This window comes from Oncorhynchus tshawytscha, linkage group LG33 (genome assembly GCF_018296145.1).
Source record: "Oncorhynchus tshawytscha isolate Ot180627B linkage group LG33, Otsh_v2.0, whole genome shotgun sequence".
Lineage (NCBI taxonomy): Eukaryota > Metazoa > Chordata > Actinopteri > Salmoniformes > Salmonidae > Oncorhynchus > Oncorhynchus tshawytscha.
Window position 1 is genome coordinate 30,702,260 of NC_056461.1, and position 72,089 is coordinate 30,774,348.

General features: G+C 45.0%; 2 protein-coding genes across 6 annotated transcripts in view; one reads left to right on the forward strand and one right to left on the reverse strand.

The window, feature by feature from the left end:
- LOC112231139 (putative bifunctional UDP-N-acetylglucosamine transferase and deubiquitinase ALG13) overlaps positions 1–7,311 on the forward strand; it is a 16,610-nt gene extending 9,299 nt beyond the window's left edge. Inside the window, exons 11-24 of one of the 5 annotated variants that reach the window (XM_024397711.2) lie at positions 1–100; positions 659–774; positions 890–1,112; positions 1,258–1,371; positions 1,529–1,685; positions 1,791–1,935; positions 2,030–2,065; positions 2,323–2,378; positions 2,538–2,615; positions 5,622–5,787; positions 5,872–5,991; positions 6,088–6,128; positions 6,239–6,422; positions 6,576–7,311. The exon at positions 1–100 is cut by the window's left edge and continues 1 nt beyond it. In XM_024397711.2, the coding sequence (XP_024253479.1) occupies positions 1–100; positions 659–774; positions 890–1,112; positions 1,258–1,371; positions 1,529–1,685; positions 1,791–1,935; positions 2,030–2,065; positions 2,323–2,378; positions 2,538–2,615; positions 5,622–5,787; positions 5,872–5,991; positions 6,088–6,128; positions 6,239–6,422; positions 6,576–6,841 (1,802 nt within the window). In that variant the 3' untranslated portion in view covers positions 6,842–7,311. The remainder of the gene's footprint in view (positions 101–658; positions 775–889; positions 1,113–1,257; positions 1,372–1,528; positions 1,686–1,790; positions 1,936–2,029; positions 2,066–2,322; positions 2,379–2,537; positions 2,616–5,621; positions 5,788–5,871; positions 5,992–6,087; positions 6,129–6,238; positions 6,423–6,575) is intronic. The other 4 variants (XM_024397712.2, XM_024397714.2, XM_024397713.2 and 1 more) reach the window with 4 other exon arrangements.
- Positions 7,312–9,958: 2,647 nt separating this feature from the next.
- On the reverse strand, positions 9,959–56,767 carry LOC112231140 (short transient receptor potential channel 5-like). The gene is made up of 12 exons (XM_042311623.1): positions 56,225–56,767; positions 36,508–36,942; positions 35,679–35,996; positions 35,270–35,473; positions 30,330–30,666; positions 29,936–30,075; positions 27,854–28,176; positions 26,898–27,093; positions 25,373–25,582; positions 19,334–19,375; positions 13,824–13,913; positions 9,959–13,625 (listed from the first exon to the last, which is right to left on the reverse strand). The coding sequence occupies exons 2-12, from the start codon at positions 36,895–36,897 to the stop codon at positions 12,708–12,710; spliced, it is 3,168 nt and encodes a 1,055-aa protein (XP_042167557.1). The 5' UTR covers positions 36,898–36,942; positions 56,225–56,767; the 3' UTR covers positions 9,959–12,707.
- Positions 56,768–72,089: the final 15,322 nt, after the last annotated feature.

Here is a 72,089-nt window from a genome sequence, read left to right on the forward strand (position 1 = left end):
TTCGTCTAGACCCCAAAGGGAAGTATTACAATGCCTTCATTCAGGAGGTGGGCACTCACCCCAGCGCTGTGACAGTGTTCATCGAAGAGCTTGGAGAAAAGTGAGATACCTGTCCCTTTAAAAAAACACCCCCAATTGAACTGACTTACACATAGGCACTTCTACACAGCACCCATCAATGTGTGCTTATTTTAGTTTTCTGGCACATTCTTGTATTCGAGCAGTAAGAGGAACTGCCCCTCCCTACCGTCAGGCTTTGCTCCAAATCTACACCCCAACCCGAGTACTCCGTTCTGCCACCTCTGATCTCTTGGTCCTCCCACTCAACCCAGTACAAGGGCTTCTCTGTCCTGGCACCCCAATTATGGAACCAGCTTCCCCTTGAAACAGAGTCCTTGCTCAACTTCTGACTGCAGATAGCTACTTTATTGAGGAAAATGTGCTTACTGTATGTGGTTGTCCCACCTAGTTATCTTAAGGTGAATGCACTGGAAGTCACTCTGGATAAGAGTCTGCTAGATGACTAAAATGTAAATGTACCATCCCAAATGGTTCAGTCATACAGTATGATAGATGCAGTGGTTCACCATCAAGAAGGTGCTCTTTTCAATATTAGGTTTATGAGACCTCCTCTCTATACCCCACCCACCCATTTCAGACATCTTGTGTCTCTGACTAACTTCAAGCCTGTGAACCCTGTCCCTGCCTGGAACATCACCCCGAGCCGCAAGGGACCATCATACAGCCGGCCTGAGCAGTATCCTGGAGAGATGGGTCAGTATGCCCTTTAACCGTTAGATGGTCTTAGTACGTTTTTAATAACAATGAACATCGTATTGGCCTTGGACCATTGAAGACCTGTACAACGGTTAGCCCTTCTGTATGTTAGATTCAGAGTTGCGGGGCCGGCGGCGTTTCTTTAAGAAACCCAGAGGGAAGGAGATGCTGATGGTGGCTGGCCTGCCTCCCCGCTTTCAATCAGGCCCTGGCGGCATACCCCCTGGGCGTGCCCCTGGCATGCATGCCCCCACACCACCACCAGAGACAATGCCCTACGAACACTATCGGCCTCATCTTCCACCCAGGCCCCAGCGTGGATATGGCCCACCCAGGTTGGTGTGCTTTTAAATTTGACAGATATCACTCTAAAACACCTTTCCACCACTGCTGTACTTCACCATAACTGAAGGTCATGTTCCTTACCGTTGATTATATTCTGCTGGTATCTATGCTGTTGCCAATCTGGGTTCTGTTCAGAAGTTCAGCCCGTTTCCTGAACAATCATCCCCTCGTTGGGCCGGAGATGACATACTACCCTCACTCAGGAAAACGCTGCTACCACAGCTTCGACAACTACTCATTCAGGTCACGGTAATACGCCTTTTATCATCTTAGCGATGTCAAGCAGAATGAGCAATTTGAGCTACAGTAACTTTGGATATTACCGGTGGCCCTGCCCATAGAGAATGTAGTCATGGTTCGACATGACGTGGTGTTGTGGTTATAAAAGTATGTGTATTCATTTGAGCTCTTGCAGCCGAAGCAGGCGCCAGATCCCTGCTATCAGCAAGGAGTGCCAGTTCAGCTACGTCTCCGAGGCTGGACAGGAGGCACAGGACATGGATGGAACGATCACCTTCTATGAGATTGAGGGGGGAGATGAAACTGCCTTCCCTCCCTTGTCGGTAACTATGTAGCCAGCCCAGAAGCCCTCAGGCTACAGACTTTGATAGTTGGGAGCATTAGTATTCAAGTCAACCTGCTATCTACTTTTGTAACTGTCTCTTTAGGGACAGACTGTAGAAAATCCCATGGTTCCAGCACTCCCTACATTCTGGGTGCAGCAGGGGCCGAGCTCCATCCCCACATCTGGTAAACAGGCCTTGACCTCATCAGAGGAGGACGCTGACGAGAGGAGCAATGGTGACGACCAGGGTAGGCCAGCCTGTCCAGTGACGCAGTCTTGATCACACATTTTTTTATTTGTTTTGAGTCGGAATGTAAATGGTAAATCCTTGGTGTGTCTCAGGTGAATATTCAGAGGAGTACATCTATACTGGTGAAGGTGAGTGTGTTGACATCACCTGCTTGTGAGGTTTCTGAAGTCGGTGAAGAGCTGGTAGGACAGTCCTTGGCCACCATTTTATTATATGCTGTTCTGTAGATGCATTTTCAACAGATTTCCATTAGGTAAAGACAAATTGGGCTATTCCATTTCCCAACTGATTCTGTCATTTGGTAACAGTCAAGGCTCACAATTTGAAGACCCCTTGTACAATATGGATACAAGTTCACAATTGTCTTTTTTAAATCATCTTGCAGACACAGGGTTCCAGAGCCCATCAGTGTATGCTGCGGCAGAGTCCACTGCCAACCTGGTACTCTTCACTTGCTTTTTTGTTAACTTTTAATAACTACAGTTAAACTATAGTTTCACAATAATTAGATGTATTGTATAATTTCCCATTCATGCCAATTTACTTGCTTTTTATTGGTTTGATTGCATTCCTGTCCATTTGTTTTGCCTGCCTTTACAGACCATTGAAGAGGGAGGATCTCGTGCTGGCTCTCCACAAGAGGGCATGGCTAGCTATAGCTACACTCAGTCACAGCAGGTACTAGAAGCTTTACAATCCGCTTTACCCAACTCCTCAATTGTCACATTTTGTCAGAAAAAAACATCAGGTTTTAAGTTTACTCAAACTGTAGAACGTTCATTTTCTTTGGACAAAAGTTAACTTGTATGGCTTGACTTTTTATGTGAGTATTCAGACCCTTTGCTAAGGGACTCAATTCTGCGGTGCATCCTGTTTCCATTGATCATCCTTAGAATTTTGCTATAACTTGATTGGAGTCCACCTGTTGTAAATTAAATTGTTTGGACATGATTTGGAAAGGCACACCTGTCTAAATAAGGTCCCACAGTTGACAGTGCATGTCAGAGCAAAAACCAAGCCATGGGGTCCAGGTTTGTGTTGAGGCACAGATGTGAAGGATACCAAAATAATGTCTGCAGCATTGAAGGTCCCCAAGAACAGTGACCTCCATTCTTCAATGGAAGAAGTTTGGAACCACCAAGACTCTTCCAAGAGCTGGCTGCCTGGCCAAACTGAGCAATTGGGGGAGAAGGGCCTTGGTCAGAGAGGTAACCAAGAACTTGATGGTCACTGACAGATGGTGGTTCTTCTGAAAGGTTCTCCCATCTCTGCAGCACCCCACCAATCAGGCCTTTATGGTAGAGTGGCCAGACGGAAGCCACTCCTCAGTAAAAGGAGAAACAAGATTTTCTGGTCTGATGAAACCAAAATGGAACTCTTTTGGCCTGAATGCCAAGTTTCACATCTGGAGGAAACCTGGCAACATCCCTATGGTGAAGCGTGGTGGCAGCATGCTGTGGGGATGTTTTTCAATGGCAGTGACTGGGAGACTAGTCAGGATCAAGGGAAAGATGAACGGAGCAAAGTACAGAGATCCTTGATGAAAATTTGCTCCAGAGCACCCAGGACCTCAGACTGGGGTAACGGTTCACCTTCCAACAGGACAATGACCCTAAGCACACAGCCAAGACAATGCAGGAGTGGCTTGGGACAAGTCTCTGATTTGTCTTTGAGTGACCCAGCCAGAGCCTGGGCTTGAACCTGATCTGAGAGACCTGAAAATCAAATCTAATTTTATTTGTCACATGCGCCAAATACAACGGGTGTAGACCTTACAGTCAAATGCTTACTTAAAGCCCTTAACCAGAAATGCAGTTAAGAAAATACAAAAAATATCTATAATTTTAAATAAATTAGAATAACAAAGAGCAGCAGTAGATAACAATAGCAGGTTTGTATACAGGGGGTACCGGTATAGTCAACATGCGGGGCACCGGTGTCGAGGTAATATCTAGATGGTTATTAAAGTGACTATGCGTAGATCGGGTAGCAGCAGCATAAAAGTGGCTATACAGCGACGCTCCCTATCCAACCTGACAGAGCTTGAGAGGATCTGCAGAGAAGAATGGGAGAAAATCTCCAAATACAGGTATGCCAAGCTTCTAGCGTCATACCCAAGAAGACTCAATGGTAATCGCTGCTAAAGGTGCTTCAACAAAGTACTGAGTAAAGGGTCTGAATACATATGTGATATATTTTTATACATTTGCAAAAATGTCTAAACAGCTTTTGCTTTGTCCATTATGGGGTATTATGTGTAGATTGAGGGGGGAAAAAAACATTTGAATCCATTTTAGAATAAGGCTGTAATGTAACAAAATGTGGAAAAAGTCAAGGTGTCTGCTTGAGCATAATACTAGTCAAAAGTTTTGACACTTACTCATGCCAGGGTTTCTTTTTTTTAAACAATTTTCTACATTGTAGAATAGTCAAGACATCAAAACTATGAAATAACACATGGAATCATGTAACCAAAAAAGTTTTAAACAAATCTAAATATACTTTTTATAGTTGAGTTTCTTAAAAGTAGCCACCATTTGCCTTGACATCTTTGCCTACTCTCAACCAACTTCATGAGGTAGTCACCTGGAATGCTTTTCAATTAACAGGTGTGCCTTAAGTTAATTTGTGGAATTTCTTTCCTTTGTTTGAGGTAATCAGTTGTGACAAGGTAGTGGTGGTATACAGAAGAGAGCCCTATTTGGTAAAAGACCAAGTCATATTATGGCATGAACAGCTCAAATAAACAGAAATGAAGTTCAGTCGATCCAGGAAATGTCAAGAACTTTCAGATTTTCAAGTGCAGTCGCCAAACCATCAAGCTCTATGATGACACTGGCTCTCATGAGGACCACCACAGGAAAGGAATAACCAGAGTTACCTCTGCTGCAGAGGATAACTTAATTCTAGTTAACTGCACCTCAGATTGCAGCCCAAATAAATGCTTCAGAGTTCCAGTAACACACATCTCAACATCAACTGTTCAGAGGAGACTGCGTGAATCAGTTTTGTGAGATGCAGAGTAGGTGAACGGATGATATCTGCATGTGTGGTTCCCACCGTGAAGCATGGAGGAAGAGGTGTGGGGATGCTTTGCTGTTGACTTAAAAAAATAAAAATGTTAATTTAGAATTCAAGGCAGTTAACCAGCATGGCTACCACAGCATTCTGCAGTGGTATGCCATCCCATCTGGTTTGTGCTCCTTACACACATCCAGGCTGTGTAACGGCTATTTGACCAAGAAGGGGAGTGCTGCATCAGATTACCTGGCCTCCACAATCACCCGACCTCAACCCAATTGGACCGCAGAGTGAAGTTAAAGCAGCCAACATCTGCTCAGCATATGTGGGAACTACTTCAAGACTGTTGAAAGCATTCCAGGTGAATGCCAAGTGTGCAAAGCTGTCAAGGCAAAGGGTGGCTACTTTGAAGAATCTCCCAAAAATATCTATATATATTGCGATGTGCAAGATTTCACTCTGCCAAACAGTTCGCTTCACACTCTTACCGCGTAGTAGCCGCGGGATCAAAACAGCCAACGTTAACCTCATGCTCTTAGTTGCGGAACATGACCACCTAGCCTGTTTTACTTTGCATCTACGTCATGTGGCTGACTTTAAAAAAAAAAAAAATTTAAGCACCTTGTTTGTCAATTGTAGTCAGATTTAGTTTTGTTTCCTCAGGTGGTGGTGAAGTCAGCAGTCATGCCTGCGCAGGCTTTAACCACAGCCCCAGCAACTATCTTCACCTCTTCCTCTAGCAGCTCTCAGACCCTTCCAGCACCAATTGCTTCACCCTCAAACTATCCTCAAGGGGCTCCCATGCCCCCACACGCAATGGGCAGACAAGGTACCCACTCTAAGGGTGATGGTCAGACCAAAGGAGTTATTAAGCCTTAATACCTAACTGATGCCTATTTTCTCTTGTTTGTAGTTTCATCCATTCAGGTTCCTCCTTCCTCTCCCTGGTTTGTGAATGAGCTGGGGGAAGCGGTCAGCACCATACCCCCTCCACCTTACTCCTATGACTCCAACGGCAACGACCTTCCACGAGGTTAGACATGCTTCCCCATGGCACGTGTTTAAATTCAACTTCTTATGGTTGACTTTGAAGATGTGACGGTAACTAAATGTTTTTCTCTTTCTGTAGATGGCAAGGTCCTCCAATATTACTTTAATTTAGGAGTCCAAGTAAGTGATTTATAGTATGTATGGGTGAACAGTTACTTGGCATGAGACACTAGACATGTCTTTGAATGAAAACAACCTATACCTTTTGATTTCTATCCATGTTGAAACAGTGGTACCAGCAGAGCTATTGGCATTCCATGGTACAGATGCAGCAGGCGTATCAGCAGCCTAATGCCGAGCAACAGTTCCAGTCCTACTCCGGAGCCCCCCCTCCCTCTGATCACACAGTCCCCCAGTCCTACCCAGAGACTGGGAGAGCAGGGCCTGATGGCCAGGGAGATGTTCTTGCCAATGGTCAGCGTCACCCCTCTGCCTCCAGACCTCATTATGAAATGGCACATCTGCATTGAGCAAGATCTTCAGTGTCACAATCTTATGACCTCAAGTATTACATGTGACTTATTTTCTTACCTTGGTCCTCACCCACCACCTTTTCCTTCCTACCAGGCACCCCCCTGCCCATGGACCCTCCCTCAGCAGGAGCCCCAGGCACAGTGTTCTACCCCTTGCTTCAGGACCAGTGCAGCCAACCCCCCCTCCACACCTACGAGCCTTATGTTCCGATGCTCTCTGCCACCTACCATTACCTCACACCCTGGAACTCAGGCCCTGCCCAACCACATGTGCATGCATCCTACTGCCCCTCCAATCACCCAGTCAACTATGTCACTGCACCCACACACCCAGGGCACTTTATTCCTCCCAGCATGTAACCAAGCACTGGGGGAGGGAGGTGGGCCCCTCTAACTACCCACATTCACCATATGTCACCCTATGTCATGTGTAACGTTTGTTCCACTTTTCTTCTTTTGAAGTTTGCATGTTTTTGAAGTTCGCTAGTCAGTGGCTGTCTGAAATGCCACCCTATTCAAAAGTAGTGCACTATGTTGGGCAGTGGTTCCCATCCTTTTTCAGTTACTGTACTACCAACTGAATTTTGCCCTGAACTACCCCCTACTGCATTTTACCAGTAGGACAATGGTCTCATGAGTCTTCTCAAGTACCCCCAGAGGTACTATTACCCCAGTTTGTGTACCACTGATGTAGGGAATAAGGCGCCCTTGAAAAAGTGGTGCACTATATAGGGAATAGGGGTCCATTTCAGACACCCTCTGATCCAGTGTTTACAGAATGTTTAATACATTATTTTCATGTTTAATTAATAAAACGGTTTTGTTTCCCAGAAGTCAAAAGTTTAATATTTGAGCTGTCCTTTTTAGAACAGGGCTCTCAACCCTGTTCCTGGAGCACTTCCCTCTAGGTTTTTGCACCAACGGTAAACTCTGAGATTCCTGGAAGACTGGACAATCAAAATAAGTCTTAATGTTAACATTAATGCTTCCCACAGTTGTCAAGTCGTCTGGATTGCAAATATCTTAAGCTTTAATATGATACACTAAATTATCAAACTCAGCAATAAAAAATGACCTCACTGTCAACTTAAGTTTGCTGAAAATAAATGTGTAAATAGTTGTATGAATATAAGATTCAACAACTGAGACAAACTGAACAAGTTCCACAGACGTGACTAACGGGGGGAGGGTCAAAAGTAACAGTCAGTATCTGGTGTGGCCACCAGCTGCATTAAGTACTTCAGTGCATCTCATGAACTACACCAGATTTGCCATTTCTTGCTGTGAGATGTTACCCCACTCTTCCACCAAGGCACCTGAAAGTTCATGGACATTTCTGGGGGTAATGCCCCTAGCCCTCACCCTCTGATCTAACAGGTCACAGATGTGCTCAATGGGATTGACATCCGGGCTCTTCTCTGGCCATAGCAGAACAATGACATTCCTTTCTTGCAGGATATCACGAACAGAACAAGCAGTATGGCTGGTGGCATTGTCATGCTGGAGGGTCATGTCAGGATGAGCCTGTGGGAAGGGTACCACATGAGGATGTCTTCCCTGTAATGCACAGCGTTGATTGCCTGCAATTTTTTTATTTTATTTCACCTTTATTTAACCAGGTAGGCTAGTTGAGAACAAGTTCTCATTTGCAACTGCGACCTGGCCAAGATAAAGCATAGCAGTGTGAACAGACAACACAGTTACACATGGAGTAAACAATTAAGTCACTAACACAGTAGAAAAAAGAGTCTATATACATTGTGTGCAAAAGGCATGAGGTAGGCGAATGATTACAATTTTGCAGATTAACACGAGTGATAAATGATCAGATGGTCATGTACAGGTAGAGATATTGGTGTGCAAAAGCGCAGAAAAGTAAATAAAAACAGTATGGGGATGAGGTAGGTAAAAATGGGTGGGCTATTTACCGATAGACTATGTACAGCTGCAGCGATCGGTTAGCTTCTCAGATAGATGTTTGAAGTTGGTGAGGGAAATAAAAGTCTCCAACTTCAGCGATTTTTTTTTTTTTTTGCAATTCGTTCCAGTCACAGGCAGCAGAGAACTGGAACGAAAGGCGGCCAAATGAGGTGTTGGCTTTAGGGATGTTCAGTGAGATACACCTGCTGGAGCGCGTGTAGGTCTGGCGACGAATATGTAGCGAGGGCCAGCCGACTAGAGCATACAAGTCGCAGTGGTGGGTGGTATAAGGTGCTTTAGTGACAAAACGGATGGCACTGTGATAAACTGCATCCAGTTTGCTGAGTAGAGTGTTGACAACAAGCTCAGTCTGATGATGCTGTGACACACCGCCCCAGACCATGATGGACCCTCCACCTCAATCCCACTCCAGAGTGCAGGCCTCGGTGTAACACTCATTCTTTCGACGATAAACTCGAATCCAACCTTCGAGACTGGTGAGACAAAACCACGACTTGTCAGTGAAGAGCACTTTTTGCCAGTCCTGTATGGTTCGGCAACGGTGGGGTTGTGCCCATAGGCAACGTTGTTGCAGGGTGATGTCTGGTGAGGACCTGCCTTACTACGGGCCTACAAGCCCTCAGTACAGACTCTCTCAGCCTGTCCGTCCTGTCTCCCTGTTGTGCTGTCTTAGGCGTCTCACAGTATGGACATTGCAATTTATTGCTCTGGCCACATCTGCAGTCCTCATGCTTCCTTCACACCTAAGGCATGTTCACGCAGATGAGCAGGGACCCTGGGTATCTTTCTTTTGGTGTTTTTCAGTCAATAGAAGGGCCTCTTTAGTTGTTCTAAGCTTTCATAACGGTGACCTTAATTGCCTACTGTCTGTAAGCTGTTAGTGTCTTAACGACCGTTCCACAGGTGCATGTTCATTAATTGTTTATGGTTCATTGAACAAGCATGGGAAACGGTGTTTAAACCATGTATGATATGAAGTCATTTGGATTTTTACAAATTCTTTGAAAGACAGGGTCCTGATAAAGGGACGTTTCTTTTTTTTGCCGGGGCGGCAGGGTAGCCTAGTTAGTGTTGGACTAGTAACCGAAAGGTTGCAAGTTCAAAACCCTGAGCTGACAAGGTACAAATCTGTCGTTCTGCCCCTGAACAGGCAGTTAACCCACTGTTCCTAGGCCGTCATTGAAAATAAGAATTTGTTCTTAACTGACTTGCCTAGTTAAATAAAGGTAAAATTTAAATAAATTAAAAAAGATTATGAAGTAATATGTATTAGTCATTAAGATATTTGGGCTTGTTTAGCTGCAAGTTCTATGATGTAAACTCAGATACTAGAGGAATTTCATGTTTACGTATTGTCCAACAAGTGTTAAGGCTATGATTGTTCCATTTAAACCTTTAAATTATTCAAATATCTAATAAATCTGAACTTTTTGTTTGCTTTTATAGCACTCACTGTGTCAGGGCTAATTTTGCATTTCAGCATGTTTTTCTAGATTCAGAACCTAAAACAATATTTATCAAGAAAATGGTATTAGGTGTAGCACAACAAATATTTTAATAGTTTAAGCATGTGTTGCAGAACAGTGATTCAAGTATTGACAAATGTATCTTAAGGGGGTTAGCCATTAGTGACTGGTGACAAGCTACTGACTGAGTTGACAACAGCTACTCAAAACAGACATATTTTTGCCTCCAAGATCAATAAAATAAAACATTTGTAAAATATGGAAAAGTATTCATTTAAATCCCCAATTAAAAACAAACATTCTATTAGATCTTTCAGCACTCTGACGGAGTTTGTTTTACAGATTTGACAAATTGCATATTTTCTACTTTTATTCAAGCGGTATACACAGTAGCAATATAGTTTCTCCTAAGTTGCTTTATGATTCTAAAACCTAATTAAAATGAACATATTTGAACCATAGACTGAGTTATCTAAAGCCACATTTTTTGGGGGGCATATCAGATTTGAATCTGTTTTTCCTGAAGTCTGAACAGCCAAAAGCCACATGGAATCAGACATTTCAAGCCACATTTCAGCATAGGTGGTTTGAAGTCATAAATCTGATTCCTGGGCATGCGACGGTCAAATCTGATTTATTTGCCCTGAAGTGGTTTTTAGACTTTTGACATATCTTGTTACTTGCTAGCTATTCTGACTGGTTGACAAGAACATGACGTGGTAGCTAACTAGCTTGTTAATTGTTTACAAACAAATTAGTGAATGTACTACAACGCTAAACAGATGCCTAGCTTGCTAGTTTACTGCTGTGGCTAGCCAAAAAGGACTTGTTTTGAAAGTTGGCTTGTCTCATCCTTTGAGGCTTCTACTAAGCTAACATATGTAATTGTTTTAAGATGGTCATACCATGGATCATAAACCTATTTTATAAAATATTGAATTTAGCCTTTACTACTATAGCTCATAGAATTGAATAACACTTTCATAAATGGCAACTACCTCCATACTTCCATTTAATTTGTATGGGTTACCTTGTCTTGTTGCAATACCTGTAATCAGGAGATGGTATAGCTAACCCTGCTCATTTCTGATTCATTTTGAGTTTTTTAGGAGTCACAGTTTTGAGAAAAATATTCCTTAATCAGAGGGCTATTGCAAGAAACAACATTTTCAACACTTTTGGGGGGAGTTAGACATTTTGATCCTATAGGACTGCGGCATTTCCTGGCACAGAGCCTGACAGGGAAATTAACTATACTAAAAATATTTTTACAAATTACAACAACAAAAAATTCCTTTATCAAATTCACCTATATAAAATAAAGTTTCCCTGCTGGACAAGGATTGTCCCCAACTTTCAAGAATCTTTGAACTAACCTGGTTAAGCTTATCTACCAGCTTCTTATTAGAATCAGGTGCGCCATAAACAGGGTTGGAGAGCCCTGCTTTAGAGAAGTCATTTGGTACGATGATGGTATCTGAGGGCCAGGACCCTGGACAGCACACGACCGATGTTGCTGCTACCCTTCCTGTCATAATCAGCACCATGAAGAGTGCTAGCTCACTGGTACTCAGGCAGTTTTGTTCACTGAGCTTGGCTGTGTTTACACAGGCAGCCAAATTCTGATCATTCCCAATTATGGGCAAAATAGCTGATCTGATTGGTCAAAAGATCAAATGCAATTACTAAACTGTTCATTTTGAATTGATGGGATGGCACATTATCTAAGGTGAGTCCTGAATACTGCAACTAGCGAATGCATTGAGTTGTCACTAATAGCCCAAAGTATAGCTATTTCAACATTTTGGACAGTTCAGTCCAGTTTTATTTGACCACTATACAGCCTATCATATCTCATATCTCAATATCTCATATCCCAGTCTTGGAATCCTAGTTTTCTGAAGAATCAGTCAAATATGGTTTAATATATTTGAATAGATAACGCTTAATCTAATGATCAAATAAAAAATGTGTATTGGTATACAAGCTTGTTTTCAACAACTATGAAACATTGTTTGCGTAGGGGTCCTCTGCCAAATTGATCTTGAGTATTATAATTCATAACCATCTTGTCCAAAGTAAATGAGACTATAAATAAACACATTAAAACGAGGGATAAATAAACCTACCCCTACTAATATCATGCATTTCCTGTCTCAATAGCCAAAAATGGGTAGTGGCTTATTTCCAAGAAACTAGAAAAAGAAAACTTTCATGGAAAAACAGAGGACAGTATTCTTAGTTAATTGTCCAAAAACAAGTTGAAAATATGTAACCTGAAATAAACATATTCCACCATGATATTAACCATCCATGTTTAGGAACACACTACTGTATAGAGGACATGTGGCATTTGTATGTGGCACACTACCTGGCAAAACAGTCTGGTAAAAGACAACAGAAAAACTTGCAACAAGAGATTAAACATATTTGTAAGAGAGTAGAAGTTTGGACAATGGTAATAGCTGACCTGTGTATATGACCCCCTTATCTCAGTGATAAGTTGAAAGGTAAATAGAATTAACTGGGCCGAAACTGTATGAGAACACGTGTTGAGAGAGGATAGTGAACTTACAATCCGCAAACAAAGATCTAAGCATCACAGGTAGGTGGCAGTATGCAAACGTAGTTATATTGCAATAAATAACACTTTTTTTATTTTTTATTATATGTTTAGAATCTTCCTATGATATCTTTGAGAAAATTAGTCCTGGGTTTTGAATACTTGTGTCAGACACTTTTTTTCTCTGTCCTCAGCAGTGTGACCTGAACCTATTGTAGTTTGCTGTCCTACATTATTCTGTGGGTGGCGGGTGTCTCTAAAGCTGTGTGGTGATGGAGTCCTGCTCAGCCCACCACTCTGAAGAGTCCAGCTCATCACATGGTCCTATCCAGGACTCATACATGTCCTCACTAGAGCCCAGGAGGACAGCCTGGGAGCTGGAGGCCCTGATGCTGGAGTCCCTGATGCCAGAAGCACAGTGCAGGGATGGCAGGGAGAGGCCCGGGGGCGGTAGGGAGTGACCCGGGGGCGGCAGAGAGAGGCTCGGGGGCCGTAGGAGCAGGCTGTCACTCCCGTTAGCCTGCTGGGGTGAACCCTGGGGTGGGGCCTGGGTAGGGGCTTGGGCCTGGGGTAGCTCTTTCAGGTTCACCCCCAGCCGGTCCAGGTGAAACTGGCTGCATGTAACCTGGGGATCGGGGGCGATATGGACGTCCGGCCAGGTTGTGGGCTGATGAAGTAGGCCATCTGAGATGCTGTAGGTGGGCTGGTGCATGCAGGGAGGAGGGGCCCTGTGCTCTGGGACGTGTCCGTTCATGCGGGAGAAGAGCAGACCCAGCCGCCTGATGGAGTCTCTCTTGGACTTGGAGAAGCGCTGCAGCTGGCCGCCAGTGCGGCTGAACACAGCAAATGAAGGGGAGGAGGAGGAGAACCGCAGCCCGTTGCACTTTGGTTTGTTGTCCACTGGCCCCTCCACCCCTGACATGGACTTAAAGAGGGCAGAGACACTGAACCCAGAGTCCTTGCTCTTCCTCTCAGCGGTTGACATGCTGAAGGACACCCCCTTGGCCCCTTGGTGCCTAGACTGACCCTGTCCGGCCCCTCCCTCCCCCTCATTGTTGGCCTCGTCCTGCTGAGTGGCCTCACTGCTGGATGAATAGGTTCTCCGCGGGGGCTTCCTGTTCCCCAGCAGATCCAACACCTCATAGCGGAAACTGGAGATGTCCTGCTTCAGCTCCTACAGATCAGTTAAGAGGGGGATATAGAGGATGGACAGATCAGTTAAGAGGGGGATAGAGAGGATGGACAGAACAGTTAAGATGGGGATAGAGAGGATATAGAGATCCACAATGAGGTTAGATATTGTTCTATGACTATGGTATAAAGGCACATTTTGTGGATGAATGTTTAAATAGGAAACTTCTGAGAAACCCACCTTAAAATTCTCCTCAGTCAGTCCCTCGTCTGTCTTAGCACTGCGGATCATGGCTGCTACATGCCTCTTTACCAGGTTCCTGATCACCTCCTGCACATAGGGGCGGCAGGGTAGCCTAGTGGTTAGAGTGTTGGACTAGTAACCGGAAGGTTGCAAGTTCAAACCCCCGAGCTGACAAGGTACCCCTGAACACGCAGTTAACACTGTTAACCCACTGTTAACCCACTGTTAACCCACTGTTAACCCACTGTTAACCCACTGTTAACCCACTGTTAACCCACTGTTAACCCACTGTTAACCCACTGTTAACCCACTGTTAACCCACTGTTAACCCACTGTTCCTAGACCAGTTAACCCACTGTTCCTAGACCAGTTAACCCACTGGTAACCCACTGTTCCTAGACCAGTTAACCCACTGGCCATCATTGAAAATAAGAATTTGTTCTGACTTGCCTAGTTAAAAATAAATAGAGACAGTCACATTACATACCCTACTACTACATTATATGATGAAGTTATGGGCATATTTAACAAATTAGCATCTTGTAGGCTATTTTTCTAGACTTGTCCCTAAGGAGGACAAGAGATGAGGGTAAAGGGGCTCTTCCTTCCTTACATGCATACATTTGCATTCTGGGTTTAACAAGGAAACACTGTTTAGGCATATTCAGACATTGTTATTAGCTTGAGGTGAAAATCTGGACGGGCATAACTTTGCATTCATTTGCATGTTCAGGAGACAAATTACCAATCAAACCGGACTCTTTTACAGATGGATTATTTTGCAAATAAACAAATCCATTACATTTTTTTGTGGAGGTGCTTGTATATTTAATCTAACAATCTACACTATGGAAGGGTAAGAAACACACATAACCCTCAACTCAACACATGCACAAAAGGCTGCCTCAGAGCACCCCTTTCTCTGATAGGCTCTGCCTTATTGCCCAATCTCATTCATTTGGAGCGGCAGCTGTATTCCTTGATAAAGCGCGTTCATTGGACAGCGCAGCCTCCAGTCAAAGCATTTAAGTCTGGTTTAGTCTGCTTGGTGTTAGAAGGCAGCAGGGGAGCCCCAGCAGCACAGGGCCTTGCTGGGGGAAGGGAAGGGAAGGGAAGGGGAGGAGGGACGCCAAAGGTGGGGCTAATTGCAATTACTGAGGCGAGGACGGACTGATAAGTGCAGGGGGGGATAATATATTCTGTCCTACCCTGCTGCACGGTCAACCGTGTCAAATATTCTGTCCTACTCTGCTGCATGGTCAACAGTGTCATATATTCTATCCCATTCTGCTACATGGTCAACAGTGTCATATATTCTATCCCATTCTGCTACATGGTCAACAGTGTCATATATTCTATCCCATTCTGCTACATGGTCAACAGTGTCATATATTCTATCCTATTCTGCTACATGATCAACAGTGTCATATATTCTATCCCATTCTGCTACATGGTCAACAGTGTCATATATTCTATCCCATTCTGCTACATGGTCAACAGTGTCATATATTCTATCCCATTCTGCTACATGGTCAACAGTGTCATATATTCTATCCCATTCTGCTACATGGTCAACAGTGTCATATATTCTATCCCATTCTGCTGCATGGTCAACAGTGTCATATATTCTAAATCCCATCCCACTCTGCTGCATGGTCAACAGTGTAATATATAATGTATCCCATTCTGCTGCATGGTCAACAGTGTCATATATTCTATCCCATTCTGCTACATGGTCAACAGTGTCATATATTCTATCCCATTCTGCTGCATGGTCAACAGTGTCATATATTCTATCCCATTCTGCTACATGGTCAACAGTGTCATATATAATCTATCCCATTCTGCTGCATGGTCAACAGTGTAATATATAATGTATCCCATTCTGCTGCATGGTCAACAGTGTCATATATTCTATCCCATTCTGCTGCATGGTCAACAGTGTCATATATTCTATCCCATTCTGCTACATGGTCAACAGTGTCATATATTCTATCCTATTCTGCTACATGGTCAACAGTGTCATATATTCTATCCTATTCTGCTACATGATCAACAGTGTCATATATGGGGCGGCAGGGTAGCCTAGTGGTTAGAGTGTTGGACAAGTAACCGAAAGGTTGCAAGTTCAAATCCCTGAGCTGACAAGGTACAAATCTGTCGTTCTGCCCCTGAACAGGCAGTTAACCTACTGTTCCTAGGCCGTCATTGAAAATAAGAATTTGTTCTTAACTGACTTGCCTAGTTAAATAAAGGTAAAATAAAAAATAAATTGGTGGCTGACTAAATACTTTTTTGCCCCACTGTATAATGTCTCCCACTCTGCTGCATGGTCAACAGTGTAATATATAATGTCTCCCACTCTGCTGCATGGTCAACAGTGTAATATATAATGTATCCCACTCTGCTGCATGGTCAACAGTGTAATATATAATGTCTCCCACTCTGCTGCATGGTCAACAGTGTAATATATAATGTATCCCACTCTGCTGCATGGTCAACAGTGTAATATATAATGTCTCCCACTCTGCTGCATGGTCAACAGTGTAATATATAATGTCTCCCACTCTGCTGCATGGTCAACAGTATAATATATAATGTCTCCCACTCTGCTGCATGGTCAACAGTATAATATATAATGTCTCCCACTCTGCTGCATGGTCAACAGTGTAATATATAATGTATCCCACTCTGCTGCATGGTCAACAGTATAATATATAATGTATCCCACTCTGCTGCATGGTCAACAGTATAATATATAATGTCTCCCACTCTGCTGCATGGTCAACAGTGTAATATATAATGTCTCCCACTCTGCTGCATGGTCAACAGTATAATATATAATGTCTCCCACTCTGCTGCATGGTCAACAGTGTAATATATAATGTCTCCCACTCTGCTGCATGGTCAACAGTGTAATATATAATGTCTCCCACTCTGCTGCATGGTCAACAGTGTAATATATAATGTCTCCCACTCTGCTGCATGGTCAACAGTGTAATATATAATGTATCCCACTCTGCTGCATGGTCAACAGTATAATATATAATGTCTCCCACTCTGCTGCATGGTCAACAGTGTAATATATAATGTATCCCACTCTGCTGCATGGTCAACAGTGTAATATATAATGTATCCCACTCTGCTGCATGGTCAACAGTATAATATATAATGTCTCCCACTCTGCTGCATGGTCAACAGTGTAATATATAATGTATCCCACTCTGCTGCATGGTCAACAGTATAATATATAATGTATCCCACTCTGCTGCATGGTCAACAGTGTAATATATAATGTCTCCCACTCTGCTGCATGGTCAACAGTGTAATATATAATGTCTCCCACTCTGCTGCATGGTCAACAGTATAATATATAATGTCTCCCACTCTGCTGCATGGTCAACAGTGTAATATATAATGTATCCCACTCTGCTGCATGGTCAACAGTATAATATATAATGTCTCCCACTCTGCTGCATGGTCAACAGTGTAATATATAATGTCTCCCACTCTGCTGCATGGTCAACAGTGTAATATATAATGTCTCCTACTCTGCTGCATGGTCAACAGTATAATATATAATGTCTCCCACTCTGCTGCATGGTCAACAGTGTAATATATAATGTCTCCTACTCTGCTGCATGGTCAACAGTATAATATATAATGTCTCCCACTCTGCTGCATGGTCAACAGTATAATATATAATGTCTCCCACTCTGCTGCATGGTCAACAGTGTAATATATAATGTATCCCACTCTGCTGCATGGTCAACAGTATAATATATAATGTCTCCCACTCTGCTGCATGGTCAACAGTGTAATATATAATGTCTCCCACTCTGCTGCATGGTCAACAGTGTAATATATAATGTCTCCTACTCTGCTGCATGGTCAACAGTATAATATATAATGTCTCCCACTCTGCTGCATAATATATAATGTCTCCCACTCTGCTGCATGGTCAACAGTGTAATATATAATGTCTCCCTACTCTGCATGCATGGTCAACAGTATAATATATAATGTCTCCCACTCTGCTGCATGGTCAACAGTATAATATATAATGTCTCCCTACTCTGCTGCATGGTCAACAGTATAATATATAATGTCTCCTACTCTGCTGCATGGTCAACAGTATAATATATAATGTCTCCTACTCTGCTGCATGGTCAACAGTATAATATATAATGTCTCCCACTCTGCTGCATGGTCAACAGTATAATATATAATGTCTCCCACTCTGCTGCATGGTCAACAGTGTAATATATAATGTCTCCCACTCTGCTGCATGGTCAACAGTGTAATATATAATGTCTCCCACTCTGCTGCATGGTCAACAGTGTAATATATAATGTCTCCCACTCTGCTGCATGGTCAACAGTGTAATATATAATGTCTCCCACTCTGCTGCATGGTCAACAGTGTAATATCTGCTGCATAATGTCTCCCACTCTGCTGCATGGTCAACAGTATAATATATAATGTCTCCCACTCTGCTGCATGGTCAACAGTATAATATATAATGTCTCCCACTCTGCTGCATGGTCAACAGTATAATATATAATGTCTCCCACTCTGCTGCATGGTCAACAGTATAATATATAATGTCTCTCCCACTCTGCTGCATGGTCAACAGTATAATATATAATGTCTCTCCCACTCTGCTGCATGGTCAACAGTATAATATATAATGTCTCCCACTCTGCTGCATGGTCAACAGTATAATATATAATGTCTCCCACTCTGCTGCATGGTCAACAGTATAATATATAATGTCTCCCACTCTGCTGCATGGTCAACAGTATAATATATATGTATGTCTCCCATCCCACTCTGCTGCATGGTCAACAGTATAATATATAATGTATCCCACTCTGCTGCATGGTCAACAGTATAATATATAATGTCTCCCACTCTGCTGCATGGTCAACAGTATAATATATAATGTCTCCCACTCTGCTGCATGGTCAACAGTATAATATATAATGTCTCCCACTGCATGCAACAGTATAATATATAATATATGGTCAACAGTGTAATATATAATGTCTCCCACTCTGCTGCATGGTCAACTCCCACTCTGCTGCATGGTCAACAGTGTAATATATAAATCCCACTCTGCTGCATGGTCAACAGTGTAATATATAATGTCTCCCACTCTGCTGCATGGTCAACAGTATAATATATAATGTATCCCACTCTGCTGCATGGTCAACAGTATAATATATAATGTATCCCACTCTGCTGCATGGTCAACAGTGTAATATATTCTAATAAACATGTGCAGCACAAATGTTTGGTACAGTATATTAATGTCAGGGATCTGGCTCAATAAGAGGTGTTTGTGAGAGATGTGTAAACAAATCAAATCAAATGTATTTATAAAGCCCTTCTTACATCAGCTGATGTCTCAAAGTGCTGTACAGAAACCCAGCCTAAAACCCAAACAGCAAGCAATGCAGGTGTAAAAGCTCTTGTCCGTGGTTGTTATGATAGCAGACGGTTACCTGATAGTGCTGGTTCTGAATCAGGTTGTCAGCATGACGCTCCTAGAACCACATGAAAAGCAGAAGAATCGAATGACTTGATGACTTGTTGTTATGCAGAATTTCTATCAACAGCACAGCTATATCAGTATCACTTTACAGGTCTCTGCATTTTACAGTTGTACTGGGAGAGTGACTTAAATAAACATGTTCTGAACCGTGTTTAAAGACCTAAGGAATTTATATACATACAGAGCATTAGGAAAGTATTCAGACCCCTTGACTTTTTCCACATTTTGTTACATTACAGGCTTATTCTAAAATGGATTATTAGTGTTTTCCCCCTCATCAATCGACACACAATACCCCATAACGACAAAGCAAAAACAGGTTTTTAGACATTACTGCAAATGTATTTAAAATAAAAAACAAATATCACATTTACATAAGTATTCAGACCCTTTACTCAATACTTTGTTGAAGCACATTTGACCGTGATTACAGCTTTGAGTCCTCTTTGGTATGACGCTACAAGCTTGGCACATCTGTATTTGGGGGCTTCTCCCATTCTTCTCTGCAGATCCTCTCAAGCTCTGTCAGGTTGGATGGGGAGCGTCGCTGCACAGCTATTTTCAAGTCTCTCCAGAGATGTTCGATCGGATTCAAGTCCGGGCTCTGGCAGGGCCACTCAAGGACATTCAGAGACTTGTCTCAAAGTCACTCCTGCGTTGTCTTGGCTATGTGCTTAGGGTTGTTGTCCTGTTGGAAGGTGATCCTTTGCCCCAGTCTGAGGTCCTGACCACTCTGGAGCAGGTTTCGTCAAGGATCTCTCTGTACATTGCTCCGTTCATCCTTCCCTCGATCCTGACTAGTCTCCCAGTCCCTGCCGCTGAAAAACATCCCAACAGCATGATGCGGCCACCACCATGCTTCACAGTAGGGATGGTGCCAGGTTTCCTCCAGACGTGACACTTGGCATTCAGGCCAAAGAGTTCAATCTTGGTTTCATCAGACCAGAGAATCTTGTTCCTCATGGTCTGAGAGTCTTTAGGTGCCTTTTGGCAAACTACAAACGTGCTGTCATGTTGTCACGCCCTGATCTGTTTCACCTGTCCTTGTGATTGTCTCCACCCCCTCCAGGTGTTGCTTATTTTTCCCAGTGTATTTATCCCTGTGTTTCCTGTCTCTCTGTGCCAGTTCATCTTGTTTGGTTAGTCAAGTCAACCCGCGTGTTTTTCCAATACTCCTTTGGCTATTCTCCTTTTTCTAGTCCTACCGGTTTTGACCCTTGCCTGTTTCTGGACTCTCTACCTGCCTGCCTGACCATTCTGCCTGCCTTGACCACGAGCTTGTCTGCCACTCTGTACCTCCTGGACTCTGATCTGATTTTGACCTTTTGCCTGTCCACGACCATTCTCTTGTCTACCCCTTTGGATTATTAAACATTGTAAGAGTCTAACCACCTGCCTCCTGTGTCTGCATGTGGGTCTCGCCTTGTGCCTTGATACATGTGGCTTCCATAAAGTGGCTTCCATAAAGGCCTGATTGGTGGAGTGCTGCAGACATGGTTGTCCTTCTGGAAGGTTCTCCCATCTCCACAGAGGAACTCTGGAGCTCTGTCAGAGTGACCATTGGGTTCTTGGTCACCTCCCTGACCAAGGCCCTTCTCCCCCGATTGCTCAGTTTGGCCGGGCGGCCAGCTCTAGGAAGAGTCTTAGTGGTTCCAAACTTCTTCTATTTAAGAATGATGGAGGCCACTGTGTCCTTGGGGAACTTCAATGCTGCAGACATTTTTTTGGTACCCTTCCCCAGATCTGTGCCTCGACACAATCCTGTCTCAAAGCTCTACGGACAATTCCTTCGACCTCATGTCTTGGTTTTTACTCTGACATGCACTGTCAACTGTGGGACCTTATATAGACAGGTGTGTGCCTTTCTAAATCATGTCCAATCAATTGAATTTACCACAGGTGGACTCTAATCAAGTTGCAGAAACATCTCAAGGTTGATCAATGGAAACAGAATGCACCTGAACTAAAACTAAAAGCTAATTTCATCCATTTTAGAATTAGCCTGTAACGTAACAAAATGTGGAAAAAGTCCAAGGGTATGAATACTTTCAAAACGCTCTGTGCATTGCCTTCATAATCAGCAGTAGGAAAGGTTTGCATTAATATGGAGTGGGCTCAAATTGCACAATTTATATATTTTAGAGCAATGAAAAAGACATGAACAATTAGAAGTAAATGAATTAAATGACCACCACAGTTTTACATGTATTTCATGGCTCCTCCTCCTCTGTCCTGTTAGATGCATCCATACAAGGATCATGTCTGTCTTTTCTTCCGCTATATTTTCTCCTCTTCAACCATACTGCTGATCTAAAGGGTGCATATGCCTTATTATCTTATATCCCTATACATGTGTCTTTTTTTATTCACTTTTTCACCTTTATTTAACCAGGGAGGCTAGTTGAGAACAAGTTCTCATTTGCAACTGCGACCTGGCCAAGATAAAGCATAGCAATTCAACACATACAACAACACAGAGTTACACATGGAATGAAAAAAAGATAGTCAATAATACAGTAGAACAAAATAAAACAAAAAGTCTATATACAGTGAATGCAAATGAGGTAAGATAAGGGAGTTAAGGCAATAAATAGGCCATGGTGGCGAAGTAATTACAATATGGCAATTATACACTGGAATGGTAGATGTGCAAAAGATGGATGTGCAAATAGAGATACTGTGGTGCAAAAGGAGCAAAATAAATAAATACAGTATGGGGATGATGTAGATAGATGGGCTGTATACAGATGGGCTATGAACAGGTGCAGTGATCTGTGAGCTGCTCTGACAGCTTGTTCTTAAAGCTAGTGAGGGAGATGGGAATCTCCAGCTTCAGTGATTTTTGCAGTTCGTTCCAGTCAGTGGCAGCAGAGAACTGGAAGGAAAGCCGACCAAAGGAGGAATTGGCTTTGGGGGTGACCAGTGAGATATACCTGCTGGAGCGCGTGCTACGAGTGGGTACTGCTATGGTGACCAGCGAGCTGAGATAAGGCAGGGCTTTACCTAGCAGAGACGTGTAGATAACCTGTAGCCAGTGGGTTTGGCGACGAGTATGAAGCGAGGGCCAGCCAACGAGAGCGTATAGGTCGCAGTGGTGAGTAGTGTGTGTTGGAGGCTATTTTATACAGTACTTGCGAAAGTATTCGGCCCCCTTGAACTTTGCGACCTTTTGCCACATTTCAGGCTTCAAACATAAAGATATAAAACTGTATTTTTTTGTGAAGAATCAACAACAAGTGGGACACAATCAGGAAGTGGAACGACATTTATTGGATATTTCAAACTTTTTTAACAAATCAAAACCTGAAAAATTGGGCGTGCAAAATTATTCAGCCCCCTTAAGTTAATACTTTGTAGCGCCACCTTTTGCTGCGATTACAGCTGTAAGTCGCTTGGGGTATGTCTCTATCAGTTTTGCACATCGAGAGACTGAAATTTTTTCCCATTCCTCCTTGCAAAACAGCTCGAGCTCAGTGAGGTTGGATGGAGAGCATTTGTGAACAGCAGTTTTCAGTTCTTTCCACAGATTCTCGATTGGATTCAGGTCTGGACTTTGACTTGGCCATTCTAACACCTGGATATGTTTATTTTTGAACCATTCCATTGTAGATTTTGCTTTATGTTTTGGATCATTGTCTTGTTGGAAGACAAATCTCCGTCCCAGTCTCAGGTCTTTTGCAGACTCCATCAGGTTTTCTTCCAGAATGGTCCTGTATTTGGCTCCATCCATCTTCCCATCAATTTTAACCATCTTCCCTGTCCCTGCTGAAGAAAAGCAGGCCCAAACCATGATGCTGCCACCACCATGTTTGACAGTGGGGATGGTGGGTTCAGGGTGATGAGCTGTGTTGCTTTTTACGCCAAACATAACATTTTGCATTGTTGCCAAAAAGTTCAATTTTGGTTTCATCTGACCAGAGCACCTTCTTCCACATGTTTGGTGTGTCTCCCAGGTGGCTTGTGGCAAACTTTAAACAACACTTTTTATGGATATCTTTAAGAAATGGCTTTCTTCTTGCCACTCTTCCATAAAGGCCAGATTTGTGCAATATACGACTGATTGTTGTCCTATGGACAGAGTCTCCCACCTCAGCTGTAGATCTCTGCAGTTCATCCACAGTGATCTTGGGCCTCTTGGCTGCATCTCTGATCAGTCTTCTCCTTGTATGAGCTGAAAGTTTAGAGGGACGGCCAGGTCTTGGTAGATTTGCAGTGGTCTGATACTCCTTCCATTTCAATATTATCGCTTGCACAGTGCTCCTTGGGATGTTTAAAGCTTGGGAAATCTTTTTGTATCCAAATCCGGCTTTAAACTTCTTCACAACAGTATCTCGGACCTGCCTGGTGTGTTCCTTGTTCTTCATGATGCTCTCTGCGTTTTTAACGGACCTCTGAGACTATCACAGTGCAGGTGCATTTATACGGAGACTTGATTACACACAGGTGGATGGTGTATTTATCATCATTAGTCATTTAGGTCAACATTGGATCATTCAGAGATCCTCACTGAACTTCTGGAGAGAGTTTGCTGCACTGAAAGTAAAGGGGCTGAATAATTTTGCACGCCCAATTTTTCAGTTTTTGATTTGTTAAAAAAGTTTGAAATATCCAATAAATGTCGTTCCACTTCATGATTGTGTCCCACTTGTTGTTGATTCTTCACAAAAAAATACAGTTTTATATCTTAATGTTTGAAGCCTGAAATGTGGCAAAAGGTCGCAAAGTTCAAGGGGGCCGAATACTTTCGCAAGGCACTGTAGATGACATCACGTAGGATGGTCAGTTTTACGAGGGTATGTTTGGCAGCATGAGTGAAGGAAGCTTTGTTGCGAAATAGGAAGCCGATTCTAGATTTAATTTTGGATTGGAGATGCTTAATGTGAGTCTGGAAGGAGAGTTTACAGTCTATCCAGACACCTAGGTATTTGTAGTTATCCACGTATTCTAAGTCAGAGCCGTCCAGAGTAGTGATGCTGGATGGGCGGGCAGGTGCGGGCAATGATCGGTTGAATAGCATGCATTTAGTTTTATTTGCGTTTAAGAGCAGTTGGAGGCCACGGAAGGAGAGTTGTATGGCATTGAAGCTCGTCTGGAGGTTAGTTAACACAGTGTCCAAAGAAGGGCCAGAAGTATACAGAATGATGTCGTCTGCATAGAGGTGGATCAGAGAATCACCAGCAGCAAGAGCGACACCATTGATGTTTACAGGGAAGAGAGTCGGCCTGAGAATTAAACCCTGTGGCACCCCCATAGAGACTGCCAGAGGTCCGGACAACAGGCCCTCCAATTTGACACACTGAGCTCTATCAGAGAAGTAGTTGTTGAACCAGGCGAGGCAGTCATTTGAGAAACCAAGGCTGTTGAGTCTGCTGATAAGAATGTGGTGATTGACAGAGTCGAAAGACTTGGCCAGGTCGATGAATACAGCTGCACAGTAATGACTCTTATCGATGGCGTTTATGATATCGTTAAGGACCTTGAGCGTGGCTGAGTTTGTGTCTGTTGTGTTTGATTGGTTGAAGGCAATGTGCCTGTGTTTTAGCAGGAGTGTGGAGTAGAGCAGTAGAACAGTAGACTATGAGAACAGTAGAACAGGCAATTGCTGCTAGCAGAGGAGAGAAGTTCAGCTGAATGGGAAACGTCCAGGGAATTGGGAGCATGAGGCAGGGTTGCTTGGCAACATGTGCCTGCTCACTTCAGCTGGAAGCTGGACAACCAGGATATACAGCCCTTAGTCAGTAACATCCCAGCTGGGCCAAACACTGATAGCCCCAACGCTATTCTAAAGCTCTCCATGACATTTACAGGCAAGGATCCTGTTTGGATGTTATATGGAAATAGAAGAACAGGACAATGATGAGTACTAAACCAATCACATGAAAGAGAGTGAACATGAACATCCTTCTCTGATATGACACAGCCAAAGGAAACTGCCTGGTGAAATGTCATGAACGTGTTTACTATGTTGACAGGTTTGTAAATGTTTTACCGTGAACTCCTTTAGGTTCTCGTGTTTCCTCAGTTCGTCAGGGCTGGGCTGGTCCCCTCCACACAGGCGGTTGTACATCCACACACACAGGTACCACACTGACTTGGGGCTGGGGACAATGTTGAAGGGCGGCGGGAGAGTTCCTCCCTCGTCGAAATAACTCATCCACAGCTTGGTGCGGGCAAACTTCCATTCAATGTCCGCATGGTCCTGTGCAAAGGCATTTAGATATTAAAGGAGGTTGAGGATTCACTAGTAGAATTGAAACTCTTAAATCCTATTCAGTCACCATTATTATCACAGAGTGATGACAACCCACTTAATAGCAGGGCTAAAATACTTGTTTCCTCATCCTGTAGTTACATCCTGTCTCCCCTTCCATAGATCTGCCTCAGGCAATGAGCTGTTGTCTGAGTGGAGGGGTGAGGGTTTGGTTGGTTGATCAAAGTGTGTGTGTGTGTGTGTGCGTGGTGTGTGTGCGTTCGTGCGTGCGTGCGTGTGTGTGTGTGTGTGTGTGCGTGCGTGGTGTGTGTGTGTGCGTGCTTGCGTGGTGTGTGTGTGGTGTGTGTGTGTGCGTGCGTGCGTGGTGTGTGTGTGCGTTCGTGCGTGTGTGTGCGTGCGTGGTGTGTGTGTGTGCGTGTGTGCGTGGTGTGTGTGTGTGTGCGTGCTTGCGTGGTGTGTGTGTGTGTGTGTGTGTGCGTGCGTGCGTGGTGTGTGTGCGTTCGTGCGTGCGTGTGTGTGCGTGCGTGTGTGCGTGGTGTGTGTGTGTGTGCGTGCGTGCGTGCGTGTGTGTGTGTGTGTGCGTGGTGTGTGTGTGTGTGTGTGTGCGTGCGTGGTGTGTGTGTGTGCATTCGTGCGTGCGTGCGCGTGTGTGTGTGTGTGTGTGCGTGCGTGTGTGTGTGCGTGGTGCGTGTGTGGTGTACTTAGGTTTTTTCCCACAGCTCCCAGGGAGAGTGATACATGGGCGGAAGGCCTCTCTCCTCATCTTACATAAAGCTCTGGCAGAAAGGTTACATGGAGGAAAATAAAGGATAATAATAATGTCTCTGTGTGATGCAGCACCAGAAAAATACAGACTCTCTGAGGTGAAAACTCACCTTCAATAAAACCTTCATGATCTACAATATATTTTATGACAATTACTCATCCGGTTGTTATTCCTGCAGAGAGTGAGAGACGCTTTGCATAACTTCTTGGAGATCAACTGCAAGACACTCTCAGCATGCAGCAGAAGCACTGATCATTATTGTTTTTTTTTTGCATACCAAAGTCTTTACCCATAAGCACCAGCAAGAACTCCACAAAAAAAAGATGGCCACCCCACTGGGCGTGGACGTCAATTCAATGTCTATTCCACATTGGTTCAACATAATTTAATTGGGATGACGTGTAAACAACGCTGTTTCAACCAGAGTATAACCAGTGGGATGTGAGTTCCCATAATAAAGGAGCTAGCAGACGTGTGTGTGTGTGTGTGTGTGTGTGTGTGTATGTCTGTGTGTGTGTGTGTGTGTGTCTGACTCACAGCGATGAGCTGATAGGAATTATTCATCATGGCGATGAGCATGTTGAGCAGCACCACCAGGGAGATAACGTTGTAGGTACCGAACATGGTGGCTCCCACAAACTCTGTGAACTCATGGCGTGCCTTCACATTGGTCACGTACAGGTTGAGCAGGCCGAATATGGACCAGAACAGGGACTGCAGCGTCTCAAACAGCCTGGGGAAGAACACCATACAGAGACAGACTTTCTTTGAGTTTTGTGTTTTTCTACAAAACCCTTTATTTGGACTTTGATGAGCCAGAAACGATTACCATAGTCCTGTAAGCTGCAAATGCAGCGTTGCCAACCAAGAGCAAGGATTAGAAAGCCAGACAGCAGAAGCTTTTGAATCCTAAACTGATATTTTGCATTACAGTAACTCAATGAACCTTTAAACCTCCCAAAACAGATGGAGGCGAGAGACACAAACGGCTCATTCTCCAGAATGACTCAGGGGCTGGAGGAAGAAAATGAGATTTAGTACACTGCAGTATATTTTATTCATTACGGGAGAGGGAGAGGATTATGTGTATGCTGTTAGTTTCTCTGTGAAACATCGGGACAAATCAAAAGGGCTTTTCTATTGTAATAGGTATTGGAGTATAAGTCCCTGTTTTGTACCTGCCACCCTCCTCCTGCTCCTCTTCCCAAACACTTCTGTCTATTTACATCTCTTCATATTCTCCTCCTCTCTCAATTTATTTCAAGCTCCTTCCTCTACACTCCTTCCTCTACCCTCCTCCCTCTACCCTCCTTACTTTACCCTGCCTTCTACTTCTTCACTCCCTCCCTTGTCTCAGAATGTACTGGTCCCGTCCATCCCTCTATACACCCTTCTTTCTGTTTATCCAAACCCCTCCTTTTGTCATTACACAGTATCTGTCTTTCTCCGTTCTCATTTCCCCAGGACAAAGGGTCTCAGATGAGATGACTCACGTAGAAAAGGCGTTGTTCTGCTTCTCACAGCGGATGCCCTTGCAGTTGTTGGGCTCGTCCGAGGCCTTGGTCTCGTAGTAGAAGTACAGCTGGTTGAGCCCGTTGGCGAAGGCCAGCAGCACCAGGCAGTAGATGAAGAGGAACTTGAGGATGTCCAGCAACATGCGTCCCAGGGAGATCTGCAGAGGTCCCAGGTGGGAGTTGGCTGTGAACAGGGAGATGAGGCGCAGGGAGCTGAAGATGTTGGCGATAGCAAACAGGGCCTCGGCTATCAGCGTTGGGTGCCACATCTCCCACTCCTCCCGCGGCCGAGAGCTGTTGTACTGTTGTGGAGACAAGAGAGAGAGAGAGAGCTGTTGTACTGTTGTGGAGACAAGAGAGAGAGAGAGATAGAGAGCTGTTGTACTGTTGTGGAGACAAGAGAGAGAGAGAGATAGAGAGCTGTTGTACTGTTGTGGAGACAAGAGAGAGAGAGAGAGAGAGAGCTGTTGTACTGTTGTGGGGACAAGAGAGAGAGAGAGAGAGAGAGAGAGAGAGAGCTGTTGTACTGTTATGGAGACAAGAGAGCGAGAGAGAGAGAGAGAGAGAGAGAGAGAGAGAGCTGTTGTACAGTTGTGGAGACAAGAGAGAGCGAGCTGTTGTACTGTTGTGGAGACGAGAGAGAGAGAGAGAGAGAGCTGTTGTACTATTGTGGAGACAAGAGAGAGAGAGCGAGAGTTGTGTTACTGTTATGGAGACAAGAGAGAGAGAGAGAGAGAGCTGTTGTACTGTTGTGAGAGACGAGAGAGAGAGAGAGAGAGAGAGAGAGAGAGCTGTTGTACTGTTGTGGAGACAAGAGAGCGAGAGAGAGAGAGAGAGAGAGAGAGCTGTTGTACAGTTGTGGAGACAAGAGAGAGCGAGCTGTTGTACTGTTGTGGAGACGAGAGAGAGAGAGAGAGAGAGCTGTTGTACTATTGTGGAGACAAGAGAGAGAGAGCGAGAGAGAGAGAGAGAGAGAGAGAGAGAGAGAGAGAGAGAGAGAGAGCTGTTGTACTGTTGTGGAGACGAGAGAGAGAGAGAGAGAGAGAGAGAGAGAGAGAGAGAGCTGTTGTACTGTTGTGAGACGAGAGAGAGAGAGAGAGAGAGAGAGAGAGAGAGAGAGAGAGAGAGAGAGAGAGAGAGAGCTGTTGTACTGTTGTGGAGACAATAGAGAGAGAGCTGCTGTACTGTTGTGGAGACAAGAGAGAGAGAGCTGTTGTACTGTTGTGGAGACTGTTGTGGAGAGAGAGAGAGAGCTGTTGTACTGTTGTGGAGACGAGAGAGAGAGCTGTTGTACTATTGTGGAGACGAGAGAGAGAGAGCTGTTGTACTGTTGTGGAGACGAGAGAGAGAGAGCTGTTGTACTGTTGTGGAGACGAGAGAGAGAGCTGTTGTACTATTGTGGAGACAAGAGAGAGAGAGCTGTTGTACTGTTGTGGAGACGAGAGAGAGAGCTGTTGTACTGTTGTGGAGACAAGAGAGAGAGAGAGAGCTGTTGTACTATTGTGGAGATGAGAGAGAGAGAGAGAGAGAGAGAGAGAGAGAGAGAGGGAGAGGGGGAGAGAGAGAGAGAGAGAGCGAGCTGCTGTTCTGTTGTGGAGACGAGAGAGAGAGCTGTTGTACTGTTGTGGAGACAAGAGAGAGAGAGAGAGCTGTTGTACTGTTGTGGGGACGAGAGAGAGAGAGAGAGCTGCGGTACTGTTGTGGAGACAAGAGAGAGAGAGCTGTTGTACTGTTGTGGAGACGAGAGAGACAGAGAGAGAGAGAGCTGTTGTACTATTGTGGAGACGAGAGAGAGAGAGAGTGGGAGAGAGAGAGAGACAAAGAGAGAGAGAGAGAGACAAAGAGAGAGAGAGAGAGAGACAGAAAGAGAGAGAGAGAGAGAGAGAGAGAGAGAGAGATGCTGTTCTGTTGTGGAGACAAGAGAGAGGCAGAGAGAGTACTGTTAGCTACATGTCAGAAGGCCACGGTTATGTTGGAATGTGTATGTTGGCAAGAATAAATAGACAGGAATTTCTTAACCCTCACAATAGCATCAACTCATCTTGAAAAAAATGCACGTACCTTGAAGTAAGCAACTAGTTTCAGTGAGATAGTGGCCAAGTAGAGAGAGTTCATGGCAAAGTCCATCAGGTTCCACCAGTCATGGACGTACTCAGTGAAGCCGCCATCCCACATCTCCTTTATCTCAGCCCAGATGAAGCCTGAAGTGCAGACAGGTGTCCGTCAGTAAGACATGTGACATTGCACACTGCAATTAATGGTACCTGTCACAATAGTTTTACAGTGTAAACGTATAACTAGTCCAAATCAGAAACAGATTAACTCCAGCAAAATTCAGCATTGAATTTCTCAATATCCACCCAATTACAAGTTAGAACCTGTTAGAGTGGTATCTAACGATAAAGGTAGCTCTCCCCAGTCACCTTTTCGCCCCCCACCCCATCCCTCTGCTCACCCAGCACCCAGGGAAGGATCATCCACTCCACCACGGTGGGTGGCGGGCCCTGGACGTGCAGGTCTGTTCTCACGATGTGCTGGGAGGCCAGGAGGAGGAGGAAAAGGAAAGTCAGGTAGGAGGCTGTGTGGCAGATGAACTTGATGAAGGGCTTCTTGATGAAGAGGCCCAGGGCACTCCTAGGGGCCAGCAGGTAGACCAGGGAGAAGATGGGGAAGAGCAGGCCGATGGTAAAGCAGGTGACCAGCTTGACCGCCCAGTGGTGTCTGCGCCACCCAGGAAAACCGTCGTACCACAGGGTGGCCAGGAGCTGCTGGCAGTTTGGCTGGGACACAAACTGGAGAGGAAGACAGTGACAGATACAGGAAAAAGATCCATAAGGGAAATCAAAACAAAAGTATCAGACTGAGCCAGTGTTGTACAGAGTGATAGTATGTCCAACCACCAAGAAATTCCTCAAATCTAATACAATAGAAGCATGCTGGGGTGGAGATCGTACATATCTTTAATATGCTTCTGCCACGTAGTGCTTCAGAGGCGATGTGTACTACGTAAAGTCCCAGGCTCTCGGCAACTTTCCTGCAGTAAAACGAACTTCCCTGTGTTAGTCCCTGGAGCTAACCTCCCACATATGACCACTGACCTTGACACAGAACAGAAAAAAAGGGGCGGAGTTCGGGCTGCCTTCTGAGAATTCATAGGCGAGTGAGTAAACTCCCACTGCCAACGTGCAATCATTGGAAAATAAAATGGATAACCTACAATCAAGATTATACTATCAACAGGACATTAGAAACTGCAATATCTTTTGTTTCATAGAGCCGTGGCTGAACGATGACACAGATAATATAGAACTGGAGGGATTTTCCATGTACCGGCAGGACAGAGAAGCTACGTCTAGTAAGACGAGGGGCGGGGGAGTGTGTCTATTTGTCAATAACAGCTGGTGCGCGATGTCTAATAATAAAGATGTCTCTAGGTATTGCTCGCCTGAGGTAGAGTACCTTATGATATAGCTTTAGACCACACTATCTAAGAAGAGTCTTCTCATCTATATTATTCGTAGCCGTCTATTTACCACCACACACCAAGGCACTAAGACCAGAATCACAAGATGTATAAGGCCATAAGCAAACAAGAAAATACTCATCCAGAAGCAGTGCTCCTATTGTCTGGGGACTTTAATGCAGGCAAACTTAAATCAGTTTTACCTCATTTCTACCAGCATGTCACATGTGCAACCAGAGGAAATAAACTCTAGACCACCTTCACTCCACACACAGAGATGCATAGAAAGCTCTCCCCTGCCCTCAATTTGGTGAATCTGACCATAATTCAAGCTTCCTGATTCCTGCTTACAAGCAAAAACTAAAGCAGGAAGTACCAGTGACTCGCTCAATACGGAAGTGGTCAGATGACGCGGATGCTACGCTACAGAACTGTTTTGCTAGCACAGACTGGAATATGTTCCGGGATTCATCAAATGGCATTGAGGAGTATAGCACCTCAGTCATCGGCTTCATCAATAAGTGCATCAACGACGTCGTCCCCACAGTGACCGTACGTACATATCCCAACCAGAAGCCATGGATTACAGACAACATCCGCATCAACCTAAAGGCTAGAGCTGCCGCTTTCAAGGAGCGGGACACTAATCCGGACGCTTATAAGAAGTCCCTCTATTCCCTCAGACGAACCATCAAACAAGCAAAGCGTCAATACAGGATTAAGATTGAATCCTACTACACTGGCTTTGATGCTGGTCAGATGTGGCAGGGCTTGAAAACTATTACGGACTACAAAGGGAAACCCAGCTGCGAGTTGCCCAGTGATGCGAGCCTACCAGCGAGCGAAATGCCTTTTATGCTCGCTTCGAGGCAAGCAACACTGAAGCATGCACGAAAGCACCAGCTGTTCTGGACGACTGTGTGATAGAGCTCTAGGTAGCCGATGTGAGCAAGACCTTTAAACAGGTTAACCTTCACAAAGCCACAGGGCCAGATGGATTACAAGGACCTGTACTCAAAGCATTCGCAGATCAACTGGCAAGTGTCTTCACTGACATTTTCAACCTCTCCCTGACCGAATCTGTAATACCTACATGTTTCAAGCAGACCACCATAGTCCCTGTGCCCAAGAAAGCGAAGATAACCTGCCTAAATGATTACTGCCCCGTAGCACTCATGTCGGTAGCCATGAAGTGCTTTGAAAGGCTGGTCATGGCTCACATCAACACCATCCTCCCAGATAACCTAGACCCACTCCACTTCACATACTGCTCCAAAGATCCACAGATGACGCAACCTCAATCGCACTCCACACTGTCCTTTCCCACCTGGACAAAAGGAACACCTATGCAAGAATGCTGTTCATTGACTACAACTCAGCGTTCAACACCATAGTGCCCATGAAGCTCATCACTAAGCTAAGGACCCTGGGACTAATCACCTCCCTCCGCAACTGGATCCTGGACTTCCTGACGGGCCGCCCCCAGGTGGTAAGGTTAGGCAACAACATGTCTAATACGCTGATCCTCAACACTGGGGCCCCTCAGGGGTGTGTGCTTAGTCCCCTCCTGTACTCCCTGTTCAAACATGACTCCAACACCATCATTAAGTTTGCTGACGACACAACAGTAGTAGGCCTGATCACCAACAATGATGAGACTGTATGGAGGAGGTCAGAGACCTGGCAGTGTGGTGTCAGGACAACAACCTCTCCCTCAATGTGAGCAAGACAAAAGAGCTGATCGTGGACTATAGGAAAAGGCGGGCCAAAACAGGCCCCCATTAACATTGATGGGACTGTAGTGGAGCGGGTCGAGAGTTTCAAGTTCCTTGGTGTCCACATCACCAACTAACTATCATGGTCCAAACACACCAAGACAGTCATGAAGAGGGCACGATAAAACCTTTTCCCCCTCAGGAGACTGAAAAGACTTGGCATGTGTCCCCAGATCCTCAAAGTGTTCTACAACTGCACCATCGAGAGCATCTTGACTGGTTGCATCACCGCCTGGTATGCTAACTGCTCGGCATTTGACCATAAGGCGCTACAGAGAGTAGTGCGTACAGCCCAGAGGAAAGCCAAAAACATTGTCAAAGACTCCAGTCACCCAAGTTATAGACTGTTTTTTCTGCCGCATGGCAAGCGGTACCGGAGCGCCAAGTCTAGGTCTAAAAGGCTCCTCAACAGCTTCTACCCCCAAGCCATAAGACTAGTGAACAATTAATCAAATGGCCACCGGACTGTTTACATTGACCCCCCTTTGTTTTTGCACTGCTGCTACTTGTTGTTTATTATCTATTATCCTCCCTACCTACATGTACAAATTCCTCAACTAACCTCTACCCCCGCACATTGACTCGGTACTGGTACCCCCTTGTATATAGCCTTGCTATTGTTACTTTATTGTGTTACTTTTTATCATTTTTGACTTTAGTTTATTAGGTAAATATTTTCTTAACTCTTTCTTGAACTGCACTGTTGGTTAAGGGCTTGTAAAGTAAGCATTTCACGGTAAGGTGAATGTTGTGTTCGGCGCATATGACAAATAAAGTTTGATTTGATTGTGGATGCATAGGGATGAGGGACCAACGACCCGATTTGAACGACTTTACTAACTGTGGCATGCTGGGTAACCAGTCCCAGCAGAGCAGCTGATTCTATCAAGCCCAAACAGTAGTTCTCCCTCCTCCCAAGTGTGCATATATATTGGATGCACATGCTAAATTCAACTAGTTTAACCCTGCTGTCCTCCCACCGCCCCCATGCCCCCCGACTTCTCCCTGACAACCAGGCACTGAACTCCCACGTGAATGTGCTGTCCTTCATCTCTGACCATCTACCTCTAGAATGATTGCTGTTTTGAATAAGGTAACTTTAACCAACCATAAGATGTCCGAATGCTGACTGAACTGAGAGTGCTGCTGACTGTAGTGGTCTGAGGATGAAGGATGAAAGAGCTGTAGCCTACTTGCTGACCGAGGCATGATTATTCTACCTGGCCTTTTCCCCAGTGTGGTTGGTTAGGTTCTCTTAACAGCCCTGCAGACCTGGAGAAGACTGAGAATTTATTACACTGCAGAGAGAAATACAGTATTCAGCTCACAACAAAGGAGCAGCCAAATGCCAGCATTCCAATCAAGAGGAGTGTGTGCGTGTGTGTATGCGAGTGAGGATGAGTGTGTGCTTTTGTTTGGCCCACACATATGTGAGGGTGTGTTTGTCAGACCTCTCCCGGGGTACAAAAGGGAAGGAAAGACAGCGTGCCAAATTTATTTTATACCAACAAAAAGAAGCAACAGAATGGCAGAATTCTCAGTGGTATAGTAAACTGTGAATAGATCCCTTTAGTTGGCAATGAGAGAACACAAGCCAGCTGATCACCCAAGCTCTCAACTTGCCTGTGTCTCGTTTCATTTAGACTTAAACGCTGTGACTCACTTCTACATGCTATTCCTGTAGATATTGTTTTATAAATAGATGGTGAGATGACTACAATTTCTGACACAACTCAAATTGGTCCTGTTATCACTGTTCAATATCAAGACGATTTGAATTAAAGTGCTCGACCATCAAGCTTCCATTGTCTACAACAGATCTCTTCTAGTCACTGCTCTCTTCTCAAATGTCAGGTTCATTTCCTCTAGTGTGCTAGATTATTATTAGTCAAGTGTTTTGTCACTGTCACTGACAGCAACTGACATTTTGCTGCATAAAGAAATATCCTAGGAAACAACGCATGGAAATTCATCATTGGCACTCTAGTTATATTATCACAAGCATACAGGAAGATGTGCTTGTTGAAATAGGTAACACTGCCAGCCAGCATAGTGCCTAGTGAGCACTTCACCTGATACAGTGCCAATCCATTCAGCTAAGGACACCCTCACTATACCAGACATCTTCTGCATGGCCCTCTCTCCTCTCCCTCTCACCTCTTTCTGGTGGTACTTGATGGCCAGTTTGAGCTTGGCCAGGTCGCGGCAGTCCTTTGGGTCCAGCTCCTCACTGAGGTAGTCACGGTGGTTGAGGATGGTCTCCAGCTCTCTGGAGCTCCTGGCCTGGTCCAGCAGGTCCTTGGCAAACAGCTTACACTGTTGGGACAGCTCCTCGTACTCCTGACGGAACTCATTCTCCACCTGGAAGAGTCATAAACTAGTTAAACCCCCTTTATAAACCCTTCATAAACCCTTAACACGACTGGGACAGCTCCTGGTACTCCTGACGGAACTCGTTCTTCACCTGGAAGAGTCATAAACTAGTTAAAACCCCTTTATAACCCCTTCATAAACCCTAACACGACTGGGACAGCTCCTGGTAATCCTGACAGAGCTCGTTTCCCACCTTGCTCAGTTCTTTCAGCTCCCAGCCCAGGCGGAAGGCGGTCAGGATGGGGTCTTCGCTGGACAGGGCAATGAGGGACGGGCTGGCTAGGGTCTTGTAGACATTGAGGCGGGAGCGGGAGTGGCGCAGGCTGTCCACCTCGGAGCTGGACACGCACGCCACGCAGTCACAGCGGATCTGGTGTGGCCGGGGGATGGTGACTTTGCGCTGGACCAGCAGTTTGATGATCTCGTAGTTGTTGGTGTGAGCTGCCAGCATGATGGGTGTGATGTCAGGGGTAAACTCTGAGAACTGGGTATCCATCATCAGGTTGGGCACCTGGAGAAGAGAACAGGGGGTTGGGGTGGAGAGGGATTAATGAGTGCGCCCAGGCAAGGACATAACCTGTATAACTTACATAACATGTATATAACCAGGAGAACATATACATAACATGTATATAACCAGGAGAACATATACATAACATGTATATAACCAGGAGAACATATACATAACATGTATATAACCAGGAGAACATATACATAACATGTATATAACCAGGAGAACATATACATAACATGTATATAACCAGGAGAACATATACATAACATGTATATAACCAGGAGAACATATACATAACATGTATATAACCAGGAGAACATATACATAACATGTATATAACCAGGAGAACATATACATAACATGTATATAACCAGGAGAACATATACATAACATGTATATAACCAGGAGAACATATACATGACATGTAACCATCTTGCTAATTGGGCTACAGTAAGGACCTTATAGGCCTAGGCTACTAGCTGAAATGTGCTCCTAAGGTCCACCTTACCTGTTTCTCTCCACTGGGCCTGCGGTGGGACAGCAGCAGTTCCACGGCGCCCACCACCTCCTTGCGGATGGCGTAGAGCAGCGCGTCGCCCACGTGCACGCCATGGTTGAGCAGAAGCTCCATCACCTCCAGGTTTTCGTTCTCGATGGCGATGAGCAGAGCGCTGCGCCCCAGCGGGTCCAGGCAGTTTACGTTGATGTTGTAGTAGATCTCCGCCTCCTGCAGGGCCAGCTTCACCCCGGCATAGTCGCCCTTCTCCACCGCTGTCAGGTACGCCCGCTCCTCCACTGACAGCTCCGCTTCCGCCCGCACGATCTGCAGCGGGATGCGGTCGCGGTACGGTGAGTAGCTCGCCTTCTTGTAGTACAGCTGGGCCATGGGATTCATCATGTGCACACAGTCAGCGTGACTCGTGACCTACTGGGAGATTGGAATCTGGGGGCAAACAAAAAACAGCATGGGTTCGTTTCGTTCTCCACATATTGCGGAGTAGGACAGTACTGAAAGCCTAAAAGGCTTTGTATGGTCATACAGCATTTACTGTGATGCGGCCTCTGCAGAAGTCAAAGCAAATATAGATTTTGTGGTTCGCGGAGCAGCGCAGAGCTGTTGTGAAGGAAGTTGTCAAGGAAGTGAGTTTGTGTTTATACAGGACTGACCTACTGTCAGCCAATCATGTCAATGCGGAGCTATACGGAGCCCTCCAGATTGTTACAAAATTTGAGAGTAGCACGGCGATGCGATTTCGGAGCACAATTTGGCCTCTGCGTGCCTTCGCGTCACACCCTCCATACGGCGCCTCCGACACACATTTTCGGATCGAGAATAAATTGGATTGCCAAATTCACACCACAGCGAGCAATGTTTTTTATTCCTGTCTTGGACTTCTATTCTATTCACATAGAGGGTTCCACTCCCGCTCAAGCCAGGTTATTGGCCCCATGATAATCCGGTCATTTTTTCAGCCTCCTCCTATGATGTTGCTCCACACAGCTGAATGTATCAGTAGGATAAACGGGCTCTTTGATCACTGCAAGAGTTGTTTTTTCCAGGAAACTGACAGCAGAGGGGAAGAAGCCCATAGAAGATGGAACTAGTGGGGCCCCTCTGCCACCCCACCGCCATCACCTCGTCTTTCTAAAATGATCTTCCGAAATTGTTGCAACCCCTATTACTAGCCTGTTCAACCCCTCTTTCGTATGGTCTGAGATTCCCATAGATTGGAAAGCGGTCATCCCCCTCTTCAAAGGGCGAGACACTCTAGACCAAAAACTGCTACAGACCTAGATCTATCCTACCCTGCATCTCTAAGGTCTTCGAAAGCCAAGTTAACAAACAGATTACTGACCATTTTGAATCCCACCGTATGTTCTCCGCTATGCAATCCAGTTTCAGAGCTGGTCACGGGTGCACTTCAGCCACGCTCAAGGTCCTAAACGATATCATAACCGCCATCAATAAGAGACATTACTGTGCAGCCGTATTCATCGAATTGGCTAAGGCTTTCGACTCTGTCAATCACCACATTCTTATTGGCAGACTCAACAGCCTTGGTTTCTCAAATGATTGCCTCGCCTGGTTTACCAACTACTTCTCTGATAGAGTTCTGTATGTCAAATCAGAGAGCCTGTTGTCCAGACCTTCGGCAGTCTCTATGGGAGTGCCACAGGGTTCAATTCTCGGGCCGACTCTCTTCTCTGTATACATAAATGATGTCGCTCTTGCTGCTGGTGATTCTTTGATCCACCTCTACGCAGACGACACCATTCTGTAAATCTCTGGCCCTTCTTTGGACACTGTGTTAACTAACCTCCAGATGAGCTTCAATGCCATACAACTCTCCTTCCGTGGCCTCCAACTGCTCTTAAATGCAAGTAAAACTAAATGCATGCTCTTCAACCGATCGCTGCCCACACCTGCCCACCCGTCCAGCATCACTACTCTGGACGGTTCTGACTTAGAATATGTGGACAACTACAAATACCTAGGTTTGTGGTTAGACTGTAAACTCTCCTTCCAGACTCACATAAAACATCTCCAATTCAAAATTAAATCTAGAATCGGATTCCTATTTTGCAACAAAGCATCCTTCACTCATACTGCCAAACATACCCTTGTAAAACTGACCATCCTACCGATCCTCGACTTCGGCGATGTCATTTACAAAATAGCCTCCAACACTCTACTCAACAAATTGGATGCAGCCTATCACAAAGCCATCCGTTTTGTAACCAAAGCCCCATATACTACCCACCACTGCGACCTGTACGCTCTCGTTGGCTGTCCCTCGCTTCATACTCGTTGCCAAATCCACTGGCTGCAGGTCATCTACAAGTCTTTGCTAGGTAAAGCCCCGCCTTATCTCAGCTCACTGGTCACCATAGCAGCACCCACCCATAGCACGCGCTCCAGCAGGTACATCTCACTGGTCACCCCCAAAGCCAATTCCTCCTTTAGCTGCCTCTACTTCCAGTTCTCTGCTGCCAATGACTGGAACGAACTGCAAAAATCACTAAACCTGGAGACTCTTACCTCCCTCACTAGCTTTAAGCACCAGCTGTCAGAGCAGCTCACAGATCACTGCACCTGTACATAGCCCATCTGTAAATAGCCCATACAATCTTCCTCATCCCCCATACTGTATTTATTTATTTATCTTGCTCCTTTGCATCCCAGTATCTCTACTTGCACATTAATCTTCTGCACATTCTACAATTCCAGTTTTTAATTGCTATATTGTAAATACTTCGCCACCATGGCCTATCTATTGCCTTATCTCTTATCCTACCTCATTTGCACATGTTCTATATAGATTTTTCTACTGTATTTTGGATTGTATGTTTGTTTATTCCATGTGTAACTCTGTGTTGTTGTATGTGTCAAACTGCTTTGCTTTATCTTGGCTAGGTTACAGTTGCAAATGAGAACTTGTTCTCAACTAGCCTACCTGGTTAAATAAAGGTGAAATAACATTTAAAAAATAAAACCTCATAACCCATCTGCCACCCCACCGCCACCACCTCATAACCCATCTGCCACCCCACTGCCACCCCTCAAAACCATCTGCCACCCCACTGCCACCCCCTCAAAACCATCTGCCACCCCACTGCCACCCCACTGCCACCACCTCATAACCCATCTGCCACCCCACTGCCACCCCACTGCCACCACCTCATAACCCATCTGCCACCCCACCGCCACCCCACTGCCACCACCTCATAACCCATCTGCCACCCCACTGCCACCCCTCAAAACCATCTGCCACCCCACTGCCACCCCCTCAAAACCATCTGCCACCCCACTGCCACCACCTCATAACCCATCTGCCACCCCACTGCCACCACCTCATAACCCATCTGCCACCCCACTGCCACCCCACTGCCACCACCTCATAACCCATCTGCCACCCCACTGCCACCCCCAAAACCATCTGCCACCCCACTGCCACCCCTCATAACCCATCTGCCACCCCACCGCCACCCCACTGCCACCACCTCATAACCCATCTGCCACCCCACTGCCACCCCCTCAAAACCATCTGCCACCCCACTGCCACCCCCTCAAAACCATCTGCCACCCCACTGCCACTGTCACCCCTCATAACCCATCTGCCACCCCACTGCCACCCCACTGCCACCACCCCTCATAACCCATCTGCCACCCCACTGCCACCCCTCAAAACCATCTGCCACCCCACTGCCACCCCCTCAAAACCATCTGCCACCCCACTGCCACCACCTCATAACCCATCTGCCACCCACTGTCACCACCTCATAACCCATCTGCCACCCATCTGCCACCACCCCAAAACTGCCACCCCCTGCCACCAAAACCATCTGCCACCCCACTGCCACCCCCTCATAACCCATCTGCCACCCACTGCCACCACCTCATGACCCATCTGCCACCCCACTGCCACCCCTCATAACCCATCTGCCACCCCACTGCCACCCCTTCATAACCCATCTGCCACCCCTCTGCCACCCCCTCATAACCCATCTGCCACCCCACCGCCACCCCACTGCCACCACCTCATAACCCATCTGCCACCCCACTGCCACCCCTCAAAACCATCTGCCACCCCATCTGCCACCCCCCCCTCAAAACCATCTGCCACCCCACTGCCACCACCTCATAACCCATCTGCCACCCACTGTCACCACCTCATAACCCATCTGCCACCCCACTGCCACCCCCTCAAAACCATCTGCCACCCCACTGCCACCCCTCATAACCCATCTGCCACCCACTGCCACCACCTCATGACCCATCTGCCACCCCACTGCCACCCCTCATAACCCATCTGCCACCCCACCGCCACCCCTTCATAACCCATCTGCCACCCCACTGCCACCCCTCATAACTCATCTGCCACCCCACCGCCACCCACCCATAACCCATCTGCCACCCCACTGCCACCCCCTCATCACTCTGGTTCTCATTCCCCAACCAGCCAGAGCCAGCGCTGTGGCCCCACACAGCCCCGCAGGGCCTGCAGTCTCTGGAGCTCCAGTCACACACATCCATATTCATGGCACCACATGGAGGGAGTGGAGGCTTGGGGGTAGCGCACCGCAAGGGATCAGCGCGGTGCGCTACCCCCAAGCCTCCACTCCCTCTCCATGTGGTTCCATGAATATGGATGTGTGTGACTGGAGCTCCAGAGACTGCAGGCCCTGCGGGGCTGTGTGGGGCCACAGCGCTGGCTCTCCTCCCAACCATGGATGGGAGGGAATTTGGAGAAGGGGTGTCGAGGGGTGATGGGAGACCCCTCCTCCTGACCCCTCCTGTCTCAGCCTCCAGTATTTATGCTGCAGTAGTTTATGTGTCGGGGGGCTAGGGTCAGTTTGTTATATCTGGAGTACTTATCCGGTGTCCTGTGTGAATTTAAGTATGCTCTCTCTAATTCTCTCTTTCTCTCTTTCTTTCTCTCTCTCGGAGGACCTGAGCCCTTGGACCATGCCTCAGGACAACCTGGCATGATGACTCCTTGCTGTCCCCAGTCCACCTGGCCGTGCTGCTGCTCCAGTTTCAACTGTTCTGCCTGCGGCTATGGAATCCTGACATGTTCACCGGACGTGCTACCTGTCCCAGATCTATTATTTGACCATGCTGGTCATTTATGAACATTTTAACATCTTGGCCATGTTCTGTTATAATCTCCACCCGGCACAGCCAGAAGAGGACTGGCCACCCCTCATAGCCTGGTTCCTCTCTAGATTTCTTCCTAGGTTTTGGCCTTTCTAGGGAGTTTTTCCTAGTCACCGTGCTTCAACACCTGCATTGCTTGCTGTTTGGGGTTTTAGGCTGGGTTTCTGTACAGCACTTTGAGATATCAGCTGATGTACGAAGGGCTATATAAATACATTTGATTTGATTTTATTTGATAGGAGAGAAATTGACTTTAGAAGTGTGCTTGCTTTTCCCTCAGCCTGGTCTTGCATGAGTGAGCCCCCTGCTTCAGGGCCTCTGCATGAGATATGGGTCCACTCCAAGCTGAGCCATGGCTGACAAAACACTCTTCCACTGTATTTTCTGCAGCGTGTGGATGGCTGGGTGGTTTAAGTGCTGCTGGTGGGAGCTTAATCTCTTGGGGACGGTGACCTTGGCAAGACTGTCACTACCTCAGGTACCTAGGGACCTGCTCAAATCACTTAGATTTGACAAACACAGTAAGGTGATTGGCCAGAACGGCCAGAGAGGGTGGATACGTCTGTACATAAGCCAAGCTTGTTAGCCCCTGATCCCTTGGTAATTGAACCAACCATTGACTTAATCAATACAACTGAGCCACCCTTTGAGGTGGCTGACATGCTGGTGTTGACTCTGTCCTGGTTACACCAGTATTACATTCCCTCAGGTATAATGGAGATTGGAACACTGCAAACACACAGAAAAATTATTGGCACGGAATCTCGACGAGGGATTGTGGACTTCAGGAAACAGCAGAGGGAACACCCCCCTATCCACATCGATGGAACAGTAGTGGAGAGGGTAGTAAGTTTTGAGTTCCTCGGCGTACACCTCACAGACAAACTGAATTGGTCCACCCACACAGACAGCATCGTGAAGAAGGCGCAGCAGCGCCTCTTCAACCTCAGGAGGCTGAAGAAATTTGGCTTGTCACCAAAAGCACTCACAAACTTCTACAGATGCACAATCGAGAGCATCCTGTCGGGCTGTACCACCTCCTGGTACGGCAACTGCTCCGCCCACAACCGTAAGGCTCTCCGGAGGGTAGTGAGGTCTGCACAATGCATCACCGGGGGCAAACTACCTGCCCTCCAGGACACCTACACCACCCGATGTCACAGGAAGGCCATAAAGATCATCAAGGACAACAACCACCCGAGCCACTGCCTGTTCACCCCGCTATCATCCAGAAGGCGAGGTCAGTACAGGTGCATCAAAGCTGGGACCGAGAGACTGAAAAACAGCTTCTATCTCAAGGCCATCAGACTGTTAAACAGCCACCACTAACATTGAGTGGCTGCTGCCAACACACTGACTCAACTCCAGCCACTTTAATAATGGGAATTGATGGGAAATTATGTAAAATATATCACTAGCCACTTTAAACAATGCTACCTAATATAATGTTTACATACCCTACATTATTAATCTCATATGTATACGTATATACTGTACTCTATATCATCTACTGCATCTTTATGTAATACATGTATCACTAGCCACTTTAACTATGCCACTTCGTTTACATACTCATCTCATATGTATATACTGCACTCAATACCATCTACTGTATCTTGCCTATGCCGCTCTGTACCATCACTCATTCATATATCTTTATGTACAAATTCTTTATCCCCTTACACTTGTGTCTATAAGGTAGTAGTTTTGTAATTGTTAGCTAGATTACTTGTTGGTTATTACTGCATTGTCGGAACTAGAAGCACAAGCATGTGTATGTGACAAATAACATTTGATTTGATTTGGATACTCAGTGGAACGTGTATGCTGGGAGTTGAGAAGCGAGTGAATAATTTATTAAACAAACAAACATGGACAAAACAAGAAACACAAGCAGCGTATAGACATGATACAGAAGCCAAAACAATAATTCCTGGGGAAGGAACCAAAGGGAGTGACAGATATAGGGAAGGTAATCAGGAAGGTGATGAAGTCCAGGTGAGTTTGAAGAGGCGCTGGTGCACGTAATGGTGTTGACAGGTGTGTGTAATAATGAGCAGCCTGGTGACCTAGAGCCCCAGAGAGAGGTAGTATACGTGACAGTACCCCCTCGCCGATAAGCAGCTCCATCTGCAGGACGCCGACCAAATGGACCCCGGGAACCAGGAGCGGACCGGTCGCCTCTGCTGAGGCGCGGGAACCTGACGATCCAGCTGAGGCAAGGGAACCTGACGAGCCAGCTGAGGCATGGGAGCCTGCCGAGCTAGCTGAGGCATGGGAGCCTGACGAGCCGGCTGAGGCATGGGAGCCTGCCGAGCTAGCTGAGGCATTCTCTGTAGACTCAGCAACACATGCTTGACCGGCCAACCAAGTCTTGTGAACATGACATGCCGGCTGAGGCATGGAAGCCTGATGAGCCAGCTGAGGCATCTTCGGTTGCTCCAGCAGCGGCACACGGACCCGACGTCACCTACCAACACAAAAAAACTGATGCTCCCCTTTGGTGAGGCGTTATTCTGTAACGTGTACGCTGAGAGTCAGGAAGAAAGTACAGGGAGTGAATATTTGAATTGTCACGGTCGTCCTCCTCTTCATCTGAAGAGGAGAGGCGAGATGGATCGGAGGACCAAAATGCGGCGTGGTATGTGCTCATCATGAATTTTAATAAAGAAAACACTGAACATTGACACCCTATACAAAAACAATAAACGAAATAACAACCGTGAAGCTAATGCGACCTGTGCTGAAACAAGCAATCAACAATCACCCACAAACAAACAGTGCAACCCAGGCTACCTAAGTATGATTCTCAATCAGAGACGACTAATGACACCTGCCTCTGATTGAGAACCATACTAGGCCGAAACATAGAAATCCCCAAATCATAGAAAAACAAACATAGACTGCCCGTCCCAACTCACGCCCTGACCATACTAAATAATGACAAAACAAATGACCCCCCAAAGGTGCGGACTCCGGCCGCAAAACCTTAACCTATAGGGGAGGGTCTGGGTGGGCGTCTGTCCGCGGTGGCGGCTCTGGCGCGGGACGCGGACCCCACTTCACCATTGTCTTAGTCCGCCTTATTGTCCGGAAGCTCGGGACAGAGGGGCGGAAGCTCGGGACAGAAGGACGGAAGATCTAGTGTTTACTACGCACACCTCTCCCTTAGGCTCCACTCCCACATTTGCCCGGCACGAGCGGAGCGCAGGCATAGGACGCACTGCACCCTCCCAGCGCCCCGGAGACACAGCACGCAGAGCCGGCGCAGGATACCCTGGCCAGAAACGGCGTACCGGACACCAGACACGCTGAGCAGGCACCATACGCCCTGGCTCGATGCCCACACTCGCATGGCACTTTCGGGGGGCTGCCCTATAGCTCACAGGGCTATGGGCACGTACTGGCGACACCGTGCGCTTTACAGCATAACACGGTGCATGACCAGTAACGCGCTGCTTATAATAAGCACAAGGAGTGAGCTCAGGTCTGCTACCTGGCTTAGCCCCACACCTCGTCTGCCCCCCCCCAAAAAAACATTTTGGGGCTGCCTCTCGTACCTGTCGCACTGCCGTGCTGCCTCCTCATGTCGCCTCCGCTCAGTTTTCGCTGCCTCCAGCTCTGCTTTGGGGCGGCGATATTCCCCAGCCTGTGCCCAGGGTCCCCCTCCGTTCAGTATCTCCTCCCATGTCCAGGAGTCCTGTGATGCCGGCCGCTGTTGTTGCTGCTGCTGCTGCTGCTGCTGTCGTCGCTGTCTTTTACCACGCCGCTTGGTCGTTGGTTGGTGGGTGTTCCTGTCTCTGTGTTTGCACCAGATAGGGCTGTTTAGGTTTTCTCACATTTATTGTTTTGTTAGTCTATTCATGTATAGTTTTCTTTATTAAAGAACCATGAATAGAAACCACGCTGCATTTTGGTCCGCCTCTCCTTCAACTCAAGAAAACCGTTACATGAATAAATAGATGAACATGGACAAAACAAGAAACACGAGCAGCGCACAGACATGAAACAACGGAACAGAAACAATAACGCCTGGGGAAGGAACCAAAGGGAGTGACATATATAGGGAAGGTAATCAAGGAAGTGATGAAGTCCAGGTGAGTTTGAAGAGGCGCTGGTGCGCGTAACGATGGTGACAGGGTGTGCGTAATAATGAGCAGCCTGGTGACCTAGAGTGTAACGGTTTTCTTCCTGGGAAGGAGAGGAGGACCAGAATGCAGCGTGGTTATTGTTAAGCATCTTTAATAAAGACGAAAACGTAAACACTGTTACAAATACAAAATAAGAAAACGTGGCAAAACCGAGACAGTCCTAACTGGTGCAGAGAACACAGAAACAGGAAACACCCACCCACAAAATACCTAAAGAATATGGCTGCCTAAATATGGTTCCCAATCAGAGACAACGATAAACACATGCCTCTGATTGAGAACCACTCCAGGCAACCATAGACTTACCTAGAACACTCAACTGAACACAACCCCATAGACTACAAAACCCCTTGACAAAACAAACCACATAAATCACCCATGTCACACCCTGGCCTAACCAACATAATAAAGAAAACACAGAATACTAAGGCCAGGGCGTGACATAGAGCCCCAGAGAGAGGGAGTATACGTGACAGTAAGATTGTGTTCGTACCAAATTGTCACCTTGGAAATGCATTCCTGCGTCAGCTGTAAATGAGGAGGAATATGTATAGTGACAACTAATAAGACATGTCCCAGAATACCAACAACAGCCTCCAATGTATAATACAGCTATCATATCTAATACTAAGCATTATTATTATTCCTTTGTGATAAGCTTTGGTAGCATCGTTCCAACATGGCTGTTTAATATCTTCTGTGCTCAAACGCTCATGCTGTTCCATATCTCTTCAACAGACCAGGCTGGCAGCTGCAGCGCACAGAGTGCACAGTTTTTCAATGTGGGCAATATTTAGCATTAAATGTAGGTGAACCAAGCAAAGCCAACCTTATGCCCAGCACACATCCCCTATCTGTCTTCTAACGGAGAGGACTAAAACTGGTCAAAGCAATTACATCAATCACCTCCTTTACAATCTCAATTCACATGCCTATGAAATATTAACTCTAAAGTCAATGATGTCTGTTGTCCCCCTCCATTATCAGATAGTTGTTCTAGAGCTTGCTGTTACAAATAACCAACAGAGTTACGCCTCTGGAGGGACTTCTGGGGTCACAGGTCCATGATTTATTCAACATTATTTACTGGAATGAGACAGGGTTACCGTGGTTTCTCCTCATACTCACAAACTCATACACATTTATAAACACTCATACACATTCATACAAATCCACACACAATCAAGGCCCACCGAGAGTGACCAAACCGTGCTCTGTGTTATTAAGGAAGCAAAGGTAACCTGCCTAAATGATTACCGCCCCGTAGCACTTACGTCTGTAGCCATGAAGTGTTTTGAAAGGCTGGTCATGGCTCACATCAACAGAATCATCCCGGATACCCTAGACCCACTCCAATTTGCATACTGCCCCAACTGATCACCCACGACTGCGTGGCCAAACACGACTCCAACACCATCATTAAGTTTGCTGACGACACAACAGTGGTAGGCCTGATTATCAACAACAATGAGACAGTCTATAGGGAGGAGTTCAGTGACCTGGCAGTGTGGTGCCAGGACAACAACCTCTCCCTCAACGTGAGCAAGACAAAGGAGCTGATTGTGGACTACAGGAAAAGGTGGGCTGAACAACCCCCATTAACATAGACGGGGCTGTAGTGGAGCGGGTCGAGAGTTGATACACATCACCAACAAACTATCATGGTCCAAACACACCAAGACAATCGTGTAGAGAGCACGACAACACCTTTTACCCCTCATCCTGACCAGTTGCATCACCGCCAGGTATGGCAACTGCTCGGCATCTGACCGTAAGCCGCTACAGAGGGTAGTGCGTACGGCCCAGTAGATCACTGGTGCCAAGCTTCCTGCCATCCAGGACCTACAGTATATACCAGGCGGTGTTAGAGGAAGGCCCAAAACCTTGTCAAAGACTCCAGTCACCCAAGCCATAGACGGTTCTCTCTGCTACCGCATGGCAAGGGGTACCGGAGCGCCAAGTCTAGGACCAAAAGGCTCCTTAACAGCTTCTACCCCCAAGCCAGAAGACTGCTGAACAATTAATCAAATGGCCACCGGACTATTTACATTGAACCCCCCACCCTCCCCAATCTGTTGTTACATTGCTGCTACTCACTGTTTATTATCTATGCATAGTCCCTTCACACCCACCTACATGTACAAATTACCTCGACTAACCTGTACCCCTGCACATTGATTCGGTACCGGTACCCCCTGTATATAGCCTTGTTATTGTTATTTTATTGTGTTACTTTTTATAATTTTTTACTTTAGTTTATTTAGTAAATACTTTCTTAACTCTTTCTTGAACTGCATTGTTGTATTTGGCGCATGTGACAAATAAAGTCTGAATTTATTTGATTTAATATGTTAACAAAACCCAAATCACTTGAACCTTTTCAAGTTACACATACAGGTATTGTCTTTGCTTTAGAGGCTCCTGAGCATTCCTGTCAGCATCCATAACGCCTTCATCTCTAACCACAATCCCACAGAATGTCTGAATTATATAGCCTACCCTTCACTCCAATTATAGTGTTGAAGGCTAAATAAAAGAGTTTGGCATTGTTAAAATAAACCTACTGTTAATGACTCCTTATTATCTAGTGTGTCATCTTACAGCATATTATTATTATAATTATTATTATATATGCTCCTGGTGTACTGTAACCTAATTAGTGTGGTGACCAGAGTGGTGAAGTGATGGGTGATATTAGGTTAAAGACTGTGAGGCATGGTGTTGATCATCCCTGTCCATGTGCTTCTCATTACTGTGTTGACTGATGCACAGACCACACATCTGCACCACACCACACTCCAATTACCACAAGACAAATAGCCTACAATGGAGTGGCTTCTCGGGAGTATATTTTTCTCTCTCAAGTGCATTTCAACCATAGAGTTAAATAAAGGAATCATCTTAGGAACTACTTTAAATGTTAGGAGCCCTCAATGACAATGTCCATGCTAAAATATGTTATATCCATCTACAGTCCTCTATCTATCTCTATGATTTCAACCAACAACAAGACTGAGGGCAGTGCTGCTTCAATCATGTTAAATATATATATATCTACCATTATCACTTAAATACTCTAAAAAGGTGCTATCTAGAATCTAAAATGGTTCTTTGGCTGTCCCCATAGGAGAACCCTTTGAAGAACTATTTTTGGTTCCAGGTAGAACCCATTTTGTTCCAGTTAGAAACCTTTCCACAGAGGGTTCTACCTGGAACCAAAAAAAACAGTTATTTTAAGAGGACAGCCGAAAAAACCCTTTGGAACCCATTTTTAAAGTGTATTTCTATACAGAGAGACCACAGTAACATTATGAAAATGACTTGATTGTTTATCAAAACCCGAAATGAGGATATTCTATTAACTGTGCAGGATGTGGAAATCAGGGGAGATTAAATACATGAGGAAGTACAATGGAACCAGCTGTGGGTGCTCAGTAATGTCATGGTGAACACAACCGATTCGCTGCACTTCTGAAGTCTTGTGAGCTGCTAGAGTGGCCCTGCCCACCTGTAGGTGAAGAGAACCACTGGAGAGGACATGGATATTTCCGACTGATGTTTCATTGCTATGCCCAGCAATAGAAATGCACCAATTGATCAACTTGCATAAGAGTTGTCTCCTGACGTTCAGGATTCTCTGGTTCGGCTCATTCCATCAGGGGCTGGATACCTGGCACTTCATAAACTATCTGCCATAGAACAAACACACTGGAGATGTGGAAGGCTGGAGTATCCTCCCTGCTCCAGTACAGTATAGAGGTGTAGGGAGGCTGGAGTATCCTCCCTGCTCCAGTACAGTATAGAGGTGTAGGGAGGTTGGAGTATCCTCCCTGCTCCAGTACAGTATAGAGGTGTAGGGAGGCTGGAGTATCCTCCCTGCTCCAGTACAGTATAGAGGTGTAGGGAGGTTGGAGTATCCTCCCTGCTCCAGTACAGTATAGAGGTGTAGGGAGGCTGGAGTATCCTCCCTGCTCCAGTACAGTATAGAGGTGTAGGGAGGCTGGAGTATCCTCCCTGCTCCAGTACAGTATAGAGGTGTAGGGAGGCTGGAGTATCCTCCTGCTCCAGTACAGTATAGAGGTACAGGGAGGCTGGAGTATCCTCCCTGCTCCAGTACAGTATAGAGGTGTAGGGAGGCTGGAGTATCCTCCCTGCTCCAGTACAGTATAGTGGTGTAGGGAGGCTGGAGTATCCTCCCTGCTCCAGTACAGTATAGAGGTGTAGGGAGGCTGGAGTATCCTCCCTGCTCCAGTACAGTATAGAGGTGTAGGGAGGCTGGAGTATCCTTCCTGCTCCAGTACAGTATAGAGGTGTAGGGAAGCTGGAGTATCCTCCCTGCTCCAGTACAGTATAGCAGTGTAGGGAGGCTGGAGTATCCTCCCTGCTCCAGTACAGTATAGAGGTGTAGGGAGGCTGGAGTATCCTCCCTGCTCCAGTACAGTATAGAGCTGTAGGGAGGCTGGAGTATCCTCCCTGCCCCAGTACAGTATAGAGCTGTAGGGAGGCTGGAGTATCCTCCCTGCTCCAGTACAGTATAGAGGTGTAGGGAGTTAATAAGAATGTTAAAAACAGTTTAATTAAAACTAATGAATGGTACTGCCTTCAAATGTGTTCAATTGTGCCAATAGATGGTCTGCCATTTGATGAGTGAGACTTCTGGCTCTATCACTATGGTGAGAACTATACATCTGGAAGAAAATGAGGTACTGTGTCCCTAGTGGCATTAAGACTGTACTACTGTACAAACCTCCAAACAACATTCATTTAAGAAATTGCATTGTGACAGTTCAGGTTCAAGGGAGTCCTATATGTGTCAGATGAAGTACCACAAATCAATTCAGCAGGCTGAATGTGTTTTTAATCCTGAAGCAGACACAGAGAACTTATCCACCCAGGAAATACTAATAGGAGGCAAGATGCTTGTTTACTGCATCACAGCCATGATGGGAAGGAGGAAAGAGAGAGAGGAGAGACAGAGAGAACGAAAGGGAGGGAGGGAGGGAGGGAGGGAGGGAGGGAGGGAGGGAGGGAGGGAGGGAGGGAGGGAGGGAGGGAGGGAGGGAGGGAGGGAGGGAGGAGGAATCCACCAGAAGCACCATGAGAAATGCAAATCTTCCGCTCAACTGTGTGTGACTCGTCCACACTTCCTACCCCTGAGATATTGTTTCTCACAGCCCATCAACTGGGTTAGGCACAAAGCTCAACAATGACTCTAATTATTATCACAACAATGCTAATACTCCTCCTCAGAGAGATGAGTTATTCTAAACATGACTTTATTTACTCATCACCCACTGTTGTGTTCGTTTCCCACGTTACAGTGAACTCGGTGTGGTGTATCCAACACGGACAGAGAATTATGATTAGGGTTGCAAAGGGAAGGTATATTATTGGAAATTTGAGGAAGTTTACCAGTAAACTACCAGAATGTTAGTATCTTTTAAGGATTTTATGTGATCTATATCTAGTGGCCCTTTTGGGTACTTCAGATTATCAAAGGTGGCGGTAATTATCTCTGGCCCTCTCTCTGGCCTTATCACATGTCATATATATGAAATAATTAAGTAAGACAATTTTAAAATTAAACATAGAATGACAAAGGTTTAAATCATTGTTCTAAATGTATACAACAGGTGGGTCTAATCCTGAATGCTGATTGGTTAAAAGTGCATTCCAGCTGATAAATGCATATGTTCCATTTGACTGTAAATACATGGCAGTTCTAAATGTATCACCATGAGTGAATACCATTGGTGTTAAATCCCTTATGGAAAAACCACTTGAATTTCAAAGGTGAACCCATAAAGTGTTAAAAAAAAACTTTCTTTAATGTGATCTTGTGTGAAGTTAATGTAACAATATGTAAAGCAACATGTGATAACATGAAACTACACACGTGAAAACAAAAAAAACAGTTTGACGCCAGAAACAGGTTTTCAAATTTCATGTGATTTTCCACATGTGAAATCATGTGATTTTTTTTGTAACGGATATGAGGGTTTCAGTATGAAATGTTAATGTTTCGGCATCAAACTGGTGGCATTTGGGAAAAAGGTCAATTGCACAGGTAATTGAAAATAATGCCATTGTTGATTACATGCTTTTTTACTTCATTTGGCTATTTTGTCTTGAACCATATGGTCTATCTAATAGAAAGTCATGGACAATATTCAAATATAAACTAACAAAGTTACGATAGATTTCCATAGATTTTCTGTTAATTACCAAAATTACTGAAGATTCCGGTAACTTTGGTAAATTACTGGTAGCTTTGCAACCCTAATTATGACAAAGGGCAGATTCTTAGAAGCACTAAAGAAGCCTGAACATTTGATTCCTCCTGCACTACCTACTGTATTCACAGCAAGGAACTAACTACAGTACATGGCGTAATCATTGGTTTTAACACATGGCTTAGTTAGAGGGTAGGTTCAAACATAGTCTCAGGTGTGCTTTGAAATCACACCTGTGGTTCCACACCTGAGACTATGTCTGAGACACACAGATGGATGGAGAGACTGCTGCCTTGGGGAAATGTAACGTCCATCTGGACAATACAGCACATCTATGTGATGTGGTTTCTGACATATAACAGATGTAGATACTATATATATGTGGAAATGTGGAAAAAGTAAACAGGTCTGAATACCTTCCAAATGCACTGTATAAAACACACAGAGTGCAAAGCTGTCATCAAGACAAAGGGTGGCTATTTATAGGAATCTCCAATATAACATGTTTTTTGATTTGTTTAACAGTTTTTTGGGTTACTACATGATTCCATGTATGTTATTTCATAGTTTGGATGTCTTCACTATTATTCTACAATGTAGGAAAAAAAGAAATAAAGAAGAGCCCTTGAATGAGTAGGTGTTCTAAAACTTTTGACTGGTAGTGTACACAGTGTATTCGGAATGCAATCAAACACATTGACTTTAACCACATTTTGTTACGTTACAGCCTTATTCTTAAATTGATTCAACATTTTTTTCCTCATCAATCTACACACAATACCCCATAATGAGAAAGCAAAAACAAGGTCTTAGAATTTTTTGCAAATGTATTAAAAATAAAAAACTTAAAACATTACATTTACATAATTATTCAGACTCTTAACTTGTTGTTGAAGCACCACTGGCAGGGATTACAGCCTTGAGACTTCTTGGGTATAACCCTACAAGCATGATGGCACACCTGGATTTGGGGAGTTTCTCCTACTCTTCTCTGCAGATCCTCTCAAGCTCTGTCAGGTTGGATGAGGAGCATTGCTGCAGAGCTATTTTCAGGTCTCTCCAGAGATGTTCGATCGGGTTCAAGTCCGGGCTCTGGCTGGGCCACTCAAGGACATTCAGAGACTTGTCCCGATGCCAGTCCTGCGTTGTCTTGGCTGTGTGCTTTGGGTCGTTGTTCTGTTGGAAGGTGAACCTTCACCCCAGTCTGAGGTCCTGAATGCTCTGGAGCAGGTTTTCATCAAGGAACTCTCTGTACCTTGCTCCGTTCATCTTTCCCTCAAACCTGACTGGACTCCCAGACCCTGCCGCTGGAAAACATACCCACGCCATGATGCTGTCACCACTATGCTTCACCATAGGGATGGTGCCAGGTTTCCTCCAGACATGGAACTCTGGAGCTCTGTCAGAGTGACCACTGGGTTCTTGGTCACATCCCTGACCAAGGCCCTTCTCCCCCGATTCCTCAGTTTGGCCGGACATGCAGCTCTAGGAAGAGTCTTGGTGGTTCCAAAATTCTTCAGTTTAAGAATGTGTTCTTGTTCTTCTTTTATATATACATTTGCAAAAATTGTGTGTTTGTGTGTGTGTGTGCGAGTGCATGGAATCATCCATAAAATGCCCTGGTAAATTACTTAATTTTGTTTTATTTGGCATTGCGGTACATTGCTATCATTCAAGCTGAATTTAGATAACTGAGCACTGACGTCAATTCAACGTCTATTCCACAGTGGTTCAAAGTAATATATATTTTTAAAGACATGTAAACTATGTTGATTCAAACAGTGTGGCCCAGTGGGTTGTATCTGTTTTGGAGAACTTGGAACATATGTCTAATGACTGTACGACAGGAGGAGGAGGAGGAAGAAGAGATTAAGAGGAAGGAAATTATGTGTGATTGTTTGTTTAGTGCTGTGTGCGGTGAGATTAGATTAGATTAGGGCTGTAGACTTGCTAAGAACACAGTAGCACACCTCTTACAGTAGTTTGATTGAATATGTGCATTAGAAATGAGGAAGAGAGTTCTTTCAAATCAAATTAAAATGTATTTGTCACATGCTCCAAATACAACAAGTGTATACCTTACTGTGAAATACTTACTTACAAGCCTTTAACCAACCGTGCAGTTCAAGAAGAGTTGAGAAAATATTTACCAAATAAACACCACCTATTGTATAGGTCCTGGATTTGCAGGAAGCTTGGCCCAAGTGATGTACTGGGCCGTATGCACTACCCTCTGTAGCGCCTTAAGGTCAGATGCCGAGCAGTTGCCATACCAGGCGGTGATGCAACCGGTCAGGATGCTCTCGATGGTGCAGCTGTAGAACTTTTTGAGGATCTGAGGACCCATGCCAAGTCTTTTCAGTCTCCTGAGTGGGAAACGTTTTGTCGTGCCCTCTTCACTACTGTCTTGGTATGTTTGGACCATGATAGATTTTTGGTGATGTGGACACCAAGGAACTTGAAACTCTCGACCCGCTCCACTACAGCCCCCTTGCTGTTAATGGGGATCTGTTCGGCCCACCTTTTCCTGTGTCCACGATCAGCTCCTTTGTCTTGCTCACATTGAGGGAGAGGTTGTTGTCCTGGCATCACACTGCCAGGTCTCTGACCTCCTCCATACAGTCTCATCATTGTTGGTGATCAGGCCTACTACTGTTGTGTCGTCAGCAAACTTAATGAGGGTGTTGGAGTTGTGTTTGGCCACGCAGTCGTGCATGAACAGGAAGTACAGGAGGGGACTAAGCACACACCCCTGAGGGGCCCCAGTGTTGAGAATCAGCATAGAAGAAGTGTTGTTGCCTACCCTTACCACCTGGGGGCGGCCAGTCAGGAATTCCAGGATCCAGTTGCAGAGGGAGGTGATTAGTCCCTGGGTCCTTAGCTTAGTGATGAGCTTCTTGGCCACTATGGTGTTGAACGCTGAGTTGTAGTCAATGAACAGCATTCTCACGTAGGTGTTCCTTTTGTCCAGGTGGGAAAGGGCAGTGTGGAATGCGATTGAGGTTGCGTCATCTGTGGATCTGTTGGGGCGGTATTCGAATTGGATTGATTCTAGGGTATCCGGGAGGATACTGGAGGATGATGTGAGCCATGACCAGCCTTTCAAAGCACTTCATGGCTTCCGACGTGAGTGCTACGGGGCGGTAATCATTTAGGCAGGTTACCTTTGCTTCCTTGGGCACAGGGACTATGCTGGTCTGCTTGAAACATGTAGGTTTTACAGACTCAGTCAGGAAGAGGTCTGTCCTTTCGTATCTTACAAATCATACGGAGAAAGAATCATTGGCGTGGTATTAACTTACAGGCCCAATTGTTTAATTGTGTTTCAGTCCCTTTAAAAGGTTGAGGACAAGTCATGTTGAAGTGCTTAGGAGGGTCCATGTCTCTGTTAAAATAAGCACAAAGTGCCAAAGCCTGGCTAAACACATGCATTAAAACCCTCTCAACACAATGTGGTGTTTTTACAGTGAGTGGGATTATTGTCTGTGGTAAGAGAGGTTTACTGGTAAACTACAGTAGATGACGCCCCGTGTTTTTATCTCAGCAATAATAAGGGATGTATCAATAACTCATGGTTGATCATTTCCACAGAGATACACAATCTATTTCAACTAGAATGACAGCCCATTTTCCTCTTTTCTGCATTAATGATGGATTTAGATAGCCCTTTCCTGCAGTCGAAGGACCAAATCACCCCCTAGTGGCCTCGTGGGGGGAATGTTAGTAATATTTTTCCTAATTTCATAATTTATAAACATACTTTTTTAACAGCTGAAAATCCGGTGTTTCTATGGCAAACGGTTCTGTTATATTTCAGTCTTCAGTGTATATAAAGTGTAATGTTGGGGTTCAAACTCAAAATGTAATACATTTCAACTCCATATCTGACATGATACCGGTGTCTTCTTTATTTATATAAACCCGTAACCATGTATTGTAGGTGTATACTTTTGTTTCAAAGTAGATTTGTTTAAGATTACCAAGAAACCCACTGCAGTAATTTAACACAGCTGATTGATCTCCTGCAGATTAAATATGTACACTGAGCCACCATTTCCAGTGTGTCAGAAAGGGAAAGTCAAACACTAGTCCGATCATTCACCCTGGAATCTGGATCATACTTAGTCTGACTATGGAGATGCAATGTTTACACATGGATTGAAAAGATAATGAGGAACTTACCTGATGCAGATTTTCTACATTCTCTATTTCTTTGTGTTTCCCTACCAGTCTGTCCCTTTTCTGATTACTTCTAGATCATTTTTTTATGGTGATTGGGTGGTCCTGTTAGAATTGGTGGGATTCTTATCCAATCCTCATGGTCGGTGGCTGTGGCTCCAAGAGACGTCTCTCAGCTCCCACCATGGAGCAGAGAACTCGAATCGGGAACAGGGAAGGCTGATTACCCAGAATCTCCATCCCTATACTCCTCCCCACTGCAGGGTAAAATAACAAGAGCACCACTGATAATCCAGGAGGTTTTCTCTAGCATCAGATAAGAGACTGATAAATGGCTGGGTATCTTCTCTTTCTCTGTAAGAAGGGGTGTCTAGCTCTGTTCTGTTATCCTGCACTCGTCTCACCCCACACAGGTTGCAGTGCTCTGCTCACTCCTCCCTGATTGGTGTAGCGGCAGGGCCGGGGGCTCGCCGTGCGTTTGCCGCGGTTGTCATGGTGTCGAGCGGAGTGTGGTCACAGCGGCAGCTGCGGCAGATGCCCTTCTCCAACCCCTCTCGGTCTCTGTCAAAACTGCCAGCTCCTCCCCTCCTGCTGTCTGTCTGTCTGTCCTTACATCAGACTCCCCTCTTTGGCGCTTTGCTTTCTCACTCTCTTTTCTCACGCTCGTCTTTCTCAACCCTCCCTCCCCCTCGTCTATCTGTCTCCCCTCCTTATCACTCCTACACCAGCCTCCTCTCCCCCACTCATTCATCTTCAGTATCTGCTTGTATAGGGGCTGTTGATGTCAGCTCTTCTCTCTCTGCTCCCTAAATTGCAGGTGAAATGAGTTATCCGAGGCTAATCAAGGATCAAGGGATTTTACATGGCTTTACCCATTCCTGCCTGTCGCCACCAATCCTACAGAGTTTAGTCTATAATTCTGCAGTTCACCATTTGCATGCAGAATCAATACATGAACCTGTAATGTAGGCTACCTTGTGTTGCATCTAACCAGACTGTAATTGTGCTACCCTAATTGTGTTAATTGAATGGAGCCCCATGTATTCTGGTGACTCTCCATATGTGATCCAGACCCATTGTGGGGATAAATGAAGAACCTTTGAAATGACAATAGGAGAGAGGATATGTGCCAGCGATGTGCTCAGCCTCATGGAAAGCAAGACAGGCGAGCAGAGAGTGAGGGGATCATTGATTCACTGTGGTGTTCATTTTCCCCAGTCAGATGACATTACCTATACAGGAATGGCTGGCTTGTGGCACTGCAGACGACACACACAGCAGACGACACACACAGCAGACGACACACACAGCAGATGACACACACAGCAGACGACACACACAGCAGACGACACACACAGCAGACGACACACACAGCAGACGACACACACAGCAGACGACACACACAGCAGACGACACACACAGCAGACGACACACACAGCAGACGAGGCGCTCTAATAAATGCTCTGATACGCACGCACGCTCACACACACACACACGTATCTAACTACTCACTATGCCCATTTACTAGAAACAATAACAGGCCAAATTAAGATTCAGTGTGTCACTGGCATACCAATATCATTCTGAAAAACATGCCCGGTCTTTAATAAGAATGCAAATGTAGTGCCAGCAGGTATTCACAAGATGAAAAGATCTGAGGATGTCCCACACTGCTTCTGTTCAACAAAAAGTAATTCTCCATCCAAATGATTGATTACCCATGTTAACGATTATCATCGAACATCTGTATCACATAGGGATGATTTGATAGCCTAAATCCTGCTCAGACAATCTCCCTGGTTAGTCTGCAATCCGGTCAACCACACCTAATCTATAGAGGGATTCATTTAATTACTTGATGAATTTAGAAAATTCTGTAATTAGAAATTGGCAATGTGGGTTATTCATCAAGATGCAGCCTGGACTGTGGCTAAACCCTCTTCCCCATAGTGCTGGTTCCTCATCTCTGCTCCTTTGATGGCTTGTGGGTCTTGACATCCATAATGTATACGGGTCTGTTCTCTCATTTATTCCTGCTGAAATAAATCCTGCATGATGTGGCTTTCCATGTTTCTCTTCATTTGTCTGAGGCAGGAAAGAATTGTCTCAGTAAACAAAGAGAGATGGGGGGGGGTAGCTTGGTCTTGGTTATTCAGGTTTGATTATTAGATTGTTATTTAAATTAGGCAAAAGACATGGCTCTATATATCGTCAAAACATCTGAATAAAGGTATTTAAATAACCAAAGGAGATATTTGGTTCACGAAACAGACAGGGGACGACAAACAGAAGAGAGAGAGAGAGAGAGATATGCTCAATTCTGAGAGGGTGGGGACAAGAGATCATACTGACACATTTGGCATATGCTGTCATGGGTGCACAGAAGCTCTCCCTCGCTCTTTCTCGTCTACACTGGTTTAGAGGGGTTGGTGTATCTGGGGAAATTAAGCAGCTTGTGGCCAAGAGCAGAGCACATACACAGGTTTTAAGAGGTTAAGATTACAGGAGGGAGATTTGTTTGATCAATTATCGTCTTATGTTGGACAAATGTCTACGTTGATTGTGGGCTATTATGGCACAGTCTGTTGGACAAATTAGGTTTGTGTAATATGCCCAAGTGTGACTGAGCAATGATATACTTTTAGATAACCATTCCAAACCAATGCACAATGAACGATTTCACAACAGAGAGTGGTATATCCAGGAAGTAAGCGTGGGGATGTAACCATATATAAAATATAAACCTGCTAGGTAGGTCACAACACGCCAAATGGCTAAATGTATGATATGTATATTTAAATGATCCGGCACCAACATGAAATACCCGTAGTGCTGTTTCTGATTTTACTGTAAGTCACAGTCAAAGTCTCTTAAATTGTCATTTGAACTGTGATGTGTACTGGTTACCCAGGTTTCACTCCTGTGTGTACTGACCAAACAGGCCCCAGGAGTACAGATGGATACCCAGGAAATCTGGGACGGTAATGACAGAGGGCCAGTGGATCAATAGAGACATTACACACTGCAGCTAGCTGACAGCAGCACTGTCTCACTCTGATGGCCTCTCAGCACACACACTACCGAAACAACCGAGGGCTTTCTGGGATCATGTTTCAATATGGTCCCCCCAGGACGACACTGGCCCTGTGAGACACAGGAGGACAAGATTGATCACTGAGGCCAGGTTCTAACCCCTTGTTTTGGTATGCCTGCGCCCATGTCCTGGTAACCTTCCTGGTAAGCTCCCTGGTAACCTAATGTAGCAGGCATAAAATAAACGCCTGTAACTACTGCAGACCCCCCCATGAAAAATACTACAGTTTACTATAGAATACTACAGTTTACTATAGAATACTACAGTTTACTATAGAATACTACAGTACAGGGTGACTTCCGGTTGGGTGACGTAAGAAGACGTGTTTGAGAAACGTCCCCAATTAAACTATTATTTTAAAGTCACTGTTAGTTTTTCTGTTAGATATATCAGTTGGTTATATTCTTTGAATAACTTTTTATGGTACTATGAGCAAGACCAACCCGAAGAGAACTGCTATGACCAACACATCGTTGAAGGCCGAACCAACTACTGGAATACCGAAAATGTCTTCCGCGGCCAGCACTGCTTCAGAGTCTGAGGCCTTGTCTATGACCACGCCTGTAGTTGAGCTAGCTAAACAGAGAAGTAACCTAAAAGAGGATATGGCTTCTCTCATCAGAGCCACCAGACTTGTTAACGTGCTGCTGTGCGGTTTGTTGCTAACGCTTCTTTGCTACCTGTCAACTTCACGTTTTTTACTTTTTAATTACCGTTTTATATTTTTTATTTTTCCCCCCTCGCTCAACTTTTTTCATTCAACTTTTTCACTACGGACACTTTATCTGGACATGGTTATACACAACCTCCACCAGCCAAAGCTAAGATGTAACATTAACATTATACCTTCTAATTGCAGTTGCTATACTCATAATATACAGGAGAATGATCGCCTTATGGAGAGGATATCTGTGTTGCAAGCCTAGCTTCAGACGCAATCGTTAGGCAAGGGTAATTTCAGTGTAGGAAAGGATGAAACAGCGTCTGTGCCACCAATAAGTACAGATAGTAGTATAAATCCCCTCGCACAGTCCCTGCAGCCGGACAATTTTCTCATGGCTTCTGGAAGGAAATGCTGTAGGAATACTCAACCGGTGTCACTCATTCAGACGACAGAAACTTTCAACCGGTTCTTCCTGTCACGTTCTGACCTTAGTTCCTTTGTTTTAGTATGGTCAGGGCGTGAGTTGGGTGGGTTGTCTATGTTAGTTTTTCTATGATTTTCTATTTCTGTGTTTGGCCTGATATGGTTCTCAGTCAGAGGCAGCTGTCAATCGTTGTCCCTGATTGAGAACCATATTTAGGTAGCCTGTTTTCCTTTGTGTTTTGTGAACTGTTTCGGTTGTCACTTTGTTGTTTTGTATTTTGTAGTGTTCAGTTTCTGATAAAAAAATATGAACACTAACCACGCTGCGCTTTGGTCCGATCCTTCTTCCCAAGACAGCCGTTACACTCCCCATTAAGCAAGGAGTCAGAGTCCGCGTCCTCCCTGGTCTCTCCCCTTCCCGTTACGGGGTCTGAGACGCTGAAGCCTCCCACCATTAGCTTTGACAAATTGAAAACCCTAGTCTTTGGCAACTCCATTACCCGCAGTATTAGACTTAAAACGAATCATCCAGCGATCATACACTGTTTACCAGGGGGCAGGACTACCGACGTTAAGGCTAATCTGAGGATGGTGCTGGCTAAGGCTAAAACTGGCGAGTGTATAGAGATATCGTTATCCACGTCAGCACCAATTACTGTATGTGTAGATATGGTTAAAGTGACTATGCATATATGATAAACATAGAGTAGCAGTAGTGTAAAAGAGGGGTTGGCGGGTGGTGTGACACAATGCAGATAGTCCAGGTAGCCGGGTATTTGAATACCTGTTCAGGAGTCTTATGGCTTGGGGGTAAAAACTGTTGAGAAGCCTTTTTGTCCTAGACTAGGCACTCCTGTGCCGCTTGCCATGTGGTAGTCGAGAAAACAGTCTATGACCGGGGTGGCTGGGGTCTTTGACAATTTTTATGGCCTTCCTCTGACACCGGCCGAGCAATTGCCGTACCAGGCAGTGATGCAACCAGCTCTTGATGTTGCAGCTGTAGAACGTTTTGAGGATCTGAGGACCCATGCCAAATCTTTTTAGTTTCCTGAAGGGGAATAGGCTTTGTCGTGCCCTCTTCAGGACTGTCTTGGTGTGTTTGGACCATTCTAGTTTGTTGGTGATGTGGACACCAAGGAACTTGAAGCTCTCAACCTGCTCCACTACAGCCCCGTCGATGAGAATGGGGGCATGCTTGGTCCTCCTTTTCCTGTAGTCCTCCTTTTCCATAATGATAACTTTCACTGCTATGTGGACGATACACAGCTGAACATTTCGATGAAACATGGCGAAGATCCAAAATTGCCCTCACTGGAAGCTTGTGTTTCAGACATTAGGAAGTGGATGGCAGCAAATGTTTTACATTTAAACTCGGTAGAAACAGAGATGCTAGTTCTAGGTCACAAGAAACAAAGAGATCTTCTGTTGGATCTGACAATTAATCTTGATGGTTGTACAGTCATCTCAAATAAAACTGTGAAGGACCTCGGCGTTACTCTAGAACCTGATCTCTCTTTTGACGAACTTATTAAAATTATTTCAAGGACAGCTTTTTTCCATCTTCGTAACATTTAAAAAATCTGAAACTTTCTGTCTTAAAATGATGCAGAAAAATGAATCCATGCTTTTGTCACTTCTAGATTAGACTACTGCAATGCTCTACTTTCCGGCTACCCGGGTAAAGTACTAAATAAACTTCAGTTAGTGCTAAAAACAGCTGCTAGAATCTTGACTAGAACCAAAACATTTGATCATATTACTCCAGTGCTAGCCTCTCTACACTGGCTTCCTGTTAAGGTTACAGCTAATTTCAAGATTTTACTGCTAACCTACAAAGCATTACCTATTATCTAAAGCATTACCTAATATTTCCTATTTGGTCCTGCCGTACATACCTACATGTATGCTATGATCACAAGACGCAGGCCTCCTCACTGTCCCTAGAATTTCTAAGCAAACAGCAAAGAGCTCAATTTTAACGGAATGGTCTGCCTCTCCATGTGAGAGACACAGATTCCGTCTCAACCTTTAAGTCTTTATTGAAGACTCATCTCTTCAGTAGGTCCTATGATTGAGTGTAGTCTGGCCCATGGGTGTGAAGGTGAATGGAAAGACACTGGAGCGACAAACCGCCCTTGCTGTCTCTGCCTGGCCGGTTCCCCTCTTTCCACTGAGATTCTCTGCCTCTAACCCTATTATGGGGCTGAGTCACTGGCTACTGGTGCTCCTCCATGCCGTCCCTAGGAGGGGTACGTCATTTAAGTGGGTTGAGTCACAGACGTGATCTTTCTGTCCGGGTTCTGTCCGGAACCCTCTCGTGTTCGTGCGGTGCGGGAGATCTTCATGGGCTATACTCGGCCTTGCCTCAGGGTAGTAGGTTGGTGGTTGAAGATATCCCTCTAGTGGTGTGGGGGCTGTGCTTTGGCAAAGTGGGTAGGGTTATATCCTACCTATTTGGCTATTGTCGGACAGGGCCACAGTGTCATCTGACACCTCCTGTCTCAGCCTCCAGTATTTATGCTGCAATATTTTATGTGTCGTGGGTTTAGGGTCAGTCTGTTATATCTGGAGTATTTCTCCTGTCTCATCCGGTGTCCTGTGTGAATTTAAGTATGCTCCCTCTAATTCTCTCTCTTTCTCCTTCTCTCTCTCTCTCTTCTCTCAGATGACCTGAGCCCTAGGACCATGCCTCAGGACTACCTGGCCTGATGACTACTTGCTGTCCCCAGTCTACCTGGTTATGCTGCTGCTCCAGTTTCAACTGTTCTGCCTGTGGCTATGGATCCCTGACCTGTTCACCGGACGTGCTACCTTGTCCCGGACCTGCTGTTTTGGACTCTCTCTACCGCACCTGCTGTCTCTAACTCTGAATGATCAGCTATGAAAAGCCAACTGACATTTACTCCTGAGGTGATGACCTGTTGCACCCTCTACAAGCACTGTAATTATTATCTGACCCTGCTGTACGTCTATGAACGTTTGAACATCTTGGCCATGTTCTGTTATAATCTCTACCCGGCACAGCCAGAAGAGGACTGGCCACCCCTCAGAGCCTGTTTCCACTCTAGATTTCTTCCTAGGTTCCAGCCTTTCTAGGGAGTTTTTCCTAGCCAACGTGCTTCTACACCTGCATTGCTTGCTGTTTGGGTTTTAGGCTGGGTTGCTGTACAGCACTTTGTGATATTGGCTGATGTAAAAAGGGCTTTATAAATAAATTTGATTGATTGATCAGTACTTCGCTGGCACCTCTCCAAACTTCCATTGACGTTTTTTGAGAAACAGTCAACACGAATGGGCCACACTTCATTACACTAGAAGGTTTCTCCGCTGACAAAGCCTGACAATTTCCGAGCTAGAGGCAGCTGTCTCTCATATGAAAACGGCCAACACAGCTCTACTTTCCAAGGTAGATTTGTTGGAGAATTATACAAGAACGGAAAATATCTGTATCGTTGGCGTCATGGAGGGAATTGAGACTGGAGTCAACCCTGTGAAATTTGTGTCCGACATGCTGATATACAGTTGAAGTCAGAAGTTTACATACACTTAGGTTGGAGTCATTAAAACTTGTTTTTCAACCAATCCACAAATGTCTTGTTAACAAACTATAGTTTTGGCAAGTCGGTTAGGACATCTACTTATTGCGTGACATCTACTTTCTGCAAGTAATTGTTTTATTGATTATTTCACTTATAGTTCACTGTATCATAATTCCAGTGGGTCAGAAGTTTACATACACTCAGTTGACTGTGCCTTTAAACAGCTTGGAAAATTCCAGAAAATTATATCATGGCTTTAGAAGCTTCTGATAGGCTAATTGACCACATTTGAGTCAATTGGAGGAGTACCTGTGGATGTATTTCAAGGCCTTCAAACTCAGTGCCTCTTTGCTTGACATCACAGGAAAATCAAAAGAAATCAGCCAAGACCTCAGAAAAACAATTGTAGACCACCACAAGTCTGGTTCATCCTTGGGAGCAATTTCCAAACGCCTGAAGGTACCACGTTCATCTGTACAAACAATAGTACGTATAAACACCATGGGACCACGCAGCCGTCACACCGCTCAGGAAGGAGACGCGTTCTGTATCCTAGAGATGAACGTACTTTGCTGCAAAAAGTGCAATGAATCCCAGAACAGCAAAGAACCTTGTGAAGATGCTGGAGGAAACAGGTACAGAATTATCTATATCTACAGTACAACGAGTCCTATATCGACATAACCTGAAAAGCCACTCAGCAAGGAAGAGCCACTGCTCCAAAACTGCCATAAAAAAAAGCCAGACTACAGTTTGCAACTGCACATGGGGACAAAGATTGTACTTTTTGGAGAAATATCCTCTGGTCTGATGAAACAAAAATAGAACTGTTTGGCATTAATGACCATTGTTATGTTTGGATGGAAAAGGGGGAGGCTTGCAAGCCGAAGAACACCATCCCAACCGTGAAGCACGGGGGTGACAGCATCATGTTGTGGGGGTGCTTTGCTGCAGGAGGGACTGGTGCACTTCACAAAATAGACGGCATCATGAGGGAAAATGTTGTGGATATATTGAAGCAACGTCTCAAGACATCAGCCAGGATGTTAAGCTTGGTCGCAAATGGGTCTTCCAAATGGACAATGACCAAGCATACTTCCAAAGTTGTGGCAAAATGGCTTAAGGACAACAAAGTCAAGGTATTGGAGGGGCCATCACAAAGCCCTGACCTCAATCCCATAGAAAATTTGTGGGCAGAACAGAAAAAGTGTGTGCGAGCAAGGAGGCCTACAAACCTGACTCAGTTACACCAGCTCTGTCAGGAGAAATGGGCCAAAATTCATCCAACTTATTGTGGGAAGCTTGTGGAAGGCTACCCAAAACATTTTACCCGAGTTAAACAATTTAATGGCAATGCTACTAAATACTAATTGAGTGTATGTAAACTTCTGACCCACTGGGAATGTGATTAAATAAATAAAAGCTGAAATAAATCATTCTCTCAACTATTATTCTGACATTTCACATTCTTAAAATAAAGTGGTGATCCTAACTGACCTAATACAGGGAATTTTTACTAGGATTAAAGGTATTGGTATTGTGGTATTGTGAAAAACTGAGTTCAAATGTATTTGGCTAAGGTGTATGTAAACTTGGTACTTCAACTTTATCTACCCCAGTCAAGTTTATTAAGGTATTTCCAAATCTGCCAGTTCATTCGCACTCAAAACCCAACCTTTCCAATTATATCACCCGGATCGGGTTTGGATGACCTTTTGAAAACACCTTTTCAACTAAATTGACTCATGCCATATTCTTTAGATAAGCATGTCCCTTGATAACCTGTCACTTAATAAAATCACTTGGTGGAGAGATCTCTGATGAAGTCTGGAATTATGTAAATGGAAGCTCCTCTTGTGCCCTGATCAGCCTTAAACAGTTTAAGGTACTTCACCGTATCCATTTCAGTAGGGCCAGACTGTTCAAATTATACCCAAATATTGATGGTACATGTGACAGGGGTAAAAGCTCCTTGGCGGACTTGACTCACCATATCCAGGTCGAGGGGGAACAAAAAGGGGGAAAATGTACGATATGTTTACACTGTGAATAAAAAAATATATATAAATATATATAAATATATTTAAAAATATACTACAGTACCTACTATAGAGTTCTGTAGTAAACTGAAGTCTACTGTAGAATACTATGCTACACACTGTAGTATACCTTGATCATGTGTAGTACTTACTATAGGATGTTGTAATGTACTGTAAATACTACAGTACAGTCTGCAAAAACTCTACAGTGAATACTATAGTATTTAAGAAGATGATGGCGCTGACATAGATGGTCGCCTCACTTCAGGTCCTTAGGAAACTATGCAGTTATTTGTTATTTTATGTATTATTTCCTACATTGTTAGCCCAGGAAATCTCAAGTGTTATTACATACAGCCGGGAAGAACTATTCGCGCAAAAGTGAACGCTCGAACCACCACTTTTAATCATGGCAAGGCGACTGGAAACATGACCAAATACAAACAGTGCAGCTATTCCCTCTGCAAGGCAATCAAACAAGCAAAGCATCAGTATAGAGACAAAGTAGAGTCGCAATTCAGTGGCAGGGTCTACAGTCAATCATGGATTACAAAAAGAAAACCAGCCATGTCGCAGACATCGACGTCTTGCTCCCAGACAAATTAAACAACTTCTTTGCTCGCTTTGAGGACAATACAGTGCCACCAACGTGAACCGCTACCAAAGCCTGTGGGCTCTCCTCCTCCGTGGCCAACGTGAGCAAAACATTTAAACGTGTTAACTCTCGCAAGGCTGCCGGCCCAGACGGCATCCCTAGCCGTGTCCTTAGAGCATGGGCAGACCAGCTGGCTGGTGTGTTTACGGACATATTCAATCAATCCCTATTCCCAGTCTGTTGTCCTCACATGCTTCAAGATGGACACCATTGTTCCTGTTTCCAAGAACGAAGGTAACTGAACTAAAGGACTCGCCCTGTTGCACTCACTTCTGTCATCATGAAGTGCTTTGAGAGACTAGGCAAGGAGCATATCACCTCCACCCTACCTGATACCCTAGACCTACTCCAATTTGCTTACCGCCCCAATAGGTCCACTGACGATGCAATCACCATCACTCTGCACACTGCCCTATCCCATCTGGACAAGAGGAATACCTATGTAAGAATGCTGTTCATTGACTACAGCTCAGCATTTAACATCATAGTACCCTCCAAACTCGTCACTAAGCTCAAAACCCTGGGTCTCGACCCCGCCTTATGCAACTGGGTCCTGGACTTTCTGACGGGCCGCACCCAGGTGGTGAAGGTAGGAAACAACATCTCCACCCCACTGATCCTCAACACTGGGGCCCCACAAGAGTGCGTTCTCAGCCCTCTCCTGTACTCTCTGTTCACCCATGACTGCGTGACCATGTACGCCTCCAACTCAATCATCAAGTTTGCAGATGACACTACAGTGGTAGGCTTGATTACCAACAATGAAGAGACGGCCTACAGGGGGGAAGTGAGGGCCCTCAGAGTGTGGTGTCAGGAATATAACCTCTCACTCAACATCAACAAAACAAAGGAGATGATGGTGGACTTCAGGACACAGCAGACGAAGCGCACCCCCCATCCCATCCACGGACCAGTTGTGGAGAAGGTAGAAAGTTTTAAGTTCCTCAGCGTACAGTCGTGGCCAAAAGTTTTGAGAATTACACAAATATTAATTTCCAAAGTTTGCTGCTTCAGTGTCTTTAAATATTTTTGTCAGATGTCACTATGGAATACTGAAGTATAATTACAAGCATTTAATAAGTGTCAAAGGCTTTTATTGACAATTACATGAAGTTGATGCAAAGAGTCCATATTTGCAGTGTTGACCCTTCTTTTTCAAGAATTCTGCAACCGCCCTGGCATGCTGTCAATTAACTACTGGGCCACATCCTGACTGATGGCAGCCCATTCTTGCATAATCAATGCTTGGAGTTTGTCCGAATTTGTTGGTTTTTGTTTGTCCACCCGCCTCTTGAGGATTGACCACAAGTTCACAATGGGATTAAGGTCTAGGGAGTTTCCTGGCCATGGACCCAAAATATCAATGTTTTGTTCCCCGAGCCACTTAGTTATCACTTTTGCCTTATGGCAAGGTGCTCCATCATGCTGGAAAAGGCATTGTTCGTCACCAAACTGTTCTTGGATGGTTGGGAGAAGTTGCTCTCAGAGGATGTGTTGGTACCATTCTTTATTCGTGGCTGTGTTCTTAGGCAAAATTGTGAGTGAGCCCACTCCGTTGGCTGAGAAGCAACCCCACACATGAATGGTCTCAGGATGCTTTACTGTTGGTTGACAGAGGAAGAACAATGATTACAAGCACCGCCCTCCAGTCTGTTTTTTGAACTCAATCAGCATGACAAACTGATCTCCAGTCTTGTCCTCGTCAACACTCACACCTGTGTTAACGAGAAAATCACTGACATGATGTCAGCTGGTCCTTTTATGGCAGGGCTGAAATGCAGTGGAAATGTTTTTGGGGGATTCAGTTCATTTGCATGGCAAATAGGGACTTTGCAATTAATTACAATTCATCTGATCACTCTTCATAACATTCTGGAGTATATGCAAATTGCCATCATACAAACTGAGGCAGCAGACTTTGTGAAAATGTATATTTGTGTCATTCTCAAAACTTTTGGCCACGACTGTACACATCACGGACAAACTGAAATGGTCCACCCACACAGCCAGCCTGGTGAAGAAGGTGCAACAGGGCCTCTTCAACCTCAGGAGGCTTAAGAAATTTGTCTTGTCACCTAAAACCCTCACAAACTTTTACAGATGGACAATCAAGAATTTCCTGTTGGGTTGTATCACCACCTGGTACAGGAACTGCACTGCCCTCAACCGCAAGGCTCTCCAGAGGGCAGTGTGGTCTGCACAACGCATCACCAGGGGCAAACTACCTGCCCTCCGGGACACCTACACCACCCGATATCACAGGAAGGCCAAAAAGATCATCAAGGACAACAACCACCCAAGCCACTGCTTGTTCACCCCGCTATCATCCAGAAGGCAAGGTACAGGTGCATCAAAGCTGGGACCGAGAGACTGAAAAACAGCTTCAATCTCAAGGTCATCAGACTGTTAAACAACCATCACAAACATAAAGAGGCAACGACCCTGAGCACACAGCCAAGACAACGCAGGAGTGGCTTTGTGACAAGTCTCTGAATGTACTTGAGTGGTCCAGCCAGAGCCCGGACTTGAACATCTCTGAAGAGACCTGAAAATAGCTGGGCAGCAACCCTCACCATCCAACCTGACAGAGCTTGAGAGGATCTGCAGAGAAGAAAGGGAGAAACTCCCCAAATACAGGTGTGCCAAGCTTGTAGCATTATACCCAAGAAGGCTGTAATCGCTGCCAAAGGTGCTCCAACAAAGTTCTGAGTAAAGGGTCTGAATACTTAGGTAAATGTAAAATTGTAGTTTTTTTAAAAATAAATTTGCAAAAAAATCTAAAAACCTATATTTGCTTTGTCATTATTGGTAGATTGGTGTGGAAAAATTAACAATTTCATCCATTTTAGAATAAGGCAGTAATGTAACAAAATGTGGAACAAGTCAAGGGGTCTGAATACTTTCTGCATGCTCTGCATGTGTATCGCACTTCCCATCGGGAGAGAGAGACCCATTTTGGCTGGTGTTGCAGTAAAATGGTTTTCATATCACAAACACAATTCTCTAGACACACAAGTGTGAAAAAAAGCCTAGCCAAATTATCTTCTGAGCAAATCAATTGTGAGATTGTGTTTTTTCTGTCCCCACCCATTTCCCCTCTCAAATTCAAATGTTAATTGGCTGCAATGATGGATTGTGTCATTAATCTGAATATTTAACGCACTGTGACTTTTGAGCGTCACAGACAAAGATTTTTATGTTGGATTGTTCTCATCACAAAATGGAAACAATGATATCAAGGGAAACATTAGAATGATTTCCAACCTCACAGTTAGTCCATGCAAATGGGTCCAGCATACCTTAATATTCTGACAGTGTACAGTATGGCCTCTATACAGAGAGAGCAGAGAATATCACCTGCCTTATTTTCATGAACCTTCCTTCCAGCATAAAACATATATCTCTGTCACAGGTAAGGAAGTCCTATCATATTCCTGTCAAATAGACTTTCTTCCCTGCCGAATAAAAATATTCATTTTCCAATTTCTATCGGGTAAAATATTACATTTGCACCATGGCTCTGTGGTGGAGAATCCAAACGGCACAAACAGTTTGTGCATCAGAACATAGGAGACATTTACAGCAGAGGTGATAAGACAACCCATTAGATAACGTGGCACATTCTATGGCCTGGATTAAAGAGGACCTTTTATTAATGCAGTAAGTACAAAAAGCCTTGGGAATAACCCAGATCTGTGGTGCAAAGAAAGTAACAGGGATAGGTGTAATCACAGGGGTAACAGAGATAGGTGTAATCACAGGGGTAACAGAGATAGGTGTAATCACAGGGGTAACAGAGATAGGTGTAATCACAGGGGTAACAGAGATAGGTGTAATCACAGGGGTAACAGAGATAGGTGTAATCACAGGGGTAACAGAGATAGGTGTAATCACAGGGGTAACAGAGATAGGTGTAATCACAGGGGTAACAGAGATAGGTGTAATCACAGGGGTAACAGAGATAGGTGTAATCACAGGGGTAACAGAGATAGGTGTAATCACAGGGGTAACAGAGATAGGTGTAATCACAGGGGTAACAGAGATAGGTGTAATCACAGGGGTAACAGAGATAGGTGTAATCACAGTGGTAACAGAGATAGGTGTAATCACAGTGGTAAAAGAGAGAGGTGGCATCACAGGGGTAACAGAGATAGGTGTAATCACAGTGGTAACAGAGATAGGTGGCATCACAGGGGTAACAGTAGGAGTAGAAGTTGGTTATTCCACTGTTACTGTTAAGTCGGTGTCCATTAATTGTGACCACATCTTGACATTTTAACTGAATAAATTCAAAATAGCTTTCAGAGGTGAGCTATAGCAGCTATAGCAGAGAGAGAGACAGAGAGAGAGAGCTGTACAATGGATGGACCAATTCACCAGGAGGAATTGTAAGCCTGTCAAATCATCTCTCTCACTCACTCTCTCTTTCCACCACCCACCCCGCAAGCAAGCACGTATGAGAGAGAGAGAGAGAGAGAGAGAGACAGAGAGAGAGAGAGAGAGAGAAGGAGCGAGAGAGAAGGAGAGAGAGCGAGAGAGGAGAGAGTGTGAGAGAGAGTGAGAGAGAGAGTGAGAGAGAGAGAGAGAGAGAGAGAGGAGAGAGAGAGAGAGAGAGAGAGAGAGAGAGAGAGAGAAGAGAGAGAGAGAGAGAGAGAGAGAGAGAGAGAAGGAGAGAGAGCGAGAGAGGAGATAGAGAAGGAGAGAGAGAGAGAGAGAGAGAAGGAGAGAGAAGGAGAGAGAGAGAAGGAGAGAGAGAGAGAGAGGGGAGAGAGAGCGAGAGAGGAGAGAGAGTGTGAGAGAGAAGGAGAGAGAGACAGAGAGAGGGAGAGAAGGAGAGAGAGAGAGGAGACAGAGACAGAGAGAGGGGAGACAGAGAGGAGAGAGAGAGAGAGAGAGAGAGAGAGAGAGAGAGAGAGAGAGAGAGAGAGAGAGAGGAGAGAGCTCCCTCTGCTGGAACCTGTATGCTTAACTTCACATTGAAAACCTTGCGTAGATTCATATGATCAACAAAACCCTGTTTACTGAGTGAAACAAACATGCTTTCTTACTACAGTGGAAGAGTATTGTATTTGATCTATCCAAGAATATGGTTTTGAATCTGTCCCACAGTTCAAACTTGGTGGACAGTTGCTGTATGTGTATCTAGGATACGCTGAGTTAAATGATGACCACCATGTCTTCAAAAAAAGGGGTTTGAAGAATTTTAAGTCAATTTAAAAACAGAGAGAAAACTAATTCAATACAGTGGTCACATTACCTAACATCCATTTACTGTACTTCTGGTTATGATTAGATTCAGATGTTCAATGCAACACATATCTATGCATAGTCACTTTACCCCAACCTACATGTACAAATGACCTAGACTAACCTGTACCCCCACACATTGATTCAGTACCGGTACCCCCATAGCCTTGTTATTGTTATGTCATTTTATTTTGTTACTTTATATTT

What these genes read in the sequence shown, in the direction of transcription:
- LOC112231140 (XM_042311623.1), bottom strand. Translation starts at nt 36,897, where the DNA reads ATGATGAATCCCATGGCCCAGCTGTACTACAAGAAGGCGAGCTACTCA. An exon ending in AACTAGTTGCTTACTTCAAG is followed by an intron (nt 28,177 to 29,935) that starts GTACGTGCATTT and finishes TCTCCACAACAG; the next exon opens with TACAACAGCTCTCGGCCGCG. An exon ending in AGAACCTAAAGGAGTTCACG is followed by an intron (nt 19,376 to 25,372) that starts GTAAAACATTTA and finishes ATGTGGTTCTAG; the next exon opens with GAGCGTCATGCTGACAACCT.